At 38.2% G+C, this 72,089-nt stretch overlaps 1 protein-coding gene, 2 non-coding genes and 2 pseudogenes across 3 annotated transcripts; all 5 read right to left on the bottom strand.

Moving 5' to 3' along the window:
• Nucleotides 1–23,157: 23,157 nt before the first annotated feature.
• Nucleotides 23,158–23,724, bottom strand: LOC143535638 (uncharacterized). The gene has a single exon (XM_077029845.1). It carries the CDS (start codon nucleotides 23,722–23,724, stop codon nucleotides 23,158–23,160), a length of 567 nt encoding a protein of 188 aa, XP_076885960.1.
• A 144-nt stretch (nucleotides 23,725–23,868) lies between these two features.
• TRNAD-GUC (transfer RNA aspartic acid (anticodon GUC)) lies at nucleotides 23,869–23,940 on the bottom strand. Its single transcript has one exon. It is a non-coding gene; the product is annotated as a tRNA-Asp (tRNA).
• Nucleotides 23,941–24,979: 1,039 nt separating this feature from the next.
• TRNAD-GUC (transfer RNA aspartic acid (anticodon GUC)) lies at nucleotides 24,980–25,051 on the bottom strand. Its single transcript has one exon. It is a non-coding gene; the product is annotated as a tRNA-Asp (tRNA).
• Nucleotides 25,052–42,099: 17,048 nt separating this feature from the next.
• On the bottom strand, nucleotides 42,100–43,016 carry LOC143535673 (copper transporter 6 pseudogene; annotated as a pseudogene).
• A 3,699-nt stretch (nucleotides 43,017–46,715) lies between these two features.
• Nucleotides 46,716–47,210, bottom strand: LOC143535672 (copper transporter 6 pseudogene; annotated as a pseudogene).
• Nucleotides 47,211–72,089: the final 24,879 nt, after the last annotated feature.

Genomic DNA, 72,089 nt, shown 5'->3' with positions numbered 1-72,089 from the left:
CCTAATGTACATTTTAATTTAACAAGGCCCGTTAGCGGGATTTTCATGGTTCGGTTTGACCGGTTTTTATAAGATTTCTGGGCAAGAAAGTTAATATAATTTTTGAGAACCTAAAGTAAAATGGTCGGGATGGTTGTGTCAATTGGACAAAGCAGGTTCACTTTAACATTTTAACGATTTGTCTCTTTTGGTCATTTTTTCAATACAAAATCATACAATAAAATACTCAAAAGTTTAGTATAATGATGGGAATAAGAAAGATACCAAAAGCTTACCACTTAAGAATTAATGGAATACAAAAAAAATTAAGAACACGGAATGTGTTATTTAATATATATCTTCTTATACTATTAAAACATGAAATATCCGATATTTCATTCTATTATTCGATTTTTAATTAATTTGATGTTTGTTTAATTCATATATTATTGTTATTGAACTAAATATTTAAATAGTTAGGTTCTGCAAATTATGGTTTCGTTACTTGCAGTATTGTCTACCAAAAAGTTATGCACAAAATTTAGTTGGATTGTATTAACAAAATTTTTAAATAATAAAAACTTTTGCCAATAACATGTTATGTTTGTTTAATTCATATATCATTGTTTATGAACTAAATATTCAAATAATTACTAACTGCAAATTGTAGTATCGTTAGTTACGTAACACAAGAACTGTCTACCAAAAATTAAGCCACAAAATTTGGTTTGAAACATATTAACAAAATTTTTTCCCCTTTCGTAATAGACATATTCAATCTTCTGTTATGTTTTATAAACTGTTTTCAATAACAACTTATGTTTGTTTAATTCATATCTTATTATAAATAATTTAAATATTAAAATAATTAGTAACTATAAAATAGTGGTTTCGTTAGTTACTTGACTATTGTCTACCAAAAATTAAGGCACAAAATTTGATTGGAATTATATTAAAAATATTTTCTCCATTGTTAAAAGATATATAGAACATTCCATTATAACATCAACATTTATTAATTTCCTTATATAATCCGATTACAAGAAACTAATATCATAGTTTCCTAACTTCATTATGGCAGGTTTATACTATTTAAGTTTACAGTTTTTATTCATTCATAAAAAGTACAAATTATTGGTGGGTTACACACTTTTAGAGTAGTGATTTTCTAAGCTTCTTTGTTGTTTGAAGTACTCCGATAGTCTTCGTATCCAGTACCTCTAAGGTATGTTATTAATGTGTTCCGAGTAACATTTCTAATCTACATCTTTTTAAAATCCTTATGAACATTCAATTGAAATAACCTATAATTGTGGCTAAACTTAATAATCTCTGTTTTTCCGGATTTTCTTATTGTTATGTCCTGTGTATTAACTTCCTTCAATATATCAACAACACACTTTAATGTTGTATATGATTGTTGTTTTGTTTTTATGTTTTTCCTCATTTTCGTATGATAACCTAATTATATTATATTACAGATGTCTTCACAATCAAAGAAGCGTAATTTTGTTCAATCAACATCTTTTAATAAGAGGAGTGTTTCAAACAGTTAGTTACTTTTTTTTATTTACACTTTCAATGTTATATAATAATAACACATTTTGTTCTAAACATGCAGTTTCAACCCTAAGAGAACCACTAACTAGCATTTCAAACGGTAACACTTTATTTATAACGCGTTAATACTAAAAGGGTCCTGCTAGGGACACCTTCACACCCCTTAATACGCCGCGTATAGACCTATACGCGGCGTATAGTGTACGATCTGACATCTAGCCTGAACGACAGTCATAAGCTTGTCGTATCGTACCCTATACGCCACGTATAGTTCTATACGCGGCGTATTGGGTTTGTATATTATTGGAGCCTGGCTCCCTCCCCTCCCTGTCCATCCTTTTTTTCACCCTCACCCTCACCCTCACCCTCACCCTCACCCTCACCCTCACCCTCTCCATTCAACCAACAACAACCATTTGTTTCCGAAGTCGGACGAGGAGGAGCTGGGGTACGCCGCTAATGGTCATTCGGACTTAAACCAGGTTTCGTTTATCTTTATTTAGTACATGTTAGGACGTAGTTGTACATGTTAGGACATATATTTGGTGACTGGTTTAGTTTTGTTATGTGACTTTTGAAAAAGTAAACTATATTTTAAGCCATCGACCGTTATATTACACAATGCGTACTTACTATATAGACACCACGTATATGTTTTACGGTAACGCTAGTTCGTCGGGCCGCTTAAACTAGGTTTCTCGTACTGTTACCGTTATTGTTTAAATTTTTATTACAATATTTCTATTAAAATATTAATATTGTTATTAAAACGTTATTGGTATTAAAATTTTATTGTTAATAAAATATCATTATTAAGATTATTAAAATAGTATTATTCTAGACGTATAATTGTTATTATTAAAATAATAATTTTTATATCATTATTAGTATTAAAATATTCTTATTATTAGGTACCTGATGTACGATGTACGCCAGAGATTCAGATGCGGGTGTCAGGCGCCGGCGCAAGACGTTCGGAGGTACATTCTTATAATATAATATAATATAATATAATATAATATAATATAATATAATATAATATTATTATATTATATTTTATTATGTTATATTATATCATATTATATTATGTTATATTATATTATTTAGGTTATATTATATTATATCAAACGGGTGCGGATTATGTTGGGTGAGTGTTGGGTTTCTAGAAAAGTACACCAGTTTTGTCTTGTTATGTGTTTTTTTCTTTCTTTTCTTTTCTATTGTTATTATTAATGTTATTTATGTTTATTATTATTATTAATATTATTTTACTTATCAATAATATATTATTATTCGAAATTCGACAACGGTTGTTCAGTTGCATGGCTTATTTGGGAAAATTGACAATGCGAAACAAACTGTCAATTTATTGACTGGTTTCGTTATCGACATCTTGAAATTAGTTGTAGGGGCTTACTTGGGAAAACTGACATTTCCAAACGAACTTTCAATTTCTTGCCTGCTTTCGTTATCGACATCTCAAATCTGGTTCTTCGATTTCTTCGAACTCCAACTGTCTTGACCGTCGATCACCACTGACAACCGCAGTTGTGTTGACTCAAACACATATTAGTCGTCACTAAGCTTAAGCTTAGGCTTTTTATTGCTTTAATATTTAGTTGTGGGTATTGTAAGTTGATCGTGTCGCGTATGCTAAAAGAATTATCGGCTTATATACACAAATACATATATATAGTAGATGTACGGTATAAGAATTCATTGCTCGGACATAACCAGCACCAGATCGAGATATTAGTTTGATGAGTTTGAATCTCTCGGATCCGCGGTATCCGCTAACGGCAGCGATAACCGGAGCCCATACTTTGGACAGAGAAGTGGAATTCGGTCATTGCTCCAACATAACGAGCAACGGATTGAGATATTAGTTAGGACTTACCTGAACAGGTTGGCACGTATGCTGGCGTGGGTTTAGGTTCGGTGTTGACGATGAGATTAACACGTTTGCTTAAAGCTTTCGTTACCTCCGGCATAATACACAATGAAGGCACAAACTCAAACAACAATCCATACAATAGAATTGTTGTATGGATTGTTGTTTGAGTTTATGCTTTCATTGTGTATCATAACGAAAGCTGTAAGCAAACGTGTTAATGTCAGCGTCAACACCGAACCTAAATCAACGTCATCATACGTGTAAACCGGTTCAGGTAAGTCCGGGATAATATCTCAATCCGTTGCTCGTTATGTTGGAGCAATGACCGAATTTCCACTTCTCTGTCCAAAGTATGGGCTCCGGTTATTGCTGCCGTTAGCGGATACCGCGGATCAGAGAGATTCAAACTTATCAAACCAATATCTCGATTAGGTGCTGGTCATGTCGGAGCAATGAATTCTTATATCGCACGTCTACTATATATATGTCTGTGTTCATATAAGCCGATAAATCTTTTAGCATATGCAAGATGATCAACTTACAATACCCACAACTGAACATTAAAGTAATAACAAGCTTAAGCTTAAGCTTAGTGACGACTGATATGTGTTTGACTCAACACAACAGCGGTTGTCAGTGGTGGTCGAAGGTCAAGACAGCTGGATTTTGAAGACATCAAAGAGCCGGATTTGAGATGCCGATACCGAAAGCATCCAAGAAAGGGTTCGTTTGACACTGTTAGTTTTTCCTAAGGTAGTCGCTGTAACTTATCAAGTTGTCCATAACGGCATCAGCCAATAAATTGGAAGGTCGCCTCGCAATGTCAATTTTCCCAGATAAGTCCTGCTACAAAGCACCCTTTGCCGAATTTCGAATGGTAATATGTTATTCATAAATAAAATAATATTAATAAAAATAACAATAAATAACAAAAAAAAGAAAAGAAAAAAAACAATAAACATAATAACACAAAATGGTGGGTTTTTCTAAAAAAGCCCCTAATACGTCGCGTATAGACCTATACGCGGCGTATTAGTGTGATTACAACCTGCCCTGCAAAAGCTGGGCTATGTTGTCAACTCGTACCTTATACGCCGTGTATAGATCTATATGCGGCGTATTGCTTTTGCTGAATTATTTGAGCCCGACTCCCCCTCCCTTCCCCTCCTTTCCTTTCTCTATTATAAATGCATGCGTTATCTCTCGACGTTCAACCAAAAAACAACACAACATTTGTACTATATATACCCAGAATGTCTTGGTTTAACCATTTATTTCCGGAGGAGGAGCCGGGTTACGCCGCTAACGATCAGCCTGGCACGTCGTGGTTACCCGACTTGAACCAGGTTTCGTTATATATTTACTTAGTATGAATTTGGTAGTTTTTTTACTAACACATGCTACATTACGTTTTGTTAGGAGTATGTCGGGTACCCAGCCCCAACAACCTTATTGTCAGCCCGAACAGTTTTATGGTAACACTGGCTCGCCGGGCTTGCCAAACTGGAACCAGGTTTCGTTATAGCTGTTATCATTATTTATTATTATCACTAGCACTGTTGTTTGAATTTCTAATTTATGTATTGTAGGAGTACTTCGGGTCGGATTACGGTATTTAGCCGGCATACCCGTCACCTGTCGCCTGGTCGGATTATGGAGGTCAGGCTTCGTCATCGTACCAGCCACCGGTAGAAAATGATCATTTTTATGGAACCGAGTCTTCATCGCACCACGGGCGAAACGTTCATGCCGGGCCAAATCCAAATAACGAAGATGAGTACGATGACGACTACATACGTGAAGTGAAGGTTTCGTATAAAACAGATGTTGTAAGACACTGTGTGTTTTGTTTAAGTTAATATTATTTATTTGTATGTTGTTTAATAAACGGCCTAATAAATAGCATAAAACTGTTTCAGATTTTTGAGAGCCGCAAGGAGCTAGAGAAATGGGTAAAAATTAGAGGAAGGGAGCATGGGTTTGTTGTTGTGGTCCAGCGGTCAAGGAAAAACGCTGTGGACCTTGCATGCAATCGTGGGGGTGAACCCAAAATAAAGGCGACGATGAGACGTACCGGCAGCATAAAAAAATGTTGTCCGTTTAAGATCCTGGGCAGGTACGACTCGAGGGGTGCGTGTTGGAGGGTTCAAGTGGTAAACGAGACTCACAACCACAATCCTGTTGAATTCGAGGAAGGGTGTGCGTCTTTTAGAAAAATGAACAGCGACCAGCTGGATATGGTTGAGAGTTTACACAGGAGCGGCGTTAAGCCGCAACAAATCGAAGCAACCCTCCGCGAAAAGTTTCCCGGTGTGCAACCTGTAATAAAAGATATATACAACCACACCGCCAAGATTAGGAGGGATGGGCTACTAGGCGACACCCCTATGAAGGTAGTTCAAAACATTTGTAGTTTTAATGTGTACTTTCCGTGCTTGGAATATTTACTAAAGTTTTATTTCATCCAATGCAGGCGCTGGAAAACTTTCTCGCAGGCAACAGTTTCACGTTCTATACCCGGGAGAGTGATACCGACGACAGGACGAAGGATTTTTTCTTCTGTCATAATTAGTCACATAAGACGTGGCATGTGTTCCCCGAGGTGTTGATGATTGACACGGCGTACAACACCAACATGTACGATTGGCCGTTGGTTCAATTTATCGGTGTGACGTCGACATCAAAGTCGTTTTGAATTGCCACCGCATTTGTTATCAGGGAACGGCAGAGGAACTTCACCTGGGCTCTGGAGAAACTTAAACAAATGCTCGATGACTGCATGGAGCCACGCGTGATCCTGACTGACGCGGACCAGACCCTCATGAACGCCTGCGACGCGGTCTTCCCTAATGCCAACAAAAATTTATGCAGGTGGCACATATCCGAGAATATAAGGAGAAAATTTAAGAGCCTATATAAGACGGATATGGGGACAGACTCTGCGTACTGGTGGAAGGTCCTGTATCAGTCTCCGACGATACAGGACTACAACAACTGTTGCATCAACATGGAGCGTCATTTGATACAGGATAATAGAGCAGGTGAGTCCTTCGAACCGGATGATAGTTTTTAATATCCTAAACATACGTATTAATAACGTTTCCCTTTATTTTTTAGAGGTCTGGCAATACATTCGCAACAGCTGGCTGGATCCATACAGACACAAGTTTGTAGCATGCTGGATCGACAAACGCCGAAACTACGGCGAAACAACGACGAACCGAGTTGAGAGCCAGCACGCAAACTTAAAAGGTACCTCAGTGGAAGCAACAACTCACTCGACACAATTGCTAGGCACATCCTTAAAATGGTCGACTCGCAGATAAAAGAGATCGGTAAATGTTTTCACGACTCCCGTTCCAAGGTCATGGAAGGACATCGACAACACGTCTGGTTGAAGAAGTTAATAAACAGGGTGTCGATTCACTCTCTGGGTCTACTTGTGAACGAGTATGAGTTGATACACAAGATGCGTGACGGCGGGGCTTCATGCGACCACCATTTGTATTCGTCTTCGGGGCTGCCATGTGCTTGTCGAATTGAGGCATACATAGTTAACGATACGTGTATCCTAGTAAAGGGTGTTGACCCGTTTTAGAGGAGGCTTAATTTTGATCCAGCCTATTCGCCGAAGGAGGAGCCAGACTACGAAGTAGGTATGCGTGAAATCAACGATACGCTGTCGTCCATAGATGACCCTAATCAGAAGAAAAGTTTTTCCCGAAGCTCATATCTGTTATTCCAGGGAGATCTAAAAAGAAGTCACCCGAAAAAAGAGAGGATCCTCGGGGGGCGTTCCAAAAAAGCAGATCCCCCGAGGCATAGCTCATACACCCCCGATCCAGATCTCCCCAGACACAGCTTATACACCCCCGCTCCAGATCTCCCTAGACACAACTCCTACAACCCATCCTCGTCACAGGGGCCCAGCCAAGAAACCCCACCCCATCCTCGCTGACTCGTTCGTTGTCCCAGTTAGCATCGCGGTTTAAAACTTCTCAGGAACGACCTAAGACATCGAAACCTACGGGAGCTCACCTCGGGTTTCCTTTGATGGTTTCGCTAGCGCAAGTACCGGTGATAGAAATGTTTAGGAGCGTCATTCCTAGCTGGGCCCATCTGTTCGTCGCAGACATCAAAATCCTACGCCTAGACGGTAACTGCGGTTTCCGATCAATCGCCGTGGGTTTGGGGATACATAAGAAACTCTTGCCGGATATTAGGCGGGCAATACAGAACGAGCTGGAAATGAACGAAGGGTGGTGGAGGGCGATGTTCAACAAAGAGGATGACAGATTGTACGGCTGGGTTCATTCTAGCATTCCGTACTCCAACACGGTCAAACCGGTGCCGCTGAGTCGTTGGTTTAGCGTACCCGGTCACGGGCACGTGGCTGCTCAGACACACGCGTGTATGTTAGTCAACCTAGCTGGCAATCAGACAGAATCTTACTTCCCATTGAGAATCGGTCCTGACTTGATTCCGGATCCAGTGGTTATAGGCATCGCTAACTGGGGAGGTGATCACTGGATATATATATCAAACTGGTAGGAGATTTCCCAATGCCTACGCCGAACCTTAATTGGGAAAGAAGCGCCGTACCGGCGGCCCTCGAATGGAAAACACTGTACGAACAACGTATGAAGGAGTACGAACAGATACGCAAGGGTTGGCGAAGGGAATCCTCTAACATAGATCTAGACAGCTTATAGAAGATAATGTATCAATGGATGAAAAGTCTATAATAATAATAATAATAAATAATAATAATAATAAATAATAATAATAAATAATAAATAATAATAATTAAGTAACAAATTAATATTAATATTAATAACTAAATAATATAAAATAAAATTAATAAAAATAATAATAATTAGAATAATAAATAATAAATAATGATAATTAAATAAAAAAAATAGGCAGAATACGCGGCGTATTTGTGCCCCTTATATCAGCAGCCGGCTGCTCAACTGCCACTTTATTTCAAATTTCAAACTCCCGTCCGAGCATCCAAGCATCCATGCACGAGTCTATATTGGACCGACATCGACCGGAATACGGCATGAGCCGAGGAGATTTGACCCGACACCGACACGACATGGAGGTAATTTTTTAATATTATGTTGATGATGATGATTATGTTAAGATGATGATGATGTATTGTTGATGATGTGATGATGATGATGATGCTGTTGTGTGGATGGATAAAACCGTCGGCCAGAGTCCGGCCGTCGGTTTGCTGGGCCTATCAGCGGCGGCGTATAGCCCTACACGCCGCCTCTGATATATAATTTTTTTTAATTATTAGTATTGTTATTATTTATTTATTATTATTATTATTATTAATATTATTATTGTTATTTATTATTATTATTATTATTGTTGTTGTTGTTGTTATTATTGTAATTGTTATTGTTATAATTATTATTATTATTTGTTATTATTATAGTTTGGGGACGACGAGATTGAGAAGGAGCTCGAGTAGGAGTACAAGCAGCAGATGGAGCCGGGGCTGGGGCCGGGGCCAGGGGCGGGGCCGCGGACCCCCTAGTGGGTGACAACGTGTTGGTCACCAACCCTCATGTGCAGTTCATTGAGGGTTCTGACGCCCACACACGATACATTCGCCTAAAACAGATGCACCCGTTTCCCCAGCACGATTATATCCTGGTCGTTTTTGGAGTCCTGTGATGCTCACCAGCGGGTGGCTAAGTACATCAGACAGGATACGCCCTGGAGCCGATGCTTCAGTATGCCACTATCAGCCCACCGGGAGCTGACACTGGAGGTTTTTTTATGTTATTTGTTTTAACTTAAACCTTACATCAAAACATAGAATATACTATAAACGTGAATATAAAGTAAATCTCAATTGATTTTTTATTAAGTGTCAAATTATTAAACTGTAACAACAAACATTAATAAACAAATAATTCAACTAACATAGTTGATTGTATACTTACAAATTTGATATTAATGAATTTACAAATAATTCACCAGAAACATTTTAGTGGTTATTCTTTATTAATGAACTTCTATCTCGAATTTGATAACTGATGTGTTGTAAAACACACGTATTTACCGCACCTTTTATCTACGTAATATATCATATTTTATGTGTTTTAACTCGTTTTATTTAGGTTTTACATAAGTTTGTTCATATTGTAGGGTATGGGTTACAAGGAAGAAGAAACCGAGCTTTTCGAGCATTCTACGAGCCTTTTACGCATACAAGTTCAAGACAAAGCTCAAGGCCCGGCCCGTATGCATCATGGAGGCCCAAATCTTACTATTATATTATAATATAAAAAAAATAAAAACCCTAGGCTGCAGCTAAGCTGCGATCGGCAGGTTCAAGAAGAAAAGAAAAAAGTTTTTTGGAGCAAGGGTTTGGAGCTTTTGGCGGCTAGGGAAAGAAGAACAAGCAAGAACAAGCCTCGGTGGTCGTTTAACATCCGTTTACAGCAGCAAGAACACCCGAAAACCACCTCATATCCTTTCTTTAAACTATTGTTCATCAATCTTTCTTATACTTGTTGAATTGTTAACTAGTTTTGCAATTACTTTAAGGATTGAGTTGTTATTGATTAGTATTGATTGTTGGATGATTATTATGATGATTGGTATGAGTTTATTGATGATTTTGTTGAGTGTTTGCTGCTGTCCAAAAATTATGAGAGGCTAATATTGTTAGTTCTACCTAGGAATGATGATTATTGTTAGTGTTTGATAGGTTTTATGTATTGTTTGATTAATAGACCTTAATTGCTATTGTAAAGTTTGATTTAGACATGAAATAGGTTGTGTTTAAGGGCTGGAAATTTTGGTGAATTATTGCATAAACCCCATGTGTTGGTTAATTAGTTTTGTGTTGATTGATCGGTGCATTGTTTGATTCTAGACTTTGTGTTTAGGGTTTGTTTGCGGTAGGTACAACCGTAGGGTTTTGTTGCATGATTTATTGGATTAAGTACAGCGGTTAGACACCTTTTTTGAGACCGAGAGGTGATAAGAAGTAGGGTCATCTCATTGCGCGCGAGAGCGAGTTTGTTTCTTGTCAGGTTTAGGTGTTTGAGTGACTAGTTGATCTATTTTGGTTTAAGTTGAATTGTTCCTCTATCCTTGGTTGTGTAGTATTCATTACCATTAGGTTCGAGTGTTGGTGAGACCGAGAGGTGATATAGCATTAGAACACGTTAGCAATTGTTTCCCGGTTTGGTCGTTTTAGCCGATTTTGAGTAGTTTAGGCTTGTTGAGTGAGACCGAGAGGTAATCCAGTGAGCCCGAGCGATCCTTAGTCGTGTCATCTTTTGGGACCGGTGTCTTGAAGTCATCCAATCCATTAGCTTGTTAGGCCTACAATTTGATTCAGACCTAGGTAGACGTTTTTCTCCATCATAAGTTAAAACAGTTAGTTTGTCATTAAGTTTTCTATTTTAGGTAACTTTTGTCGATTAGTCTAGTTAGTTCAGTTAAGTTAAAAGAAATCAAAAATCAATTAAATATTATTCTAAGGTAGGTCTTGTCTAGGGTCAGTAATCGTTAGCGTCTTACGTGTCCACGTGTTCGATACTCGGACTTTCTAGGTCTATACTACTTGCGATCGGTACACTTGCCGGTTGTGTGTGGTTTTAGGATTTTCGTTTTAATATTAAAGCTTAGTTGTGAGGGTCATTATTATAGGGTTATTAGACACACATCAATAACGGCAAAAAGTTGTTTATTTATATTCACGCAAACACTTATTTACGTATTTAGTAATACTTGTTAAACAATTTAACAATTTGCTACGGTTGTTTGGTACATTTTGCATATGTAGATCAGTTCATGTTATGATGTGTTTTCATTGTTTTATTTTTTTTACAGATAAATATGCTGTTAATTATCCAATGCTAATCAATTACATGGTGGAAAAGAAAATAAAGGGCAAAATAATTTACAAGGTTCCGTCTCAACAACTTCAGGTTACATAGGTGAGTTGTCTGATTACATTTACTTTTTGGACGTAATACATGTAATCACAATTAATTTCCTTTAATATACCTGATTACTTTTGAAGTCGATTTTTTTAATTCATTAGTTGTGACAATAAATACCAAACAAGCGATCACAGTTGATAATCAAAGACATAGAAAGATGGTTTTAGATCAAAGGCAAAATAAAAAAGTCAAAAAAACACCAACATTCACTCAAACGGTAATGTTTATGCTTTATTATATACATAAAAACTGTTTTTTGAGGATACAAACCTGTTACAATGCATTTCAAATTATAACAGTCTTATACATTTGTTAATACATTTTTTGGAATACAGATGTATGTGATATTAAAATATCGTATTTGGATTCCACAATTGCCAAACTTACATTTTCGATTAACAATTATGCATAGTTATACTTAATAATTGCATTGATGAGTCATATAGTTTTAAAGTTAGTATATTACTTCTAATTTTTTCCTCAACTAATACTTATGTTTTGCAGCTACTTATGTTAGGAGGATTAATACTAGCATTCCAACTAGATTGCAAGTAATTAATTTGGGTAAGCGTTTTATTGAAGTAAAATTCAAGGTCAGTCTTAAATTGAAAAGAAACTTCCGTTTAAACAAAAAAAAAGCAGCTTTTAGTTGCAGTTTATTTTGCAATGACCATTAACAAAAGTCAAAGTTAATCTCTAGCAAAAGTTGGCATATGCCTGAGATACCCGGTGTTTACACATGATCAACTTTATGTAGCTTTACCAAGAGTGAAGAGTAAAGAAGGTGTCAAAATGATTTATATTAGACAATGAATATAAAGTTACAAATAAAACAACCAATATGGTTTATAAGGAAGTATTTAGTGATTTATGAATTTTATGTTTTCAACTTTTAATTAAGTTTTAGACATTTTACATTGAATGCTATTTTCGTCTTAATTTTGTGTTTTGACCAATCATTTTTTTCATACCAGTATTATTTATAGCTAAATATCATGTTGTCGTCCCAAAAGACATATTACAACTTATGTTGTCTTTTTAAATTATGTGTTTTTTAGACAATTTATATAGTTCCACACGTGTCAATACGTTTGTACGTTATTTTTGACTCAAGCCTTGGACTTTCTACGTTTGTAGTCATACAAGATCTGATTGTTAAGGCCCTGAGTCTTCTGCTTTGTTTTATTTTCTTTCTTTTGTTCAAGCCTTGGACTTTCTATGCGCGATAATATGGTATTATCCGACCTTATTGTTATGGCCTGAACTTCTGCTTTATTATAATCTTTCTAGATCGAGTCAAGTGTGCAAAGCACAAAGTGTCATGTATACAGTGTACAATAAGTCAAGTATGTTAATAAGAGTACTGTGATCAACTAAGAAAGGTTTAAGTCAAGTTGAGGTGATATGTCAACACAAAGTAAACCCGAGATATGATGGAATCAGTAACATGTCTGATTAAGTGGGGACCACATACGCACCGTGCCTAACTGAACTTCAAATGTATCATTTTGACATCAAAACACTTGTCAAGTTAAAAAGGTGGACAATATCTACAGTCAATGATGAATTTGTGTCACAATAACTTCAAAATAGAGACGTGATCTAGGGCTTTGCAAATCGATATGATTCCATGTCGAGATCGTTCTTTGTAAATTAAAATGAAGAAAAGATCTATGTAAATTAATTCAATATTAATTTTTAACTTAAAATGTTTTAAATTTTCTTTTATTTTATTTATTTTGTTTTGTTTTTGTTTTCTAAAATATTAAGTACCTGTATAGTTTAATATTTTCAGTTTTATTTTTTTTAATTTTATTTTTATTTTATATTTATTTTATTTTTATGCTTATGCTTAAGAGCTCGTTAATGCAAGGTTTAACAGTAACGGACCGACAAAAGAAAATTATAAAAATTAAACTAGTGCGTGGATTCGGTGAGTAAATGTTTTTCGGGTTTGAAAATGCAAATACTTTAAAGACCGAGGACTGAGAGTGTATTTTCGGTGAATACTCGCGATGTTTTAACCTTATCGCGAGATAGGCTGACCCTATATAAATGGGAAACCTAAAATATCTTTCACTATTCACCAACACTTTTACTTTTCACTCTCTCTCTTCTCTTTCATCCTTTCATCCTTCAAACCCTAAACCTTCAAATCTTCAACGATCCGGCCTACTCATTATCCATCATGCCTTTGAATCCAGATTATCCTCCATCGGTATAACTTCATAAACACCTCGTTTCCTCTGATTCATCCTTGTTTCTGGGTTCTCGTGGATCGAGACGGCGGTTATTATGAACCGTCGGCTAGATCTAAGGATAGATCTTCATAGTTTGTGATGCTATCATGCTTAGACTTTGATATTAGGACTTTAGATCGAGTTTATCATCTTTATATATTAGTTTAGATTTGATTTTATACAGTTTGTAGTTATAGGGTTGTTCGTGAGTTCTGTGGTTCAATTGACCAAGTAAATCAAATGATTTTGGGTTCAAACTTTCCAGAAACCCAATTCAGGTCTAGGCGGCTTAGATGAAAAGTTAGAAAACCAAATATTGGGCTAAGGAACTTTTTCGGATGAGAAGGGTTTTTCGCTTCACTTATCCATGCGAAGCAAAATACTTGTATGTTTCGCGTCGCTTGTTGATGCGAAGCGAAATGCTTCCTCGTTTTGCTTCGCCTAGTCATACGAAGCGAAATACTTTTTGTTTCGCTTCGCTTGTTCATGCAAAGCGAATTGCACCCTCGTTTCGCTTTGCCTGGTCATGCGAAGCGAAACAAATCCTAGTTTCGCTTCGCCTGATCATGCGATTCGAAATATCTTTTCGTTTCGTTTTGCTTCGCATTCCATGCGAAGCGAAATGAGCTTCATGCGAAAAACCTACACTTAGCAAATTTTTGAGAATTTGAGACTGATGACTACTGGACTGTTGGATTGTTTAGACTTTTGGACTGATCTGGACTTAATCTTTGTACATATTGGACTTAGTAATGTTTACATAAACCAAAATATAACTTATTAAAACTATAATGTACATAATATTTATAACTATAATTAATTAATTAAATTGTATATTATGTAAATACTTAAGATATATGTATATAATTTATTTTGTTCTGTTATAATGATGATTCTCATGATCTTATGGTTTAATTTCAGGGTCATAATAACTTTTGTGCTCTTGGGTTGCCAAAGGAAAAGGATGACAAAGTTTTCACGTCTATGGTCAAGGGGCTCAGGCAATCACCCCAGGCACATGCTATCACAGCCAACCCAGCTGTCTATTACAAGTGGGTTCTGGATTTCTGTGCTTTTGCAAAGGTTGCTGATGATTCCCTATCGTTCACAATAAAGGTTGCAAGACAGGAGTTAATGATTACTGAAGCAGATACTAGACAGGTGTTGAAGATTGCTGACCAGCCAGATTATACATATGAGAAGGGAGACAAAAAGAAGTTGGTTGATTTTGTTACACAAATAGGATACGACACTGAGTGGAAGAGCCTCGAGAAGAAACATCTTCCACCATACTGGAGGTTTCTATTCCACAAAGTCACTCATTGCTTTGCTGATATTCGTGGAGGAGTTGATAGCATGAGTGTTGATTGGGTCCGCATTATGTTTGCATTGATGACTCGAGAGAAGCTCAATTACTATAGAAGGATATCCCTATGCATGTTGGGGAATATTAGGAGTGGGGCTACATGGCTTATGTACCCAAGATTTGTACAGATGCTTCTTGATAATCTAATTCCAGATGTCCCTAGGACAGGATCAAAGAAAGCTAAGGACAAGAAGTCATTTCCCGAGCCCTATCATGTGAATGAGATCAAGACGTCAACATTTGATGTGTTGTTGAGCACCAAGACTAGGGGACATCAGTATGAGGGACCACGTCCAGGTCCTAAATTTGGATTGTTTGAAGAAACAGAGCCTGCTGGGGATGAGGCATCTGTTGAGAGTGAAAAGGATGTTGAGCCAGAGGTCGAGGCAGAACAGGATTCGTCTGATGAGCCTCTTAAGGACCGCACAAAAGCCAAACACGATTTAAAGAGAAAGGAGGCTGAGAAAGGCAAGATTATTGAGCTTGAGGAGGAATAAGAAGACCAGCCGCCCTTGAAGCGTCTGAGGAAACTTGGGGACTCCCAGAAGTCAACCAAGTTTCTTGTCAAGATTCCCTCATAAGACAAACCATATGACCAGCCCAAGATCACCAAAGAAGCCCTACCCAAAGCCCTCCAGGACTTAGACGTAACCAAAATCCAAATCCCTACCTATAAAAGGCCAAAGACCAGAAAGAAAGCCAAATCCAAGAAAACCAAAACCTTACTCCATGACTCACCTGAATCCACTCCAACAGACCAACCAATTTCTACCTTCCTACCCCAAATACCACCCTCACCACCCCAAGACCAACCTATAACTCCAATCAAACAACCAACCCAAACCGAACCCGAACCTTCCCAAATCACAACACCACCTACCCAAACAACCACCTCAATTTTCACATCATCCATCTTCAGCTCACCAATCCAAACAACAAGTTTATGGAGCCAAACCGTTATAACTTCCCCAACCCAAACCATAACACCACCTAGGACACAATCAACACCAACCACCACTACAACTTCACCAATCCTTACCCAACCCATCACCCTACCTTTGCAAACAACCTCACCACCCATAATGTCAGTCACACCTCCATCCACCATCATCTCACCCAAACCCATTGCCCGAGGAAAATCTTCGACACCTCCAGTGTACGCCGATCCTATCCTCGATAGGATCGTCGCACTGGAGGAATCAAATGCAAAGAGGGCAGAACAGGAAATTGGGCTTCTTCGATTTATCAAGGACTTGAAAGTAAAGGAGATTGCGGATGAAAAAGAAAAGGCAGAGTTGAAATCAAGGGTACAAGTTCTGGAGGAAGTGAAGGCAGTGAATGAGGCCCAATTGGAGAATCAAAGATTATTGATTAACACGCTTCACACCAGAGTCTAGAATCAACAACTGTTGCTGAACAACTAAGCATCTCAAAATGCCAATCTGAGAGCAGACCATTCCAGACTTGCTGACAGATTGGCCACTCTAGAAAGAAATCTGCCATCTGCAAGTGCTCTCAAGACTAGTCTCAACAAGAAGATCGAGGATGCCACTCGAAGATGGGATCTTGAGAATGAAGATACCAACTCCAGAGTCACAAACTTAGAGAATCAGCTTGCTTCATCCGCTTCCCTAGATTCACTCAGGGCCGAGATGGAGGCAATTCAAGAAAAGGTGATGGAACATGATCATCTTAATCGGCTCCAACTGAAGACAAACGAAGAGTTGGTGAGGATCAAGCGGCCTCAGACCTTATGGGTATTCATGAAGATGACTTTCACGGTCTGGAGGATTGACTTGATACAGTTTTCAGAAGTTGGAGAAGGTCTGGTGAGACTTCTCAGGCTGGTGTTTCGCAGCCTACCGCAGGTCCGAGTGTGGCCTTGCGAGGAGTTATGGTTAAGGCATCTGAAGGAGAGGCAACTATTGGTCAGTTAGTACAACAGGGCGGCCAGTCTAGTGGTATTGGTGGTGAAGAGGAAGGTGAAAAGGAAGATGTTGATGATGAAAGTGATGATGGTGACGAGGATGATGATGAAAACGATGACGAAGACGTACACGATAGTTTTGATGAAGATAATGATGGTGATGAAGGCGGAGACGGAGGAGACGGAGGAGCCGGGGCAGCAGGAGGCGGAGGTGGAGATAACACTCGATCACCTCCACACAATCAATATGAAGTTCAAGACCCTGCTGCTCACGACTCGGCTGGCAAAGTCAGGGAGCATGATACTCAGATAACTGACATGTATAAAGATTTGTTTCCTGATGACTTTGCAGGTGTTATGGATGACTTTATTGAAGTGGGAAAGAACTTGGAGCAACTAAGGGGTTGAAGATGACTACATCAATTACTCACCTAATCCAGACACTCCTCCTGCTCAAGTTCAAACTTCAGAGACTCCTGCTGCTGATCCCGTCTCCAATCCAACTGAGTACTTGACACAGGAACAATCAAAGAGGAAGAAAAAGAATCATATTGTGTCAAGTCGTGCATGCGCCCGCGATCTCATCTATCCTTATCACGATGATTCGCTGATTGTATACGCGAAGTATAATAAGGAGAACGCGTGTTGGGCGATTAGACGATATAGTGGTGATCTGATTTATCTCAACCACCATGAGTTGAAGTCATTACCAGAGCTTAACATTAATTATCTTCGAAAATCTCTAGGCCATGGTGCGGTTGGAAGTACGTTGGAAAGTTGGATTACAGATTATCTTCATCGTCAGTCAAAGGTCGACTACAAAGATTTTGAGCCGAATAAGGGTCGGAAGTACAAGAACCCAAGGGAGATAGACCCAGCCACCGGAGAGCCACGAACAATGTGGAGATACAGGGCACCAAAGAATTGTCATATCATCTACCATGGTGAGCCCTTTATTTCTAACATCCTCCGAGACTTCATTGGCTGGGAATTTGACAACACGACAGGGGAGGCCGTCATACGCTGCAAAGATCTGCCTGAAATTCGCGTATTTGACGAGCATGAGCTAATGGGGCTGCACATAGAAGACATCAAGAAGCTCTACAATTCACCCCTAGGAACCGTCGAGGACATCGGTCGTCAGAACACAGACCGGATAATGGAAGCCTTCAACAATTTGTTAGAAGAGTTGTTGAACTTCCACTACCCGAGGACGGCTGGCTGGATTATGACACCGACGGGTTCCAATACTAAAGACTAGAGGGAGATTGTTAGTCCCATTTTGTTTTAGTATTTTGTATTGTAATTATATGTTTTGGGCTTCAGTTGTTAGTATTGAATGTAATAGGCCTAAGAGAAATAATGTTGTAAAGCCCATTGGGCATTTGATGTGACTTACTTCTCATGCATGTTTCCCTATAAATAGGAAGCATGCCATGAGAAGTGAAGTCATTCATAGTTGATCAATAGAAAACCTTTTGCAAACTTTCTTTCTTACTTTCTTACTCTCGACTCTCTCTCTACCCGAAAATAACATCTCAAGATTCGAGACCGCTTAGGTGGCTTAGTGTGATTTCCACTAGCACTAAGCTCGGCTGATCCAAGATTATTGTTATATCCACCCGCCTTGGGACCTACAGCAAATCAACACAAATTCGATTGGTATCCATTAGGCTCATTTTACGCGTACGAAAACCAAACCTAAAAAATAATTTTGTTAGATTATCACATTATATTTAAACCAAAAAGAAAAAAGAAATAAAATGTACATGAAAAAAAAACTAATACTACAACCTAATACAATACACAAGAGGGATAGCTAACCTATAATATTAAGTTGTTACTTTTGATTGAAACCTGAACTTGGGAAAACATGATGAAGTGAGAGTGTGATAGTTGACCAAATCATCATCATCATCGTACTCAGTATATCCCACCAATAGCAATGCTATGGTAGGGTCTGAGGAGGGTAAGATGTAGACAGCCTTACCTCTATCCCATAGGGATAGAGAGGCTGCTTCCGGTGAGACCCCCGGCTCGATAGTAGTTTTGAATCAAGCCTTGGACATAAGACACATAACACTCAATCATCTTGAATAATCTTTAAAAGTAATTACATAAAAGACCAAAATAATTATCTTAAAAAATCTTTTGTGACACTAACCTTTGTATTTTATCTATATATATATAATAGTTTTTTTTAATATTAAATGTATACTGATACATATATACACGTAGCAAGTTTGGTGTGTATTAACGGTTGTACATCGTGTTTTGTTAATACTATATATATATATATATTAAAAACAAACATTTTTGTTACTCTCTCATGTCACTATTCATCAAAATGGACATCTATTAATGTTACATCTCATTGTATGAGTTATTCACTTTTTATTAAATTAAATGATAAATTATTTTGGTGTGTTCATGCTCTAACCAGCTCATCACTAGTCTCGGCATTAAGAAAAATTAGAATATTAACACAAAATTTTGGTATTAAATACAGTTAATCATCATTTTAGAGTATAGCTCGGGTAATTAGAAAAACATGACTAAATCACATGTTACTATGCCAATTGCACAAAATACTTAACATGTCATTTTTTAGAATTGGTTGTCAGCGTTATTCTTTCATTGGTTTAATTGTCAAATAGTTCACCTGAACCAACTTCTTAATTGAATTTGGAAACATTCAAATTATCTGCCCCTCCCCCGCAACACGGGGTTAGAAATACTAGTTATTATATAAAAACGAACAGTTTTAGTCCAATGTTCTTGTTTCTAGCACCTGATGGACCATCTTTGACTACCAACACAGTTACGTATCCTTAAAAAGATAAAAGTATCATAAAAATGAATATAAGCTTTATAGCTTGGAACATTAATGGATGCCTTTATCTTTAGCTAACCACCCGGCATTCGAAGAGTCGGCGATCAACTGGCTGGCTTGATTTTCGTGTGGTGCGCATAAGATTTCATGATTGATATCAGAACATATTACATATGGTTTGGTAGGCAAGCCCAAGCCAGGATACCACCAAATTTGAATTGTTCTTTGATCATGTGTGCATAAGATTTCACCATAGTTGTTTCTCTTATTTAAATGATGGTGTTAGTGATTCATAATTATCAGCATATGCAATTTGTCTATAATGCTGATTTCATACTCTTCTTAAATTTAACGTTTTGGCTATTTTTTTATTGATGTCGGTTTGTTTAAGGTTAATATTGGAATATCAACCTCTGAATATTGAGCTTGATTAGATCATCGAGGTTCAGTTTATTTTATAATAACATTTGTTTAAAGACATTGATTTGACTCCACTAGTTAGAGGTTTTTCTTGCTTTTTGGCGTAACACATGATGGGGCGAAAACCCGGGTGGGCTCGGGGTTCAAACCGACAGCCTTTGCACAAGGCCTAGCTCGAGCTCGGCTTGGGCTTGTTTACTATTTATTAATAATTGACTTATATACATTTTAACTAATTTTATATATTTTGAGAGAAAATTTAATATATTAGTCAACTAATATTAAAAATTTTAAAAATGAAATTAGGATATCAAAAAACTCGAATCTGCTTACAATTTCGTTACAGACGTTAGTAATTAAGGGGCCGAGCTCCACTAGGTTTGTGCTCGGCTCGTTTTGACTTACAAGAGCTTGAGCTCTTTTTCTAAAGCTTGAGCTCTACCTGGGGTTGGCTTTCTTATTATCTGTTAATTAACGTATGCACAGTTTAGCTATATTTATATATTTTGAGACAAATCTTAAACGAGCTTAAGCTCAGCTCGAGCTCGTGTGCGGTATCTTAAACGAGCTAAAGCTCAGCCTGAGTTCGGCTGTGCTGTGCAGTGTGAAGCTGATACATTAGAAGTCCAAAAGAATTAAAACTTAAAAATATACACAAGTCCAAAAGAATCATAAACGAGCCTCAACTCGGCTCGAGCTCGTGTGTGCAGTACCTTAAAGGCTTACATGAGCTAATGCAAGGATTATATATAATTACTTTTCCTTTGTAACTAACTATATTGCATTCATTGTCGGGTATCTTATAAACATGGATTATATATAATAATTTGATTTTGGGACAGCCTCTTCATCATGCTGCTAGTGGGGAACACAAGGAAATTGTTCAACTTTTACTTTCACTCAGGGCATCAACTAGTAAAACAAATGTGTATGGAAAGGTTGGTGTTTGATTGGGGTGATCTTGGAAGCTGTACCTAGACATAGTGCAGTGGCGGCTCAGGTTTAATATTAATATCTTAAAAGTTTTGTTTTTGTTTGTTGACTTGAGATAGCTTATCTTCATGGTTAAAGGATTGTATGATATCATCCCTAGTAAAGTTGTAATCACTATAAACCAAAACGAAATTATTGACAGTTGAAATCGACCCAAATCGAACTGTTATTGACAGTCTTCCTAATCGGGTAAGTGGATGATTGTTGGCCTTAATTTTGTTGTTCTTCTATTGTTTTAGGCTTCTTCTTCTATTTGTTTGTTGACCTTTTGGAGGATATAATTTGACGCTTTATGGTCTTCTAATATTTGGGTTTTATTTGATTTATGGCTTATAATTTCTTTGCATGTTTACTATTTTGAGCTTCTTTTGATATCTTTAACTGTAGCTTAGCTTTTGTTGAGAATTGGTTGTTTACTTTGTGATTTTTGTTTGTCTTTTGACAGGTATAACTGAAGAAGGCAATGTATTTTATTTGGCATTTCCTTTGTTTCCTTTTTTCACTGCAATAAATATTTAAAATTAGCCTACAGATGCTTTATTTTGTTAAGTTGTGTGCTCCGCTAAATCAGGTTAGAAATAATAAATTAGGAGATACTATATGTCGGGTTGGCAGCAGCCGTTGACATGCCTTGAAAAGGTAGAGTGTTATCTTTCTTGCTCTCATGGAGCGGTCCACATTTTATTAATGAAACAGCCTGCAATTAGCATGTGTGGATGGTGTATACGGAGTTGATTTTAGCTCAGTTATTGTATGTTCATTCCAATTTTTCTGGAATGTTGGGTCAAAGTTGGTGTTTGACGTCCCGCGCAACACGCGAGGGTGCGCTAACTAGTTAGTATCTATGTTTTGTAGCCTTTGCAGGCATATATGAGAAGCAACCGATGGGCTAAGGTGAAACAAAAGTGACGGTCAATAGAGATATCAAAAGAAGTTATGGTGGTTTTGGTCATGAGACTTGGTAGTTATAAACTTATAATTAACAAGGGATACACTCTAATGTGTAGAGAACATGGAAGCAACTCGGTTCGTCGCATCGTGCGGGTGATAATTAGTTATAGCTATGAGCATATGATGGTTTCTATTATTTTTTATTTGAATATTATGTTTCCATGAATAAAATTCAATTTGTACGCAAACTTTTAATTTCTATTTGGATTTTGGTATGTTTCCATGGATTTTGAAGAAATCATACTTTGGATTTTTTTATCATGTTTTGTTTTTTTTTATAATTATTTATCATTCAGAGTTCTAACTAAACAGATACATTTCATTCAGCACTAAACAATTCAGAGGGGTGAGATAGTCATTTTGCATAGTTTATTAAGAGGTTCAACCAAACAGACTTAACTGATTCAGCACTTGCTGGCTTAGAGCCTCTTAATCATTCAGACATCTTAATCATTCAGCACTTAATGGTTCAGTACTTGCCAAACAGCCCCTAAGTTCGTCTCTTGTAGTAGAAATAGCTTTTGACCCTGATGACATAAACATAAAAACACCAAATAAAAGAGACAAAGGAGCTGTGTTATCACTAGGTCTTTATCCAATTTTTCTTCTTTTGTCTTTTGTTTTATTTATTGTTGTGTAATATTTCTCTAAGATTACTTTTCATTGCATTTAACTCCGTTAATATCATTAACTTTATTATGATGGGCCACTTGGTTGGTTAGCTCTATTGTTTTTCATTTTTTCTTTACAAAGTTGGCACATTTCAATTCATTTTTAGTGGATAAAGATCTTACCATCATATAGTAAAGATTGGGATCTTAATATATTATGCATACGATCTTATCATCAAGATTTTAAAGTTTTCTTTATTTATGCACACAAACAAAAGAGAACGTAACTCTTACATACTTTAAACATGACACTAATTAATAACATGTACGTTTTAAAACAATTACAAGTGATAGTTTCTATATAGTTGATAAACAATGTCTATTATTTAACATTGAAAAAATTAGCGAGTGAACGCATGTAACACGATACATATGTAAATAGCAAGTGCGGAAGGTACCAAGACCACCAACGGTCCAACCGTGGCCGCACCATACCAATCCAAACAACCAAGTTTCCCGAGCTTCATCTGAACCAAATTAACCAAAGCAAGAGTCAAGAACAAACAACCAAACGCCGATCCAGCAGCCGACGCCAACATCCCACCTCTTAGAACCCTTAAGTTAACATGAGCTATGGTCCCATCACTCACCTCAACACGCGTATCACCATCTTTAACGGTCCTAACCGCTTGTTTGAGCCCAAAAGCAATAAGGCTTGAGAAAAGAAACGAGCTAAACGAGTAGACATGAAATGACACGAGGTTTTCCGCAACTGAAGAACTGGCGAGGCATGACATGTCGGATGAGTTGACTAGAGTGTAGTTTGGGTCCGCGGGATTGACTGCCAGCCCGAGGAAAAGACCGAGAGTGAAAAGAGAATTGACGTTTACAATTCCGTCTAGTGCCATCATGTGGATGGTGGTGTTATTGAGATTGTGGCGGCTGATGGCGGAAGTTGTGGTGGTCATTTGGTTGATTGGGAAAATTAGTTGGAAAGTTGTGATTGTGTTTGGAGGCTTGAAACGAAAATTGGAAGGTTTTATGCTTCTCGTTGCCGGCAAGTAAAGTGAGGAGTGAAAGGCATTGCAACAAAAAATATTAATTACAAAAAGCGCCGTTGCCGGGGATCGAACCCGGGTCACCCGCGTGACAGGCGGGAATACTTACCACTATACTACAACGACTTGATGTTTATTTACTTTCGAAGTTTTATATTCTTCATGACGTCAATAAATCTACATGTTTAATAAGAAGAAAACGTTTTTTTTTAATAGTAGTAAATAATAAGTTATAAAAGAAATAACTCCCGATAAAAATATAAAACTGTAAAATAAAAGCATTTCGAACATGTGAAATAAAGTTTATAATTTAATACCATAGGTACATTATAATAAGTAAACGAGTCATGTATCAAACTAATACTAATATAATATAACATCATCCTTTATTATAACTTTTTAATAACTATTAGGTTTGTAAATGAATTAAACGTTTAGTAAACAATTCGTAAGCCGTTCAGCGAGAAGCTCATTTATGTTTGTTCACTTATGTTCATTGTTGGATGAAATTTTACATGAATTATCTACTTGATGCGTAATATTTGTTCGTTTGTGTGCATTTAAGTGTGTTTATTTACATTCATTTATATTTGTTTGTGTTCGTTTACGTTTGTTCATATATAACAAACATAAACACAAATATTTGTCCGATTAAGTGTTTGTGTTCATGTAAAGTTAAATTGAACAAACACAAACATGCTCTTGTCGCATTCTTTCGATTCGTTTACATGACCAATCACTATGCTACGTGTTACTTGCAATAGGGAACATGAAATAACAGATCATTTACTAGTACTGTCTGGATATACCGAGCAGATTTGAAGGCGAATGATGGCTTGGTGCTCAATGCATTGAATTGTTTTAAAGTCCTGCTAATATTTAGTTATTCACAACAATAACAAAAGCTAGTTTGTACAATTCTTTTGCCCACATGTTGGGTAATTTGAAAAGCACGCAATGATAGATTTTTCAAAAGCAGCTGCACCTCCTTAGGCATTGGAGGAGATCGAAACAAATTATTTACTTTGGTCATTTGGTTAGAATGTGTTGGTGTTGGGAGCTTGAAACGGAAATTGAAAGGATTTTGGGTCTTGTTTGCCGGCAAGCAAAGTGATGGGTTAGAGCAAGAGCAAAAATTAGGTGTTCAAATTAAAACTTAAAACAACGCAGTTGCCGGGGATCGAACCCGGGTCACCCGCGTGACAGGCGGGAATACTTACCACTATACTACAACGACTTGGTTGTTTGGTTATTTTCATAAGTTATTCAATAACTAAGAGTTGTACGATTGGGTGTTGCTCCATTAACAAAGACAAAACCTTTAAAGTTTAAACATATTGGTTTGGGAGAGTGAGGTCTTGGGTTCAAATCACACAAACGGCAAAGATTAAATGAAATTCACCGTTAAAAAAAACGAAAAAAGTTGTGACCTGATAATATAACACTGTTAAATAAAAGCATTTCAATTGTTTGAAAATGTTTATGTTTTGATATCGTAAGTAGACTGTAAAGTTATAAAGTCTATGAGTCTTGTTCTGAATGCAGTCATAATAAATTACACAAATATGGTAGTCCCTTTTAGACTTTGGATTACAAACGACGATCACATGTCAATATTAGTAGTCAATAGTATTTTTATAATAGTTATATATGATAATCTAACTACTTGAAGTTTGTAATGTATGTTCTTGTTTAGTTGTTTGTAGGATTTATAAAGGCACCATATCTTCATTTAATATTATGTGTAACTATTTTATAATGATAAATTATGTAACTGGTCATCTGAACATACACAATCCATGTCTCTAAACACGATGAACCAAATCAAATTAACCGAAATTGTAGAAAACCGAAACTCTAAATTTGGCGTGACCACAAATAAGAATCCAAACCATAAATCCGTTTAATAAGTTCAAATATGTGGTTTCTGATTCGACAATTCTAACTGTCTTCTAAGGCGAAGATACATAATGGTACACTAAAAACTACAACTAACAAAATTTGTTAACAAAAGTGTTAAAACTCAAGCGTTTTACAAAACAAAAATGGTCTAACCCAAAACTACAACATAGAACTAACAAAATTTGATAGTGACAACCGACTACACCATTTGTGCAACTAACTTTTTTAGATAAACGTAGAAAACCATAATTAGAAATATGTGTTTTATATACATAGGTACATATATAGCCAATTTAATAAGTTACAACTTACAACCTATTCTCCTAGTCGCCTTTGTCCAACTACTATAACCAATACTACCTCACCTTCTCCCTAACATACCAAACTCACTTTCTATTAAAAACTTTGAGCTCTCATGGCTGGTGAGTTTCATGACTCGAATGACGATGAAGAGGATTTCATCGTTGAGTTGACTCGCCAAATGGAGGATTACATGCTTCATAACAACACGCATGCAACATGTTTCGTTAATCAGAATCAGAATCAACACCGAGTTAACGTGAAGCAAGGAAGGTGGAAGAAGACTGAGTCAGCTCAGCAGATGAGGTATTCTAGAGGAAGGAGAGTGACATCCGGGTCGGGTATGAGAGCGATTTTTCTTAACAGACCAGGTTCAAAAACCGGGTATAAGGGGACCGGTGTGTTCTTGCCTCCTTCGGCCAACTGTCCAACAACTCATAGCCGCAAAATATCAGGTACCTACATGAGACAAGACATGCACATAAACATGTTTTGGATTGTTATGTCTAAAATGTATAGAACACGCTGCGTCTTCGGGTTGATTTGTAATTAAACAAGTCGATCTGCTAGCATGTTTAAACTGTCTTTTACCAACGTCTATCAATCTGATTAATGCTTTATAACTTGATCACTGACTTCCAACCTGTCAAACCGTTTGCGAGGTTTATAAATTAGGCTAAATTGGTTGTGTTCTCGTTATATGATTTTGATTGTGTGGGTTAGAGTTTTGATGTATTTGACACATTTAAAAAAATAGAACATGCTCTGACTGAGCAATTACCGTTAGTCTTTAGTATTCTGTTGAGTTCTATCTTGTAGAACTACTTAAATTTGGTGAACCCTACAAAGTTAAAGTTAAAGTTAAAGGCTTTATTGAATTACAGATAGTATTTATTTTATTTATTAATTTTTATATCTCATTTTAAAATTTTAGTACACTCATTTAGTTGATATATAGTAATTTTATCTGATATATAGCAACTTAAAAGAGGGTAGCAGCACAGCTTGTTACCTGTTTGTCATTTGTTTCAATGTAAACACTATTTTTTATTTTAAATTTCACTTTTAATTATGGATTTTATGTGTCAAAGAGTCATTAACTTTGTCGGATAAGATCTGTTAATATTGGTTAAGATCGAAATTGATATATAATAAGGGCATTTTAATACTTTTATGATTTTTTAATGTAAATAACTTTTCACACTCGTAATTTTTTTAAAGAAAAATTATACTATTAAATCAAACATCTGATTTTTTTTAAAACAATTTTAAAACTTGGTTTTTGTTATTTGCTTTTAGCTTAAAGATATACAAAATCACTTTTAAAGACATAAATTGTAGCTTCCTAAGAGAATAACATACAACAATACAATTTTTCTTTTTTAGAAATGGATATGCATCACTAACTTAAATACTTGAATGTCTTTCGCAAGGGGTAGACACCCATGGTAGGGGCGGACATCTTGGTCTTAAAATGCATGCCATAGACGAATAGTTGTGAAGTGAAAACAAAATAGGGGCGGACATCTTGGTCTTACATTTAAAAACGTGTTTAGATAATTTAAAAGATGTAGAAAAATACCTCTTGTAAAGTGAGTTTTGGGTCCACACCAATTTCTAAGAAGGAAAAAATCAACTATATATAAATGAATTTCCAATCAAATACAACTAATTGTTATCTAGCTTTTAGTTTTGTTATCCAATTTTGAAAAACTTATCGGTTGTACTTAAGTTGCCATTAAGTTTTATTTGAAATAAAGTAGCAAGTTAGTGGTCACTAGTTTGCATTTAAGAAATTAGTGGTCTGCATTTCTTTTCTGTAAAAGGTAGCAAAGAAAATTGCAATCAAATATCTGCACTGTCTAAAGATGAAGCTTTTTTCAAAATAATAATAATAATAATAATAATAATAATAATAATGAAAATTGAAATTTAATAATCCTAACTTTTTGTTATTGGTCAATAATAATCCTAACTTTGTTTATTCTCACCAGTGGTCCCAAATTTAAAGTTGGCTCTCAATGGTCCCTTGTTAAAAAAAAAAATTAAGACGTTAAGTTTTTTCCGAATTTCCAACTAGTTTATTAGGGTTTTTGATTGGAAGGAAGATACGAGTCGATTAGCGTAAAACTTAGCTAGAAATGATGCTTCAAATGGCTTGATTAGTGCTTCAAATCGGGTGTTTGAATTAAAATGAACAAAACTTAAGCTGTTTGGAGTATCATTTCGAGCTAAGTTTTACATCAATCGACTCGCATCTTTCTTCTGATCAAAAGCCCTAATAAATCAGTTTGAAATTTGAAAAAACTTAACGTCGTTAGGTTTTTTTTTAACGGAGGACCATTGAGAGCCAACTTTTTTAAATTTGGAACCACTGGTGGGAATAAACAAAGTTAGGATTTTTATCGGCCAATAACAGAAAGTTAGGATTGTTAAAATCCAATTTTCCTAATAATAATAATAATAATAATAATAATAATAATAATAATAAAGGTTTTATTAGACTTTTCAACTATTGATGAGTATATTTAAAATAATATAAAATTAGTTCTCCTCACATGAGCGATAAATTCTGATCACATAGGGTACTATACTATGAACGTATATCGATGAAACCAAGCAAGCCACATGCCACGTAATTGTTTTATCTTCACTTTCAAAACTACCCGAATATATACAGGATGGTGTTTGGCATACAAAAACTATCCAAGTGCCACAACAACCCAATCACACTCCAAGTCAAAACCATTGTAGGATCCAAAAATCCCCCCATTAACCACATATATTTATACTTTGCATACACGGTTTAAGCCTTCAGCCTTTTAAATAGGAGGGAAACACCTGCCAACCCGGACCCGAAAGTTCCTTTTAGGAACCTTTTGGCTTTACATAGTCCACCAATATCTACTTACTTACCTATCTATCTACCTATCTATCCATACTAATAAACAAAAATAATAATGATGATGTGTCATAATTATAAACTTTAATTTCATTCCTATTTTCTAATCTTCACTCTTCTTAATACACTCACCTTCAACGTCCTATGCCCTTTGTGAACTGATTGCATATGGTCTTCAAAAGTTATATATACTTGATTACCACTTTTATCTGAGAAGTGTTCACGTTGGAACATTAATATACAGGTTGGTCTACTGCACTTGTCCCAACTAGGGTAATAGAAGTACTAGAACAACATTTCAACAACTTGAAGCCTCTTTTGCCGTTGAACAACCTACTTAACACCAAATCTACTCACCAAGGTACCTTATTATTTACATTTTGAACCATAGTATGTGGCACACATATATTTATCTAATTGCGTCATGCTGTTCTTTTATATGGCATAGGGCAAGTTATGGACTACGTAGAGAAGAAACTGCCTCAAGAGTGGACTTACTAACATAAGATCGAATTTATATATCTTATTATTATTATTATACTGACAAATTGGATTTTAATAATCTCACATTTTTGCAGTTGCCAATAATAATTTCATCTTAGAAAATAGTTGCCAACGGTCCCACTTTTCACACTAATTGTTGTTTCATTGGACCCCGGTTAGAAAAAACAACTTAACTTCGTTAAGTTTTTTTTTTTTCTAAAATTCAAACTGATGTTTTAGGAAGTTTAAACACCCAAATTGAACTACCGTTTCGTCATTTGGAGCACCATTTCAAGGTATTTTTACATCAATCGTTTCATATCCTTCGTCCAATCAAAAACCCTAATCAATTTGAAATTCGGAAAAAAGTTAAAAATTAACAGAGTTAAGACTTTTCTTATGGAGGTCAAATGAAAACAATTAGTGTGAAAGGCGAGACTGTTGACAACTATTTTCTGAAATAAGATTATTATTAGCCAACTACAAAAAATAAAATTATTAAAATTCAGTTTGCCTATTATTATTTGTGATAAGTTTGCATCCTTATCAATGGGTTCCACCATATAGAATAAGGACCTTTGCTAAAATACCTAAAAGTGAAAGAATAAACCAGAGGTTATGTTACTGAATATAAGAATACTTTGTTTTCTTAAATCAAGGTAAATTAGAATTCTTGTACGTTAAACAATTAAATCATAATAGTGACTGACCATGTACTAGGTGACTGTCCATGTACGTTAAACAATTGTAACTAAGACAATCTTGTATGATAGTGACCTCTTCATGTATATTAGTAATTGTTTGCTCTAAACATTTTGCAAAATCATGATGCATTTTTATTAATTAATATAAAAAAAGAGTTTGTAAATTAAGTACATAACGCTTAAAAGGGCTAGAAATATGTGAGTTATATCTTAATCATTTGTCATTTAGCATCTTGAGAAACAAGGCTTACAAGTTTAATGTATAACAAATCATATTTGTTCTAAATTTTCTGAATCCTAACAACTTCAACGAGTGCACATCAAATCATTTCATATACGTCACATGATACATAAATTCGGCTCATCAGGAGACCCATTCATATGATATAGTTTAGTTAAACTCATCAAACAAAGCAGAGCTTATCTTTTTTATATCAATTAGGTTCTTCTCCGGTGTTAGAAATTTAACCCAAGCCACTTAATTAAATCCTTTATCTTTAAAATCAACTTAGCTAGACGTTTGAGACATAACTTAAGCGCACACCTTAAAAGGGGTTACATCTAAAAGCATTATACTTTTTTCTATATATAAAAACGTTATCATGCAAGGTTTTATAGTCCAATTATTATAGTAAGTTTGTTGTGTGTGTGAATTAGGACTGTTCACGAGCCGAGTCGAACCGAGCAAGGGTTTGCTCGTTGCTTGGCTCGTTTCAAATCAAACCGAGCCGAGTGGCTCAAAATCGAACCGATCCAAGATCTAAACGAGCCAAAATCAAACCGAGCACTATGAATTAGGCTTGACGTGTGTAGCATATGGACACCTCTTGGGTTCGGGTTACCACTTTGGGTCCACACGTATTAAGCCTATTGGGCTTGGACATAATCTTAAATTCTTGGCTATTCTTGAGTTCTTGATGCTTTTAAGCTAATTTTTAGCACTATCATTGTGATTAATCATAGAACAATGATTAATCATAGAACAACTATCATTAACATATAATTTAATAAACAACATTGTCAGACTGATAAACTTTTCGTAGAATCACGTAGTGCCGATGTTCGGATTTCTATCAACTCAATCCTAGTAGCCTTTTTGTTTTTTTTGAAAACATGTGCTACTAATAAAATATCGCACAAAGATGCGTATAAATTAAACAGAGTTATGTCTAGGATCACTATATATTAATCGAGTTCTGCATTGGATCACGCAAGTAATACCCAAATGAATATACTATTTAGTTTAATGAAGTTAATTTTTAATTTTAAAAGTTCCATTTAACTAGACAAATTCGAAACTTTTGTATACAAAGCAGCATTGAGGACTCAAATAAGGCATGTAAACCATGGTTAAATATAATCTCACTAGGTTAGAACCCGTATATTACACGGACTGATAATAAAGTGAAAATAAAACTAATAATATAAATAATTGCTTGAGTCGAGCACTTGTTATTCACATAATACATTTTCTTCTAACTTATTGATTTAAATTCCTCTAAGAAACCAAAACCTTCTTAAGTCCAGCAAGAAAGACGTAATCGCCCCCAACTTATAGAATATATCCAAGGAACAATTCTATGAATACACTACAGACTCACCCAATCAATCAAATCCCACAGCCCCTTTCGGTAATCTTTGCAACACCGACATGTTTATCCAAACACTTGAAATATGAATCACCAAAAAATTCTCATTAAATTTCCAACATAAAAAGCTTCAAAATTTGCTATTAGCAGTATCTAGGAAGTGGGAACGTGAGATATAGGCAAACTTTACCTTTATAGATATTAGATAGAGTTTCCAACATAAAAAAACTCAATTAAATGATTAAGGGAGCACGAGTTTTAGTTAACTTTTATAAAAAATATGAAATTCACCATGTTTTCAAGCAAGTTATTCCATGCTTTCCTGCTAAGGATATAATGAATGGTGAATTTCATAAGGTCATGATGGAAAGCTTTACACGATGCTATAGAGTCAGATGATACTAACCCGTCACTACCCGCTCCCTTGATTCTTGCAAATTCTCATTCTACATGTGATGCCATTAAATTAGTCACCTAAAAGATTACATTTTTTTATATAAAAAAAAGATGCAAGGTATGTATAAAAATATGAAAAATGTCTAACTTTTCGAAGTAAGAAATTGACAGTGAGAAATGTGATCATCATAACTCTTTTTTGCGCCATTTTGTTACAAATAAAATTTTATCATCAAGGTTTTATATATAATCAAAGTTTGAAAGTAAATTCGGATCTATTAAATATATTTTGAAAAAATATGAAATCATATATACACTACAACACATACTGAACATAGTTAGCTGATAGTTTACTGTACAATTATAATTGACAAAATCTACTAAAATTAAGGTTGTAGGGTTCTCATAACAAGGATGATTAAGAACTTTTTAAACAAAATACCAAAAAAAATCATCACAAGAATCTAACGCAACCACATCAATCACTAAAGGAAACAACAAACAAACAAATATATATATATATATATAGGGTTTACGTTTCTTGAAAGAAAGACAAAATCAAATCGATTTAATACCTATCATTGAAGTAAAACACATAAGATGCTAAAATCGATGATTACTTAATCAAAACGAACCCTTCAAAGCCCCTAATATTTCGAGGTTAGGGTTCTTCGTACTAAAATATTTGTAAATTAATCGAATCGCCAAACAAAATCAATGGAAAGTGTGCTACTGAAGAGGTTTACTTTTACCTATAAAAATCTACAGAATTTTTGTCTGAAGAAGCATTAAAACTTGGTTATAACAATTGGAAATGGGTTTTAAAACTTGGTTATAACAATTTAAAGATCCAAAATACAACGTCTGGGTCGGGTAGTTATCCACGTTGGATCCGAAAATGAATCATATAATGAAAATGGGTTTTAAAAAGGTGAGGAGGGTTGTGAGAGTGACAAGTGGCACAAATTGGTATTGTTTTATTAGAGTAGATAGATAGATACTTATCATTTTCCTTAAATCCTTATTCATTACATGTATCCGTCAATTTGTTAAAAGTTTGTTGTGATTTTCTACTACACTTCTTACCATTTTAATGTCATAAGCCAAGAAAGTTAAAAATACAACAACAATACTGAAGAAACACTAACCAGACCCCTGGACAGATTACTGATAACCTGGGGGTTAGATAGATGTTTCCCACGAGGGGTGAGACCCTGAGAAGATGGTTCTTCTGATAACCTGCAAAACAGACACCGTGAGCTTGTCACTGAGAAGGGGGGGTTCCTCCTTGTGACCACCCTCCGGCGTGAGAATCAGACTAGATTGCTCTTTAAATATAAATGTATATTAAGAAATTGCTAGAGCAGATATCAGGTATAATATGATGATATAAGATAAGATGAGATGGTCATACCATTTGTGGTATTTATAGCCGAATGTAGGTTTCCAAGGAGGTGTGGCCGGCTGCAACAGTATTCCTGTTCCACCAACAGTAGCCTACGCACGTGCCCTGCTGATAGTTGGTGGGTAGGTAGCGGCTGATAGCGACCAGGCCTGCTGTATACTATTCATTTTCCACCAACTGCCGGCTACGCACGTGGTATGACAAGAGTTGGTGAGTAGGCAGCGGCTAATAGTGACATACAGTGTAGGAGCATGCTGCTCGCCATACCGTTGTCCATAAGCTGTCGTATCTTTAGTCAGATCTTGTTCCCATACCTCGTCAGGTACAGTACAGAAGATCTTCCCGTATCGTACGGACTGGCTTATTTGGGCGGGAGTATTCCCCCTCCCGCCACTGTGCGGGATTGTTCCCGGCTTTGCTCATTCCTTCAGGTGACACTGAATGACGAGAGCTAAGTGCCTTGTGCGTGTAGCCTTGCTGCGCGGGTGGCCTTCCCTGATGGCTTGTATCCGAGGCTGCGGGGACAGGCGGAGTCCTTCACCATTGGGAGGCATTTCCTGCGGGAACAGCTTGCATACTGCGCGTAAGGACGTCACGTCTCTGAGCATGGTTGGTCCTGTGGATCCAGTTGGTTTCTGCGCAGACGTCCCTGTTTAAGGTGAGTCTTGCGGGTCCAACTGGGCTCTGCTGGGACCTACCTCTTCAAGTCCCCCAGTCCAATGTTCTTCTCATGCGTGTTTAATAAAGTGAGGTGAACTTTTGGACTTAAGCAAAGGGTTTTGAAAAGGGTTTTTTTTTTTTTTTAAGGTTTTCCATGGGGATTCTTCCAGCGGAAGTCCTTGTCACTTGCAGAAATTCCCGAGTTTCCTGCTTGGTCTTTGGGTATGATGCGGGTAGGTCTGTAACCTCCTCGCAAGTCAGGAGCGTTGAGTCCCACTTGTGTGGATTCTCCATGAAGTTTTGGTAGTTTTGAACATAGTGATCAATTATGTTAAAACCACCAATTCCATCCTGGAGCTTCAAACAACGTAGTTCTCGACGTTCCCGCTATGCGGGGATGTTATTTCCGTTTTCGCAAGCATTGCCCAGAAGATCCTTCTTGGTTTCAATTCCCAGCGGAGCGCTAGGTATGTGAAGGGTTTTGCCTTAACACTGTACCAGCGCTCGTCTTACGGTTACTTTACTTCCAAGGTATTCCTGGCGTCAATTCCCTGCGGGTGCTAGGTATGTGAAGGGTTTTGCCTTTACACTGTACCCGTACCCGTCTTATAGTTACTTGGTTGCCGAGGAATATTTGGCTTCAATTCCCTGCGGGTGCTAGGTATGTGAAGGGTTTTGCCTTAACACTGTACCCGCATCCGTCTTACGGTTACTTGTTCGCCAATGTTTACTTGGCTTCAATTCCCTGCGGGTGCTAGGTATGTGAAGGGTTTTGCCTTAACACTGTACCCGCATCCGTTTTACGGTTACTTGTTTGCCAAGGTAAGGGGTATTTTCCCGCTTACTTTTTATTATTTTTAAATTTTGAATTTTGAAATTCGAAAGGTTGGTGGAAAGATAAGAACAGTCCAAACCTCTGAAACGTCGTGCGACGGTTTCTTCTGACTGTGTCAGGACGTGCAGGAAGTTATGGTGACGTGACAGTACATGGTCATTCCAGACGCTTTTTCAGGCGCGTGGACGCGATTTTTCGGACGCGTGGCCGCGAAATTAATGGTACACGTCCTGTCAACAGCTGTTGCCAGCTTGCTTTTTGCCACGTGTCATAGTTTCATTGCACCTTCGATTTCTCTCTCCTCCGCATTAAATTCATCGCATTAATTGCGATTAGTATATAAAGGGGGAGAGGGCTCTTTGTGATCCACACTTTCACCCTTCTCTTCTTCTTCTTAGCGATTTCCGGCAAATACTCACCTTTTCAGGCAAGCATTTTGCCGAAATCGTTTTCTTCTTTCTGCAAGATGTCTTCATGTGATCTCGAGTCTACAGCCGATGACAAGAGTACTGCTGGCGAGTGCCAGTGTGCTCTGCCCGGCGATCTGTACCGGTATGTTGTCAGGAAGTTCATGCTCGATCCTCTCGAGCCTGAGTTTCCTGAACCCCATCAGACCGTGTACGATGTCCCCAGAGGCAAGATCGGGGTTTATGCAGCATTCTTTATCTATGGGAATCTTAGGTTCCCATTGACAAAGTTTGTTTACCGTGTCCTGGAGAGGCACGGTGTTCATTTGACCGAGTTGCACCCCATGGCGATCGCCAAGATTCGCCACTTCGAGTGGGTGTGCCGGATTTTGGGCATCGAGCCCCATGTTGACCGCCTGATGACCTTCTACACTTGGAGGTGCATCCAGGGGTGGTATACCCTGACAACCCGTATCAAGGGTTTGAAGATTTGCGCGACCGAGCGCAGTCTTCGCGCATGAAAGCGGGAGTTCTTCTTTATCTCCGCTCGCGCCATTCCCCTTGCCATGAAGTTTAAGAATGGGCAAGCTCTCCCAAGCCTTCACGCCTCCAACTACCAGGAGGCGGAATGGTTTTCGAGGATATCTCGGATCCAATCTCCGGTATACCGGTTTGCGGAGTCCGGGATGGTCATGTTGGGGATGAGCCGGGTCTGGAAGGCGGCGGACGCGCAAAAGGTTCCGATCGTCCTCGAATACGGTTCGAACTCTGTTCCTTACGGTATGCTTTCCTTCCTATTGTTGATTTTAGATTTCTTCTAACTTTTTCCCTGTTTATTTCAGAGGGGAACGACCTGCAGTCGCTCCTTAACCCGCGGGAGGCTGACGATCCCGCACGGATGGGTACTCGCGCTCTGGACGAGAACGAGTTGCCCATCCTCGAACAAACTGCGGATCGGTTCGTGGAGGTCTATCCGCAAGGCCATGAGATCCTTGCGGTAGGCTTGGTCAGCCTACCTGAGGCGACGACCCAGGCGCCTGCGCCTGCTTCCGCTGGTCCAGTTGCTCACTCCTTTGAGCCAACTGTTCCAGCCGAGATGACGTCTCCGCCGGCGGTGAGTGCGATTTTTACAGCATCCTTCACCGAGCCGGCGGTTACCATTGCTGCGGAATCTGCGGCAGCGACCGCGGCGGCGACCACGGCGGCTGCTACTATGCCCCCGCCATTGGCAACGACGGCCGGTCCATCAGGTACGCGTGGGGCTTCCCGCCAATCTTTGCCACCTTCCCATCTGCTTGACCTTTTGGATGGATTTCCTTTGGGTTCAGGTGATGGGTTCGGCGGCTATCGGCCTGTTATAGACCCTACAGGTGCGTAGGGTTCCTTTGGCCCTTTTTCACTTATATAATTTTTTATCATCTTTTCCTAACTGCTTTTTGTTTTCTGCAGTGTCGGATTCCAATGAAGTGTATGTTCCGCGATGGAACATACGCCGAGGAACAACCCTTCGTACCCCTGTGGAGTGCGTGGAATGGGCTCGTCACGCTGCTCCCAGTGGTGCGTTGGGGGAAGCCATGGCTAGCTACCAGGAGGGTAGGCTAAGCAATGAGCTTCGGGTTCTCCTCGCCCGGATGCAGCCGCGCGTCGAGCTGCTTTGTCGTGAAAACGACAAGTTAAAAGCAGCTCGCGCTAAAGAAGTAGCTCAGGCGCGGGCTATCCGCGAGGAGAACCAAAAACTCTCCGCAGCGGCTGCGGAGAATGAGAAGGCCTTCAAGGCCCTTGAGGTTGAAGTTCAGGCTCGACTCGAGGCCCGTTCCAAGGCTGCCCAAGCTGTTAATGAACAGCTTCGGCTGGCTAAGGAAACTGCGAGGAACGCAACCGAGAGGGCCACCAAGGCTGAAGCTGTTGCTGAGCCTCTACGCGTGGAGAATGAAGAGCTTAAAGCAAAATTAGAGGCTCTCCAGCAGGCTCATGATGCCTTGGCGATGGAGGACGCTATGAAGCTTCAAGAAATCCTGGACCAGAGGGGGGTGCTTGACCATACCGAGCGTAAGCTAAAGGGCGTCGAAGAGGCTACGGCTAAAGAGGTGTTGCTTGCCAACCTCAACAAGAGTGAAGCCGAACGCGCCCGTAACGAAGCTCAAGCTGCCCTCCAAGAAGCTCTGGCTGCCAAGGAATGGCTTCTTCGAGAAGCGTTGTCTCAAGTATGTTTTCTTGTCTTTACGCTTTTCTTTGTAGATAGAAAAGGTTTGACACTTGTATATTTTCTTTTGTAGGTTGTGCATCGGGTCTTCTCAGAGACATCTTATGACGATGCTATGAGCGCAGCCCTCAACGCTTCTCACGAGGATGGGGAAAAGGCCGGCTTTCTGCTTGGTCTAGGGTTCGTTGAGAAAGGCATCCCGCATTCCAACTTCCCTTTATTCGATGTAGATACCGAAGCTGTATACGACCAAGCAGTAAATCAATACGCCGCCTTCCCGCATCCAGTGGTGGAGAAGGTGAATGAAGTTGCTGCTGCTGATGACGGGCTAGCTATCCTCAAAGCTTTCCTTGAACTGCCACGCTCTACTGATGGGGCTGGTCCAAGTGGAAGTGGCCCTGAAGCCTGATCCTGAAGATCCCTTCCCGCTGCTAGGATAGATATAGTTGTATAGATTTACTTTCTTGTAGGCGGGTAGTTACCCGGCCATTCTTGTAATCAACCATTGTGAAATATAAATCTTTTTGCGGGTAAGACCGCTACTTTCGTTGGGTTCCTTGCTTTGTAAACGTTGTATGACTTGCATACTTTAGTTTAAATTAGCAATTTTCCAAAGTGTTTTAGAATAAGTTAACCTTTGAACGTGGTAGATAGGTGTGAAGTTTTGCTTCCTCTTCCGTGATTGTGCGGGTAGGATCGTCACTTGCACGTAGTAGGATGACTAAACTTTACCATCTGACCTGCGTGTAGGTTTTCCTCATCTTTTGGGGATAAGTTAACCTTTGAACGTGGTAGATAGGTGAAGTTTTGCTTCCTCTTCCGTGATTGTGCGGGTAGGACCGTCACTTGCACGTAGTAGGATGGCTAAACTTTACCATCTGACCTGCGTGTAGGTTTTCCTCATCCGTTGGGGATAAGTTAACCTTTGAACGTGGTAGATATGTGAAGTTTTGCTTCCTCTTCCGTGATTGTGCGGGTAGGACCGTCACTTGCACGTAGTAGGATAGCTAAACTTTACCATCTGACCTGCGTGTAGGTTTTCCTCATCCGTTGTTAGAAATTGTCTTGAACCGTTCGACGCGCGTCCGTTAATAGATTAGTGTTCAGTTCCCTTTTTCATGATTCATGCGGATAGACCGGCATTTTCATTTAATGGGAGGACTGAACTTTTCCCCTTCGACTGACCTGCGTGAAGGTTTGTCGTTTTTTGGGTCTATGCTGGTTTTGCCGCCTTCCCCACGCAACGACTTTCCACGTATTTATGCGGTGAAAACCGGCATATTCGTGTTGAATAAATTAACCGTTCGACGCGCGGTTGTCAATAGGTTAGTGTTCAGTTCCCTTTTTCATGATTCATGCGGATAGACCGGCACTTTTATTTAATGGGAGGACTGACCTTTTCCCCTTCGACTGACCTGCGTGAAGGTTTGTCGTTTTTTGGGTTTATGCGGGTTTTGCCGCCTTCCCCACGCAACGACTTTCCACGTATTTATGCGGTGAAAACCGGCATATCCGTGTTGATAGTTCATAAAAATGTAAAATCATCAGCGTCAATGTTTTAAGGAGAATCGTTTCCATTAGAAGTGGCTCTTGGCCTTTTCTTTACAAATTTGGAATTGATTTACATGCAAACTGTGTAAATGAGCTCCCTTCCATGTTGTTGGGATGGGAGTGCCATCGAGCCGATACGCACCTGGTTCGGGATCTCGTTCTTTACGCAGCATGTAGTCTCCACATTATAGCTGGAATTTTATTCGTGTTTTCCCCAGCTGGGGTTCTACACGCATCAGCCTGCTCAGCGTTCATTGCGCCACGAGGTGTGCGAGCGTCCCATCTCTGACGAATGCTTCGACCATGTCCTTCACGTCTATGCATTATTCGGTGTTGTGGCCTTTTGTCCTGTGAAAGTCACAGTACTTGCTCCGATCAGCATTGTGGCGATGTCGGATTATTTGAGGCTTTGGCCATGGGAGCTCCTCGGTGGCGAATATCTCGGTGACGCTTTTGGTGAGCGGCGTCCATCTGGAGTTCTTGTTGGACTGTACGTTATCCCTTCCGCCTAACCGATGCTGCAAGCCGGATGAGGTGTCAAAGTTTACCCTTGACTGCCAAATGCCTAGCTTCCGCTTTTTGTTTAATCGGGCGGTGAGGACGTTGTCCTCTCTTGTTTTCTGGGTGTAGAGGTTTGTGCTCTGTGGGAGATCTCTACCCAGTTGCTTCTCCGTTTCCGCAAAGCGTTTAGCTGCTGTCATGATGGCATCCCATGTGGATGGCATGCCATCTTTACCTGTTAAGGTGCGGATGAGCTCTGGGTCGTTCGCGCCCTGTATGAAAGCAGCGCGAACAAGATCTTCGCTAATGTTACCCAGACTTAGCTTCTTCGAGTTGAAGCGAGTGATGAAGTCCAGCAAAGATTCATCTGTCTCTCGAACGCATTTGAGGATTGTCCATTGCTCCTCTGTATACTTTCTTTGCTGGCTGAAGTGCTGGCTAAACTTCTGTTGGAAGTCTGCCCAGTCGTAGATGTGGTTGACCGGTAGACGATCGAACCACACTCTAGCAGCCCCAACCAATGTCATCTGGAACATGTAACACCACGTAGGTTCCGTCCAACTACTGACGGTTGCCCCCGCTATGAATCTGTTCAAATGATCATCGGGGTCAGATATACCATCATATGTGCCTATGCTTGACATTTGTTTTGCACTTTTTGGGGCGATTGCTTCCGCAATGTCCCTTGCAAATTTGGACGTTCCCGCATTTGCAACGTTTGGTCTGAATGCTTTGGAGAAGTCACGTGGACTTCCTCCTGTGCTTTTTGGTTTGAAGGCTTGTCCAAAATGCCTTTTCGGTTGGGATTCCATTTTCTTACGCTTCCCTTTTGCCCTATGGCGAGGGTTTGCGTCGGAGTCGGATTCCTCCGAGTCATCTAGGTATTCTTCGAATTCGTCTGCATGTTGGACGGAACGCAAGCGTTCGTCCAACTCAGCTTGGAATTCCTTTTGTCGTGCCTCCGCCCATGCCTTAACTTCATCGAGAGTTTGGCGGGGGAGTCTTCGTTTCTCTAACTGGGTATCCGTGAATCCCAGTAGGCGATCATTTACTGCACTTGCCCCAGCTTGAGTAACTGGGGTAGTGTTCGTAAAATTTACTTCACTTGCCCCGGCTTGGGTAACCGAGGTAGTGTTTGTGAAAACTGTGTTGCCGGTATTCCCCCCAGTAGCTGGGGTTGTGGTTACCAGAATTTCTCTAACCATCTTTGTAGAAGTTTGAAAAAACTGGAGAAAAATGTTCTAGCTTGTCCCACGGATGGCGCCAATGAAGAAACACTAACCAGACCCCTGGACAGATTACTGATAACCTGGGGGTTAGATAGATGTTTCCCACGAGGGGTGAGACCCTGAGAAGATGGTTCTTCTGATAACCTGCAAAACAGACACCGTGAGCTTGTCACTGAGAAGGGGGGGGGGGTTCCTCCTTGTGACCACCCTCCGGCGTGAGAATCAGACTAGATTGCTCTTTAAATATAAATGTATATTAAGAGATTGCTAGAGCAGATATCAGGTATAATATGATGATATAAGATAAGATGAGATGGTCATACCATTTGTGGTATTTATAGCCGAAGGTAGGTTTCCAAGGAGGTGTGGCCGGCTGCAACAGTATTCCTGTTCCACCAACAGTAGCCTACGCACGTGCCCTGCTGATAGTTGGTGGGTAGGTAGCGGCTGATAGCGACCAGGCCTGCTGTATACTATTCCTTTTCCACCAACTGCCGGCTACGCACGTGGTATGACAAGAGTTGGTGAGTAGGCAGCGGCTAATAGTGACATACAGTGTAGGAGCATGCTGCTCGCCATACCGTTGTCCATAAGCTGTCGTATCTTTAGTCAGATCTTGTTCCCATACCTCGTCAGGTACAGTACAGAAGATCTTCCCGTATCGTACGGACTGGCTTATTTGGGCGGGAGTATTCCCCCTCCCGCCACTGTGCGGGATTGTTCCCGGCTTTGCTCATTCCTTCAGGTGACACTGAATGATCGAGAGCTAAGTGCCTTGTGCGTGTAGCCTTGCTGCGCGGGTGGCCTTCCCTGATGGCTTGTATCCGAGGCTGCGGGGACAGGCGGAGTCCTTCACCATTGGGAGGCATTTCCTGCGGGAACAGCTTGCGTACTGCGCGTAAGGACGTCACGTCTCTGAGCATGGTTGGTCCTGTGGATCCAGTTGGTTTCTGCGCAGACGTCCCTGTTTAAGGTGAGTCTTGCGGGTCCAACTGGGCTCTGCTGGGACCTACCTCTTCAAATACCCAAGAAAATCAAACATAATCAGACTAGATATCACAAGTATCATGCCCGAAAATTTCCAGTAAAATTTTCTAAAAATGATCATATACGCATATACATACTCAATATTTATTGTTTAAATTGAATTCAGTTCAAAAAATGGCTCATCAACTAGTCCTGTTGATGTAGACCCGTAGAAAAATCGACTCGAACACTTCAAAAATATCTATCCGAATTTGTCCCAGAACGCAACTTGAGTCAAGACCTTAATTACGACGTCAAATTATATCGTAGTCAATATAACCACTTTGAAATCCAAAAGTTTACAAGAAAGCAACTCGAGCCAAGACCTTAATTACATTCGACCACAATCGTCAATATAACCATTTCGAAATCCAAAAGTTTCCAAGACATTCGACCGCATATTACATTATCGTCGATATAACCATTTTGAAAACCAAAAGTTTCTTGCACTATTTGCTAACGACAACTACATTATAAAAAACTATCCAGTAACCAACTAAACGACCCAATAACATATAGAATCATCTTTTTAATTAAGTAATGTAAATCAAAATTCAAAATATAACATAAAACATATTAATCCCAGATAAACATAAACAAAACAAAACCCCAATTCCAACCTAAGCACAAATCATCGGCGACAGATCCGAATTCTTATCCTCGTTCGTCGGCGGCTGCTGCTTCCTAAAAACCAAACTCCCAAACACCAAAAACCCTAGCGCGTGACCGGCAACCGCCGCCAAAAACACGCCGCCGTTAAACGACATAACCGCCAACATCACCATATAAGCCAACCCAGCTCGAAGCGTATGCACCAACGTTTGAACCAACCCCACCGCCACCGTACCAGACCCACTACGCGCCACCCGCGCGTGGGATAAAAACTCGGTAATAAACGCTAAAAAGAAGACGAAAATGAGAACCAGCGCGTACATACCCGACTTGGATCCGGGCCAACCCGGAAAGAGAATTTCACCGTTGGTGCCCCAGAAGAAGGACATGTGCATCATCGGGTGGTGGTGCATGCCGGTGACCGGTGACGCTCCGGTGGCGTTGGATGGTGGTTTTGGCATGTCCGACATACCGTTCATGTGACCGCCGCCGTCCATTAATATTATTATTATTAGCTCTCTCTCACACAATGAATAATAAGTGAATAACAATATGTGATGTGTATAAATAAAGGATGAGTGTATAAAATGGGTACAAAAAGTTGGTTGCGTGGAATTAATGATATTAAAATTATGGATTCTTGTTTGTGGGTGAAAGGTTTATGAAAAGTTATAAAGATAAAAAATGAAAAGAAATTTTTTTAAGGTTAAAATAATATTACTTTTGGAACGAACGTATGTCTCGTGAATTATATTGCATAACGGCTATTTAAAATGATATTTTATTATTGGTACTGGCTAAGGGTCCCGTGTAACACACGACGGGTATTTAAAAGAATATTTTATAAATGGTTTTAGTTTAGTGTTATGTGTAGCATACGAGGGAAAAATATATAAAACGTCAGACGTATATATATGAATTTACATAATGACCATTATAATTCTATAAATTATAAGGTGTTACATAATAAATATTAATGAATGGATGATTGCATATTTTTTAAAATAAATAGATTAATAAGAATAATTTGTATGTTTATTTTAAAATAAATCGAAATTGGAGGATGAAAATCTATACCTATTAAGAAAAATAAAATGCTGACATCAAATCATTTTAATTGAGTTGATTTTAAAAGCAATGTAGTGAGTTCGATTCCTATCAACAACATATTTTTCTTTTTAGAATTTTAATTAAACCAAACTATATAATGAAGTAGGATTTATTAAATTGGAAACTTGTACACTTGACATCCTATGTGGAGGGTCTTGTTGAATGCCATGTGGACAATAAGTCTTTTCTTTTAATAGTATAATAATTAGATTTGAGTAGTTTTTATAACATGTGTGTTACGACGAGACTGTTAAACCAAACAAAAATAGATATAAAAACACGTAACCGCACATGCGCTAAATCATAAAGATTAGACTAACATAAAACATATTAAACAATAACTAAGTCTAGTCGGTAAAAAACGTAATACATAAAAAAATAATTAAGTTGAAATGGTAAAGAGCATTATTCAACCTGCTCGACCTAATAATAATAATGATATGATAATAACAAGTTAAAAAATTTATAAAGTATGGGGTTTATAATAATTAAAAGTATAAAGTATTTTAATTTAAAACTGTAAGGAAAGAAAAATTAAAGTTCTTGATACTCAAGGTAAGAAAATTAAAATTTGTTAAAAGTTAAAGGGAAAAATTAGAAAAGTGAAAAGAAGAGAGAAAAAGATTGCATTATTTAAATGCACGACTTACAAACTATTTTTGTATAAAACTAATGAATAGTAGTGTTGTAAGTGAAAACTTTTTTATAATTAATATGTGGAATAATATTTTTTTTATTTGGCATTTTAAAAGTAGTTTTGTTTGGAATCCAATTTGGATGGAATTTGTATCCATTGACGTCTCTATTATCACACAATAGTTATGTTGGTGAAATTTGAGATATGTTTAGTTGGTTATTTGGTTTTGCTTTCGCAAAGATATTATGACTTAATTAAGAGTCTTAAATGTCATCTCATCTTTCACGAAGATGAATTGGTAATCAGAATATGTTAGACGATAATTAAAACTAGATTGAAAACTCATAATCCTAATAAGACATTAGATCGGATTATATAGAGGCACGAATATGATTGTAGACTAATTATAACTCAATTGATTTATCTCTAACTGATATAAACTTGAGACTTGATATCTCGATCCATATGCTCGAACCTAGCCCAACTTCATGGCTTAGGGATAAGCGAGGTATCGGTACCGAAGATAGCATGGGCACCCGTATCGAAAATACTTGGAGACGGTACCGGTACCAAAGACAAAAATTCAATAAAATATCTGTACCATACTGGTACAGATCCCGAAACCCCAAAAGGTCGGTACCGAATTGATACCATCAAAACCGAATTGGTACCAATACCCAATACCATTTATCCCTATCACGACCCATAACTTGAGCCCATGAATTAGCCCAATAGGCTAACTATCTGTCTATCTCTTTCACAAATAAATGCTATATGATACTTATAATTAGTTGTTGATAAACATCCCCGTTACGTAGTGTCCTCAAGTTTCACTTAAGGAATGAGAAGAAAAGGAATGGAGGGAAAAAAAAAGGAAGGCGTGTGTTTCTGAGTTTTATTTAAAGAATAAAAGAGAAAGAAAAAATAAAATGTTTGTTTTCGAGTATCTTCTAAAGTGAGGGTGGTGCCTCCCGTTCTCTTGTATCAATTTCCCCCGACTTTCTTCTTGTTTTTCTTTACTTTTCCACGAAAAACGGCGTACACTCCATGTGGTACGGTGAAACTACTGGGGCTGTTTTTTTTTTTTTTTTGGGGGGGGGGAGTATTGTTCTTACCTGATGCCGGCTTCTTCACAGCCCTCCACGAAAATGACCCTGTGTGCTCTAACTCAAAACAAAGTGTTTCTAGTCATTTTATGCAAATTGAAGTTCAAATATTACTTCTATACATTTATGCAATTGAAGCTCAAAATTAAGTTTGTAGTCACAAGTCTATCTATAGACTCTAGAGTGCTTAGAATCATAATAAACTCTTTAATTTCATCCATAGACTTTTCCTATTTGATTGTTAAGGTCATGAATATGAACACAAATTGAATTTCAAAAAATTTGTAACCTTTAAAATGTCCAATTGTTTAGAATCAATTATACGTTGTTAGAATTAGAAAACACGGATTCAACGAGAATGCTAATTTATAGAAATACTTAATTAATTTTGAGTGTATTTTAGGGGTAGAGTGGCTCAATACCTTATTTTTGGAAACAGAAGAACTTGTGGGATTGAAGGGTGGAAAAACACCACAAATGATGTTTAGAACGTTAGGAATCCAACAACCAATCAACCATAGCCTAAATCAAGAAAAATATTGTACGTTGTTCTTAAGTAATGCTGCCCAATTTGACAAGAACTTTGAAATTATAAGAAGCGTGTGCTCTAATCTAAACATTTCGTATTTTCGTTAATGTAAATGGTGGTTTTTGATAAAATCGAAGAAGTCACAAGTCTGAAGATGGTTTTAAAAGTTTATATGCGCATATATGAATGTGTTGGAGGTGCCTTTAGAAGTAATCAAAAGAAAATATGCGACTTATATAGGCTTCAAGGTGTTGGGTGAACTGATTTCATAGTTTAGTATGCCTCTAACTGTATGCTTTTGAATTTCAGCAAGTCCTTTTCAAGTTATGAATTATGATGGTTTTGAGAGCTTTATAGTGATGTTGTGTAGCCTCTTTGGTTCTTATTTTTAATGATCTAAATATATCACTTAGTTGTTCGATGGTACGCCTTTCCCGTTCGCTAGAGGCTTTGTTGATTTGTTTTTTTCGTTTTTCGTGTGGAGGCTTTGTTGGTTTCGTTTTCTATGGCTACACCTTTGTTTTAGGTTGTTCGATGAAATGCTTATTGTTTATTTTGACCTTATTAGGTTATTTTCTTGCGAGAACGGGAGAATATATGAATATTCATTTTAATCCATCTACCCGTTAACCTGAATTTACTAATTACTAACCCATCAATTGGATGCAATTATCACCCTTGCTTTAGAGCATAAGTTATCCAACAAACACATCTATTTCTCATTTCTCCAAATAACTACATATCATTGCTAGAACTCAAAAGAATATTATTTACTACATAATCAAACAATTAGAAATTCCAATAGACTATAGAATTAGCAAGCCATTGAAGCCATTTCCGAATCTTTATCCGATGATTTTTTAAGCACTCGAAACACATAAAACCCAACAGCATGCCCCGCTATCGCCACAATATACACACCAATGTTGAACGACATCACTGCTAACATAACCAAATACGATAACACCAAACGAAAAGCGTGTAACATCATACGTGGTATACCGTTGGATTGTGTTGGGGTGGGGCTATTATGAGCTAGGCATTCGGTAATTAACGCGAGCACAAACACTAAAAACAATGCCAAAATATACATTCCTGTGTTACTTCCAGGCCAGCCTTTGAATAAAATCCAAGCGTTTTTACCCCAATAAAACGTCATGTGTGTCATCATTTCATTCCCACCCATTCCCATTCCCATTCCCATGCCCATATCCATATTCATATCCATTCCCCCCATTGAGTCATTTGCGGGTGCTTTTGGCGGCATTCCTCCCATTGTTCCGTCGTCGTTCATCACCATCGGTTCCATTTCGTTGGTGGTGGCTGCACTTCGAACGGAACCTGGGAACCGTTACGTTGATTGCCTATATATTATTTTTCCCTTTTTCCTCAATCCAATTTTGATATTGTTAGATTGGAAAATTTAAGTACCCGAGATATTCGTTTTGTGTGTGTTTTCATGTCTTATTTTCATATGTGCATTGGATTTGTTTGTTCATATTGTTTGGTTTTCCTGTAAAGAAGCAATTCTATTTAGAACAAAACATTATATGGAATCTCGAATAATATTGGTCCGGAAAAGAAGCCCTTTTGTACAATGGGACAACTGTTTTTACTATATATGATTTGAGTATTGCTATATTAAAAGAAAATTTAAAACAAAACGTTAATGCTATGTTAATTATACGGCACGTTTAAATGCTTAATCTATTTTAGAAGATACGTCTAAATTGTTTAGTTACAATGGCATGTCTAAAACTAGCTATAAAAATACGTCTAAATCATTACAACAATTCATTTAACTTACAAAGGCGTGTTTAAATGCATGGAGTATGGAGTTGGAGGACTTGTATCAGTGTATGATAACAATGATTCATCAGTCGACTATTACTTAATTATTTTATTTATTTAAAAATTTATTGAGAGCATGATAATATGCTATGCACACAACGTATGGCATCTAGTCTCACGTCATATCAAACCAAGCGATTGTCTGATCATTTGTTAAACGTTCGTTTTAACCGATAACTTTTAAAGTTTGACCCACTACTTTTAAAATGACCGTCAGTGTATTTGTCAAACGGCCCTTTTGGCAATAATTTTCAAAGTTTGACTTCCCTGCTTAATGTCAGGCATTTATTAGATAGCCATTTTGACTGTTTACTTTGAAACATTTATTTGAGTGTTTTGTGGACGACTGTTGGGAGATGTAAAATCAAACGTGGCTAATGTAGGTATAGTATGACCCTTTATTGATAAACTGTCAGCAGCCTAGTTGCCGGCTTCTGATGACCATCTTCTTTTATCCCAGTGACTTTCAGACGATTCACCAGCCAATGGGACTTGAAGCCATTTGGGATGCTTTCTCATAAACTCCCATGCATCGACATGTTTAAACCCACCCGTATGTTTTTTCTTGAATTTCTTCAGAGCGTTTAACATCACTTGAAGATCGTTACACCCGCTCATTCTCACACGATCCTATATAGTTGAAAAAAGAAAGAGTTAATACAATAGTAATAAACAAATAAACATAATTAGTATACTAAAAAAAATTACCGCTTGTTATCATAATCCGTTAAAAAATGTAACTTTTGTAAGCATTTGGAGTCCACTTTGAATTGAGTTGATGAACGGTTCGCTCACTTCCGCCAACGATTGGTTGAAATGTTGAAGAACTCTTCCCCAAAAATTATTGAATTTTTGTTGGTTTCCGACCTTTTTGTCCTTGGAAATATGCACCCATGCTTTCGCCAACGCCTCCTCTTCATCGGATGTCCATGATACACTCGCCATTTGACATTGGAATTTTTTTTGGTTGGTTGGTTTGTTCCTCTTGAACTTCCATTTCATCATTTTAACCAAATGAGTTATTTCCCTCATTATTATTATTATTATTATTATTATTATTATTATTATTATTATTATTATTAGTAGTAGTAGTAGTAGTAGTAGTAGTAGTAGTAACACCGTGAAAATACCCCATCTAATTATGGGCTAGAAATGTAAATTCTGAAAAGATAAAGGACTGAAAATGAAAATTTTGGTTTTCATAATTCTTCGCGCGACGCGAAGCTGAGACCAATCTACTTCGCGCTATGCGAAGTAGCTGGCACACAAATCAAAAAAGATAGATTCTTCGCGCGACGCGAAACCTCGTTAAGTAATCGAATCCACGCGTCCAACTACGTGTCAGCAAGTGGCATCACAAGACAGGCCACGTGTAAAATTGCGGTGCTACGGCGATTCGTGCGACGCGAAGCATCTTTGCGGGACGCGAAGAAAGCCAAAAATCACCTATAAAAGGGCAGCTACGGGTTTAAGCTCAAATCATCCCATTTCACTTTCATTTCACATAGTAAACTTAGGAATTCATGCCAAGGGTTTTCCGACGTTCCGAGGGCTTGTTTTCGCGAGTTTTAATCAAGAAACGAGGTACCGAAGCACTACCGACGAGTTGCTAATCTTTTCTTGTTCTTATTCTCGAATAGCCACCTAAGATAGGATTTATGCTAAGTCACTTTATTATATAGTTATATAGTTATGTAGAACCTAGTTAAAGGTATAGTCGTTAAACTGTAACTGATTTTTCAAAATAATATTTTACTTAAACATAATGACGCTACTTTCACAAGAAGTAATGTTATCAAAACTATATTTTGACGGGCATATAGTAACTGGAAGGGGATATCATTAGTAGACTCTTCTTGCCTAAGGTAAACAATTCATACAAATTCCAATCAACCGCGGGACCTGTTGTAACATTTGTTACTTTTCAAACCCGAGAACCTGACCCGTTTCGAAATTTTCGGTTTTGTTTATAAATATACACATATATTATTCGATTCATGTATTTTATGTGTCATTCGATCTACGTTTATTATCTTTCGTTTATTGTTCATTTTGTTCAAATAATGAATCTACGGAATTTAAAGTTGTTATTTAAAACGATCCTTAAACTATACGGGTTTAATACGAAAATATCTAATTCCTTTTTCATTTAAAAGCATTTCAAAGATAAAGGTCCAATGTGAAAATTTTAATTTAATTTAGATTTTAATACATTATGAAACTAGAGGGACTATAGGTGTAAATTAAGTTTGAATTATAATATTATAATATTAAATCCTAACCCCAGCCCGTAACCCTTCCCCTCACCCCGTTTTTCCGGCCTCCATGGCCGCCGCCGGCGACTACGATTTTCCGGCGAGCACCCAATCAACCCAAAATCCTCGCTTTTGACCCGATAAGTTAGTGTAACAACTGTACTCTTCCATAACAAACAATAATCAACATCTTAATCGCGTTATAACGGCTTCGAATCATCAAATTTAATTTCGTAATATCCTCCGGAAAACGGGCATCAATCAATTAATACGATTAACGAGTACACGCTCCATTAACTAGTATAAATACGAACCTAGCATCGAACTAAACTCGCTCACACCTCTCTAATCCTCTCACTCTCCTTATTCTCTTCATAATAGAAGCTTAAAGTTCCTGTATTCCGGCAAGGTGGTTCTCGGCCTAACCAAAACGATTTAAGGTAATTATAATATGCAAAATATCAGTTTTCAATCGGCTAACAAAACCCCTCAACTTAAATCTCTGAACATGGAATGAATTTCCTCAATTGAAACCCTAGGGTTTCAATGAGGAAGATGATCATCAGTTTGTTGTTATAAGAAATGGTTTCATATACTAACAGAATATTATTGCTGGTCTAGTGGTTAATCCGTCACCCTGTATAGCGACAGACCCGTGTTCGAAACCCCGATCAACTGTGTAATTTTTTTTTATCTTATTAATAAGCATTATAACTTGAAACTGTTAATTTATATTAATAAGCATTATAACTATGTCCATATTCCGGAAACCCGGCCCATACCCCCTTTTTTTCTTTATTTAACCTATATATTCATTTATTAATATATTTTAAATATTTAAAAATCATAAAAATCACTTTAAACTAAATAAAAATTTTTATAAATTAAATATAAAATATAATTCATCTTTTTGCACTTAAAAAAACAAATTTGTTGGTTTCGTAAATCGTAATTAACAATCCTTTAAAAATATTAGTGTAAGCTTTAAGTCGTTAAAAAAATATTTTCGTGAAAACGTTAATTCGAATTGTAAACTTTAGCTCAAGTGTTTTTCGAACGTGTAAACCTCAATTCTTGCCATTAAAATAATTGTAACCAATTAATAACCAAGTTGTCGTTAAAACATAAAATAATAATATAATAATCAAAGAGATAAAATTAGTAAAATAATTCATAACCTCAACATAACTTATCAATATATAATACCGTTAGATTCTCGATTAAAGTCTCGGATTATTTATCCTAGCTAGTGTGGATCATTCAAGTCGGATTTTGTGACGCATTCGGTTCATACGCCGTTTACAACCTTACAACACTTTCGGTTTCTTCGTTTCGTTATCATGTTTTTCGGCTTATGTTACAAGTTTAGCTTCGATTTCAAGGTGAGTTTCTCACACCCCCTTTTTAACGCTTTTAGTTTTGGGGGTAGCATATATATCCTATTAAACACAAATCGGATTTTATACTCAGCTATTAAACTGCAATTCATATCGTGGACTTGTGTGTTATATGTGCTTACTTGATTATGTGCTCAGCAAGTGGTTGCCTCAATAAGTATGATCATCCGCCCCCTTTTGCACTCAGGACCATTTTGTTATGAGTGGAAAAGGAACCCCCGATCCGAGTACGTTGGCTGTGGCCAACTGGAAAGGACATTGCATGCGAAGTAGTTTAATTTTCACAAGTTTCATGGAATTGCAAGGTTTTTATGTATTTATTCAAACTTGTGGGAACTCACCAACTATTAAGTTAGTTTACCGTATTTTATATATATGTTACAGGTACAAACAGTAAAGGATGATACTTGAAGAAGACACTAGAATTAGGTTATTGAAACAAATGGACAAAATGTTTAGTTGTATTTATATTTTCTTGTATTTCTTGTTTATGAACTTGTGTATATGATGCTTAAACCAATTAATGATAATATTGTCACTTAATAGTGTCACATGTGTTTTGAACAATCTGTACGTCACACTCGGGCGTTTCCGCTTTAGCCGGGGTGTTACAGATTGATATCAGAGCCGTGACTATAAGATAGGACACTAGACGTAGTGCCCTAGTTAGTTATAGCTTATTTGTTTATTTGTCTAGGGTTGCATGATTAGAAATTATGTGGGCCCTATGTGATTGTTCAATGCACATGTTATATTACGTTATTACTATTGACTCGTTTGCGTCTCATGTACACAAGCACACACACAAGTCCAAGGCTTAGGCCTAAATCAAGTTTTCTCAAAAGCAATTTCAAGCAAATTCTCAAATTCAGTGTTCCGAATCTTCTTAAGACCATGTCCCCTTTGTGATAAGGATATGGTTGCACTCCTAAGGATGTCACACAAATCATGGTGGTTCATGCGACGTGTGACTCTGACTCTCAATGTTTTACAATGTGTTCTAACTAAAATCTGATAAGTCGTGGTGATACACGAATAACTAGATTTTGGTTCGATTTGATTACGCCTTTCGATTTATACGTCTTAACTGAAAGTTTGTCAAGTCGTGGTGATACACGAATACCCAACCTTTGGTTCGATTACACATTTTTATTTTTATTTGAACATACAAATTATGATGATTCATACAACGTGTTATTTCGAATACTCAGTCGTTTATACTGTGGTTTGAACACGTCATTGGGATATGTGAATACTCGAGTTTCAATTCGTTTTCTGTGTTTATATTCATTTTGTTTATATTTTCTTGTATTTCTTGTTTATGAACTTGTGTATATGATGCTTAAACCAATTAATGATAATATTGCCACTTAATAGTGTCACATGTATTTTGAACAATTTGTACGTCACACTCGGGCGTTTCCGCTTTAGACGGGGTGTTACACCTGTTTACTTATCTGCAGAAGTTTGCCAACGTGATAGAACATATTAGGCCAAAGCATGCCATCCCAAATGTCACAGGTAAATACAAGTATATATTTTCATAAAACCGACTATAACTATACTAAGGTTATGTCTGACTTAAGGTCTGCTGAATAGAACAGATTTAAAGTCTGCTGATCAGACCTAAGGTCTGCTGAGTTAATTCAGACTTAAAGTCTATTGATCAGACCCAAGGTCTGTTGATTAATCAAGAAACACCATTAATGTTTTTATGCATACCTATTACAAATATAGGTTAATAGCATCTGAAAGAAAGGTTATAAACGTCATCGAACTAACAACAACAGGTGAACACGTTAAACCTTTTACCGACTGAACTGATTTTACTCTTAGAGTAAACAGGTTGTTTATTGCAAAGAGTCTGACAAATGTTCGCATGAGATTACTTGTCTCTAATATCGTTATAATACAAAATAGATGAAAAAAAGCAACTCAGACCGAATACACATGCGTCTGTATCCATATATAACTGATAATTGGCATACAAAACTAAGTCAGTCATAACCAGTTCTCCAACAGGGTCACATAGCCTAGGGGAAGAATGTCTCCGAACTAGGCTATGTAACTCGGGGAACCTTTGAATTGTGTGTGTAGGGCAATGTTACAAATCCCGGGAATGACAGGCATTCTTGCTGAGTTTGTGAAAAAAAAACTATGTTTGTATTTAACGACTGTTATAAATTGTTTTATCGAGTCAACGTTTCACCAGCACATAGTTGACTTGTTTTTCCAACCCGTGTAGATAATTAAGTGCTATTAATGATAGACAAGGATTAGGAGTCATGAAGATAGAAGATCGCTCAAGATGGCTTAATTTTCAATATAATCCTTGTAATAATAATACAACAATATTTTGCATCTAAAAACTCAGGTATTAAACTCTCGAGTAATTTTGCAATGTAAATTAATATTTTATATAAAAGACTTCCGCTAAAATGAACCTGCTACTCTGATATATTTACAAAACAGGTACTAACATGGTAGTCACGCCTAGGCCTTGGACCAAGGTGTGACAGGTTGGTATCAGAGCCATCGGTTTCAGCGAATTAGGTATTAACATATCAGTACCTAAGCTTTAACCATTTATTAAAGTAGGGATAAGCTATGATTGGTAGTCTACCTATCCCTAAGTAATAATCTGTGCAGATGTCGTACACAAACTACTACGGGCAAAGGCGCTGGGTAGCAAGACGATCTAAACCTGCACCTGAACATGAGCCATCCGATATGGCCAGCAATAACTATAACTTCGGTCATAAGCAACCGACTGATCTGATAGGATTGACTGATCCGATGAACCGGTGTCACACCCCAACCTAAGGCGGAAATGCCGGGGCGTGATCCGATTGCTCACAGCTCGAAGATACTATCATAAATATAAATGACAATATCTAATTAATTATTTACAAACATTACACACATTATCCAAATATACAAAACAATTCAAATACACAAATATGAGTTCATATAACGATTATCTTGATTATATCCTAAGGTCTTGTCTACGTTTCCAACTTCAATCTTCAGGCAACCTGCATATGCGTAGAAAATGGAGTTTTTGTCAACAAATATGTTAAGTGAGTTTGCCACCAAGTTTTGACACCGAAATAATGTTAATATGATAAATAAGAAAAACGTAATAAATGCGGCAATGAAATCAAACCATAAGCAAGTAAGTTGTCGATTAAACCATTGCCAAGCGAATCGAGCGCCGGTAAATCAACTATGAGCAAATAATGAGAATAAGACCGTTGCCAAGCGAATCGGGCGATGGTCAATGAGAATTAGAACCTTCTCCAAGGGGATATGTCAAGTGAATCAATACAATAATACATAAGCACATAACAAGTAGATTTGATTAATCACACACAATTACACGTTTTCTATTTTGATATGTATGTATATATAAATATGTATATATATTATTATATACGCATATGTCTCCAAAACGTTTATGAAAATCGAGTAAAATAGGGGAATGATAAAACTCACCTTAGTTTAAAGGCAAGCGAGTATAATTAAGAATAAACGAATAAACAGATAAGCGAGTCGTCCAATACGCGTCAAACGAGATAACTAATCAGAACCTGAAACTTTGTGATATGAAACTATAAATAAAAACAAACTTAATTCTACTGGAATCAATCCAAACGGATGAGTAGAACTCTAGTTATGTTGAATTAAACGTTTAAGCGAGCTGGTACTGACCAGAATCCAAACAGCGAGTCAGAAATCGGGTTTTGGTCAGTAGCCTTAAAATTTTTTACGAGAATAAAAGTCTTCTGGACCGAACGTTGAATTCGACCAGAAGTATGAGAAAACTTTAAGTCAAACTAGTTGACTATTTTGTTCTTTAACGAGTTTTAAACGATTTGACCAGTCAACACCCTTCAACTATCGAAATTGATTGAAGGTTATTGATTAGAGAATATATATGAATGATTTATATATTTATAACTTACCCAGAAAGTGAAAGAATCAACAGAAACGATGAGTCAAAGGTCCATACGTGTGCAAAGTCAACCGGTTATGAACGTATCTTCAACCAATAAGCAAAAACCGAAGAGTTTGAGGAGAGTCAGAGGAGGGTAACGGCTGAGAGTAGTGTTTTAGGGTTTAGGGATGATTTGTGGTAGAAAAATAATGATATGTTTATATAGGATACACTAAATCGATCTAAATATGGCAACTTACTCGTTAAAGAACCGAATGGGCCTTTAATGATTAAATCAATGTTATAAGCTATAAATTTCGTTCTTGATCAAGGGGTTATGTATATGGACATGTATTTTAGTTTTATTAGTTTTCTTGGAGCATAATTCACCCGATTTATGACTAAAATAAGTGATTTGCATGCTAAAAACGAATTAGGAAACAAAATAATCAATTAATAATAAAATCGAACCAATTAATAATAAAAATTTGTTTTTAATATTTAAGGTAAGATTGTTATAATATTATATAACTTATCTTGGGGCATATGTTTCGAGATTTGGGTCAAAAATAGTCACTGTACTTTTATAAATGCGATTTTTAGCCGTTTCAACTGATTTTAAGGATTTTTAAGAACTATTTGGCATAAATGAAAGTTATGAAATTATAGAATAAGTTAAACCAAGTTAAATATCAATAAATACAAGTTTTAAATAGTTCAAAAAATCAGAATTACATTCTCGAATCGGTTTAAACAAATACGAAAAATCCGAAATGTTACATCCGATGAATCCAATAAATCCGAAACAGGCTGCCTTTTGGGTAAGCCATCATCATCACGCGCAACTGTTACAACCCCCATTGTAATTACCATGAACCACCACTTAAAACAATCCGAAAGTCACTAGATCTGAACCAAAATCGACCCTCTTACCTGGAATGGTTGTAAGGATCGTCGAAAAATATGGCCACTACCGCTGCCAACAACGTTAAATTTATGGCTATCACCATGGCTGTTACCGATGTCAGCGCTAAGCGGAACCCTAGCGCCGCCCTCAAACCCTCGCCGGAAAAACCATTTTACGATGCTCGTCGCCCTAAAGCCTCTTGGTCTGATTATAACTACAACCTATAGCCATCACCAAACCCGGAAACCTCCCCCGACCACCACCACCGTCGACCAACGTCCTCTTGCCCCCACCATAGCCATTGCTAAAGGTGTCTATAGTTGCAACGCTGCCGTTCGGCTTCCACCGGAGACCACAATCACTCTCTCTTAAGAGTTGAGAGCATTTTCCCGATTTGAGCGTGTTTAATAAAGGGGCTAGTGTTTATAACGAGGTTCATATAGTTAGGGTTAGGCAGGGGTAAAAATTGTAAATAGGTGGGTGTCTCATACACGAATCCGTTTAAATTGTTTAACGATTCGCCTCGACTGCTCTTTCGTTAATAATGTTAACGTCGCTAATTTTTGTATTTAAGAAAAACTTAATACACACACTCACATGGAAGAACAGAATAAACACAAAAAACGTATACATAAATACACGATCGGAGACAACTCATTAGGAGATGGTAAATTGTAAAGGGTGCCTAATTTTTATTTAGAATAAGGCAGATAAAGCTCATTGCGATAAGGTAGAGATGACATAGCTTATCAAACACGACACGATAAGGAATGATTGCTTATTGTGCTAGACATGAACATGACTTGATAATTAATTGTGCTATTTTTTTCAAACATGAAAATGAACCTGCTTAGAAACAAGTTATCATTAAACAACCTGTTTAGTGACACGATAAATAATGCATATGTATCAAAACAAAAATTGCCAAGATTTTATGAAAGTATTAATTCAAAAATAACTCTTAATATAATAATCTCTTTCATATTTGTAACAAAAATCCATAAATGTCTTCATTTATGATAACATAACTTTTGTAAAAAAAAAAAACCCTTTTGAATTAAAATATAAATAGGTTATTACTTAAAAATTAAAAAAAAAACTAATTATTTGTATAAAAGTTTTTAATGTGAAAATTAATTAAAAAAATTCATTCGCATCTTGCATTTTCTTTTCATTTTTGGAGCATCAATTTCTAGGTTGTTTTCTTAGTATGTGAGTATGTTTTGGTTCATTACAATTTGCATACTCACCTTCTAAGAAAAAACCCTAGAAATTGATGCTCCAAAATCAAATTAATTAAAAATGTCAGATTACATACATACCGTTGGAAATCATCAAATTGCTTCCTGTAAAGTCACTGATTCAGTTTAGATCCGTTTCAAAACAATGGAAGTCAGTGATCGATTCCTCTGATTGATTTCATCTCTGATTACACCCATGATCAACCGCAACATCTGCTGATTATAAGGTACGAATTAATAACTACTATCATAATACTATATTATTCACTTATATTTAGCAAATATATGCATCCATGTTATTAGCATTGATGGTTTGGATATTATCTCCAGATAAGAGATTGTGTATGTTTTGATATATATTGGACGAATGAGAAGAGGAGGATCATCGATCAAATCATCATTGTTCTATCATGGTATCATAGTTTCATACCCTAGTCGCCCCTTCTTTTTTCTTTTTCTCACAGCCGACTACAATACCCTCAATCCCGCACTTCCGCTCCCTTTACTATTAATCATCTTCCTCTCTCATTTATCACCACGGAATCCAAGTTGCACCATGCTTATGCTTCTAGCTCCAACGTTGGTCTTCTCGGCCTGAGGCCCAATCATGTTTATGCTACTGCCCTACGGTCCAACAAACATAGAACAAGCTCTCTACACTATGTCTCTCAACCCATCCAATCAGTGGCTTTTGGATACCGGGGCAACATCACATATGACCAACAATCCGGGTAACTTCCAATCTTTTTTTAATAATGGCATTTTACATAATATTACAGTTGGCAACGGCACAACCATACCGGTTAATGGACAAGGCGATCAACTATTACCCCTCCCTATCCACCCCTTAAACTAAACAAAGTTCTTTTTGCACCCAAATTAATTCAAAATCTAATCTTCGTCCGTCGCCTAACTACTGATAATTGGATTTCTATCGAATTCGACCCATTTGGTTTTCTTGTGAAGGACTTCAAGACCCGGATCCCTATTCTCCGTTGCAACAGCAGCGGTGATCTCTACCCTCTCCTTCCACCGGAGTCTACTCAATACACTTCACCATCTACCTTTGCTGCTATTTCTCATCAACTTTGGCATCAACGTCTGGGTCACCCTGGTCCAGCTTTATTACAATGTTTAAGAAACTCCAATGTTATTTCGTTTAATAAATTAAATAAGAATGTTTGCCAATCTTGTGTGCTTGGGAAAAGTATTAAATTACCATTTATGTCATCTAATACTTGCACTTATTCACCTTTTGACATTATACATAGTGACCTTTGGACCTCACCTGTTATTAGCACCGGGGGTCACCGGTATTACAGTCTTTTCCTAGATGATCTTACAAATTTCTTGAGAACGTTTCCTCTAGCTAAAAAATCACAAGCATATTCTATATTTTGTAACTTTGGTAAACAAATAGAAACTCAATTTGAGCGAAAAATAAAAACGTTCCAATGTGATAACGGTACCGAATATGTCAACTCTTCATTCAAACAATATTATGACCAAAACGGTATGATATTTCGCTTATCTTGCCCTCACACATCGTCTCAAAATGGAAAGGCGGAACGTAAGATCCGCACCATTAATAACGTCATTCGCACCCTTCTTGCTCACGCCTCTCTTCCACCTACATTTTGGCACCATGCACTTGAGATAGCCACTTACATCCTAAACATTCTTCCTAGCAAAAACCATAATTTTAAAACCCCCACTGAGTTACTGTATCATCGGTCCCCCGCTTATGAACACTTACGCGTTTTCGGCTCTTTATGTTATTCCCTACACCCATCCCATCTTACTCACAAACTCGCTTATCGCTCTCATCCTTGTGTTTTTCTCGGGTACCCGTCGAACCATCGCGGGTACAAATGTTTAGATTTACGTACACATCAAATAACAATATCCCGACATGTTGTATTTGATGAAACTATCTATCCTTTCGCCACTAACCCTTCTCCGACTTTACCCTCATATACACACTCTTATGACTTCTTGTCTACACCACCCCATCCTCACCTATGGTCCTATTTGGACAATTCCATATCTGAGCCGATTTCCCAAACCCAACCGAACACACAACCCAACACTACTGTGGACCACACCTACAACCCAATCTGCCACTTCTCACTCACCATAAGCCGAAACATCCCTTCCAGCACATACCTCCCCACTACCTAGCAACACATCAACTATTTCCCAATCCATTGATATTATCCATAACTCACCCATCAACCAGCCTCTCTCACAAATAAATAATACACCACCTTTCCATCCACCTACTACAACTAATACAATGGCTTCCCACCCACAAACTACAACCACTACATTACCAACAGAACAATCTCATACACGTACTATGCGTACTCGCGCCATGGACGGTATTGTCAAACCCAAGAAACTCTTTAATCTATCGGCCACCACTATCGTTCCTATTCCCAAAAATCCATCCCATGCCTTGTCTATCCCAGAATGGCGTAACGCCATGGCCACGAGTTTAATGCCCTTATTAAAAATAAGACTTGGGAGCTTGTACCTCGTCATCCGCAAATGAACGTCATATGTAGTATGTGGTTGTTTAAACACAAGAACAATTCTAATGGCACACTAGAGAGATATAAAGCCCGGTTAATATGTGATGAACGTTCACAACAGGTTGGTATTGATTGTGGGGAAACATTTAGCCCGGTCGTTAAGCCGGCAACTATACGCACGGTTTAATCTATTGCATTGTCTAGGTCATGGAATGTGACATTCGTCAATTTTCGATTCGTATTTGTATTTGTAAACCCGACCCGTTGGGTCGTTTCGATGTATTAAATATATTTTAATAAAGTGATTCCCGATATTTAATGTTCATTATTCGTTGTTCGTTGTTATTTAAATGTTTATAAATTCCCGGACTTTAACGTTAATCGAGCCACGAGAGTAAAACGCATAAATAATCCAAAACCGAAGACTTTATAATTTAATTATAAAGTTTGGGTTAAAAATGTAAACTTCAAATACTTATTTAAACTTAAAAGAATTTAAATTATCTTTTAAATGGTTATTGAAACTTGAGGGGCTAGAAATGAAAATAATTCAAATTATATTATTAAAATAACCAAACCCTACCCAGCCTCCCCCCCCCCCCTCCCCGTTACCCGTTATCCCGGCGAACCTCCGGTGGCCAGAATCGGCGCCGGAGGTAGCCGAAACCTCATATAACGCGTGTTTTAACCCCGAGTAAATATACCAAAATGATTCTCCGTCAATATTAAGCAATAACCAACTAATTGATTGTGATTCCTTGCCGTAAAACACCCCGGAATCGACGCCGGATTTCACGGGATTCACAATTAATTACATTAACGCGTAGACGCTCCTTCCACTAGTATAAATAGGTGCCTAAACCTCTAAACAACTCGCTCATTCTCTCCAATCCCCCTCTAATACACAGATTTCTCTGTAATTGGGAGCTTCTTTATTTTATTTTCCGGCAACTGGGTTCCGGCCAAAACAAAACATATTAGGGTAATTGTTATATGCATGCTAATGTCGTCACACCAATAAACAAAACCCCTAAACTAATTGAAACGAACATGAAGCAGATTCCTCAATTGAAATATTAGGGTTCATGTTCTTATGGTGAAGAAGATGAATCTGAAATACTACATATATATATATATATATATATATATTTTCTTATACCTAAGATGAATTGATCTTGTAGTCCAACTGGTTAAACCCGTACATCATAACCATGAGACCCGGGTTCGAAACCTGGGTCATGCGTTTTTTTTGGTCCAATAACTATTATTAACATTATTATCAAAATCATTTAAACTGTTACTATATTTAAAGAATGGAAACCATAACTTTAGCGAATAGAAGACCCAGACCAGTTGGTTAACACTGTAAACCCGTATCACCGAGACCCGGGTTCGAAACCCGGGTCAGACATATGCTTTTTCTTTTTATTATTATTAATTAATTCAGTTTAATCAATTAACCATTTTAATCATTTAAAAATCATAATAAATTTATAAAAAACCTTTTTAAATTAAATAAAAATTATGTAAATTAACTATAAAATATATCTCACCATTTTACATATAAAAATCAAGTTTCTCGTTTTCATAAGTCGTTATTAAAAATCGTGTAATAATCGCAAAGTAAACTTTAATTCTCTAAAAATCGTTTTGTTAAAGCAACAATTATATTTTCGACTTGTAAACAATAGTTCAAGCTTTTCGAACATATAAACTTTGTTTTCTCGCCATTAAAGTGCTTAAATTGTACTAATAACCAAGTTGTCGTTAAAACATAAATAATAATACAATAATCTAAGAGCCATAAGATTCGTAATAAAATTATAAAATAATAACTAAATTCTAAAAATTATTCGTGCAATTAATCAACTTTAAAATCCCGTTAGAATAGCCGTTAAAAGTCGTGTTTATTCTTATTTATAGTTCGTACGGATTAACCGCTTCGGTTTCCTTTGATGCCTTCAAGTTATTCTTATTCCTTTTTCACTACAATTACTAAGGTGAGTTTTTCACCACCACTTTTTAATGTTTTAATGTTTTGGGGTAGCATATGTATCCTTATAAAGATTCAAGTATTATTTCTTCTATTACAAAACTACAATTCGTATATGGACTTATGTGTTACTTGTATTACTTGCACGAATATTACTTGCATGATTGGGAAGCCTCATTAAGTATGATCATACGCCCCCTTTTGCACTCCGGTCCATTTGTATCAAGTGGAAAAGGGCCTCATTATCCAAGTACGTTGGTTGTTACCAATTGGAAAGGACCTTACTTGCGCGATTATCCAAGTACGTTGGTTGTACCAACTGGAAATGACTTACTTGCTCGTTTACCACATGTCTATGAATTGTATGGTTTTTATGTACGTATTTAAACTGTGGAAACTCACCAGCTATATTTATAGCTAACCATATTTTATACATATGTTACAGGTACCGTGATTAGAGGTTGAAGTATTGAAGACACTTAGATTACCTAGGTTATTTAATAAACGAGACATTTGTTTTGATTATTGTTTATCTTTGATTTAAACTCGTATTGTTTACTTGATTGAACTTGCGTACTTGGCTATTTAATGAATTAATATTATTATGGTCACTTAATAGTGCCACGTGTGTTTGAGCAATTTGTACGTCACACTCGGGCGTTTCCGCTTAAGCCGGGGTGTTACAGATTGGTATCAGAGCCATGGCTATAAGATAGGGCCTTAGACGTAGTGCTCTAAGATTAGCTATAGCTTAATTGTTTAAATTGTTTAAGTTACATGATTAGAAATTATGTGGGCCTTTACTTGATTGTTTGAACGCACATACTATTATTGTATTGCTTAATTCGTTTACGCCTCATGTACACAAAGCACACACAAGTCCAAGGCTTATGCCTGAAAGCAAAAATTTTCAAAATTTTTAAATCAATTTCTATTATGGTGTTCCGATAATTCTCTGAATAAAGATGACTCATCGTGGCGGGTATGTACTAACTGGAAGGGGGACGTGCTTGTTTCCCGAACTCTTGATACCAAGGTTCATGAAACCTAAGGATAAGCAATGCACATAAATACCAATCAGCCACGGGACCTGGTTGCTTACCTGGAGAGTTCGGGAAGGGCATGAAACTTATTAGGCCAAAGCATACTACACCAAACGCCATACGATTCACCACTTTATGTTTTCAACCGTGATCATGTCCATTTTGTGATAAGGATATGGTTGCACTCTTAGGGGTCATACAAGTCATGGTGGTTCATGCAACGTATGACTCCGACCCCCTATGTTTTACAATGTGTTTTAACCGAAAGTCTGTCAAGTCGTGGTGATACACGAATAACCAGCTTTTGGTTCGATTTATTTTCGAAATTTCGATGTTGTGTTGGAACACAAGAGTCCATGCTGGTTCATGAAAACTCTAAGTTCCTCACCACACTCATTATATTTGTGGTTTTCATATTTTAACAAGCTTTACAAAAGATTTATTTTCTTTATGTATATCATGCACCATTCCGAGTCTCACGATTTCCGTTACCCTTGTTCGCAGAATGGCTTCCAGCAACCTTAAGCGTCGATCATCTAGCAGCAAGATAACCTCCCAGATTACCAAGCACTTGACAGCGGTCCTCCCTAATATCATGACCCAGATGCACCAGAACATCATGGCCAACGTTAACCCTCCTCCTCTCCCACCTTCAGCTCCCGTTGTAACCTACAAGAACTTTACTGATGCCAAACCTACCAAGTTTAATGGAACTCAAGGTGCCACTGCCCTACTTCAGTGGTACGAAAAGATGGAAAGCGTGTTTTACCAAATTGAATGTCCTGATGATAAGCAAACCCGATTCGCTACAGGTATGTTCGAGGAAGGCGCACTTACATGGTGGGTCAAGGAAAAGTCGACCCGTGGTGTTGAAGCTGCCATGGACTTGCCATGGAACTAATTGAAGGATCTTATGACCCAAGAGTTTTATCCTCCAAATGAGCTCATGAACTTGGAGGCTGAATTTTGGAACCTTAAACAAGAGGGCGGAGAACACTTGGCTTACACCACCCGTTTCAACGAGTTGAGCGTGCTAGTGCCGCATCTTGTTACCCCTACCTCGCGTGCCATCGAGAAATACATTAGGGGACTACCAAGGCAAATCCAAGATAGTGTCTTTAGTAGTTCGCCTAAGGAACTTGGCAATGCGATTAAACTAGCCGCAACCCTAACCGACAACCATGTCAATGCCGGGACTTTGACATTAAAATCATCCAAGAAACCAATCGAAAGACCCGCTGCTGAACCCAAAGAACCCAAACCCGAATCATCCAAACCCGCATACTCCTCCCACAACCGCAACAAGAAGCGCAAGAACTACGCGCTAACCCAACAACCCGCACCTTCAACCCAAGCCAACCCCGTACCACCTCTCAAGAAACCCTATGGCGGACCTCACCCGTTTGTAGCACCTGCCAATGTCACCATCCCACCTATGCCTCTTGCCGACAATGCACCCGTTGCAACCGTTACGGGCATCTTAGCCCAACTTGTCGTGAAACCACCATAGCGGCTCCCCCGAGGGCTGCTCAGCCAAATCCCCAACCCGTGCCATATGCCCAACCCGTTAACCAAATGCGGGCTTGCTATAATTGTGGTGAACATGGCCACTTTCGTAGTACATGTCCACGACTCGCAAACGAAAAAACACACTTCGGCTGGCTCCTGCTCCGCAATTCCAGCTCCAAGCTTACCAAGCCTACCAAGCGATTCAGCCACAAGTTCCTCAATTGATGACTAATCAAGCTCCACCACTGCTAGCTATTCAAGCACCTGCACCTCAAGAGGCTCAAGCCGTTCAAGCTCCTCAAGATAACCGTAGGCGTGCTTTCATGATGAATGCCCACCAAGCGCAACAAAACGGCGATGTGGTGAACGGTACGTTTCTTGTGGATGACCACTTTGCAACCATTTTATTTGATACCAGTGCCGATATGAGTTTTGTGTCTTTTGAATTTGAGTTCTTGCTTGCTAAGCCCCGATCTAAACTTAAGAGCTCATACACTGTTGAAGTAGCGAATGGTAAATCCGTGATGATCGATTCTGTTATTCGAAGTTGCAAGATGAATCTTAATGGCCACACGTTCTCAATCGACCTCATCCCGATGCAATTGGGAAGTTTCGACATCATAGTAGGCATGGATTGGTTGTCCTCTCACCATGCCGAAATTGTTTGCTTTGAGAAGATAATTCGTATTCCGATTGCCGATGGTCAAACCCTTCGTGTTATTGGTGAAAAGCCTTCTCCTTCGAGTCTTAACCTCATAACTTGTTTTCAAGCCCAAACGTACTTATGCAAGAAGTATGTAGCATTCGTGGCTCACGTTGTTGAAAAGAAGGAGAAAAAGATTGAAGACATTCCGGTTGTCTGCAAGTATCCCGAAGTGTTTCCCGATGACGTTTCTGGTCTTCCTCCCGTTCGAGAAGTTGAGTTCCGCATCGATCTCGTGCCTGGTGCAACTCCGATTGCGAAGGCTCCTTACCTTCTTGCACCCTCCGAGATGCAAGAATTGTCTACCCAACTCCAAGAACTTTCGGAAAAAGGGTTCATTCGCCCTAGTTCGTCTCCATGGGGCGCACCTGTGTTGTTCGTCAAGAAGAAGGATGGTTCCTTCCGTATGTGTATCGACTACCGCGATCTTAACAAGCTTACGGTCAAGAATCGTTACCCCTTGCCTCGCATCGACGATCTCTTCGATCAACTTCAAGGAGCTTCTTGCTTCTCCAAGATTGATCTTCATTCGGGTTATCATCAACTACGCGTGCATGAAGATGATGTACCTAAGACCGCCTTTCGAACGCGATATGGACATTACGAGTTTCGGGTTATGCCCTTTGGGTTAACCAATGCACCCACGGTATTTATGGACCTCATGAACCGCGTATGCAAGCCATACTTGGATAAATTCGTGATTGTCTTTATTGATGATATCCTCATATATTCTAAGTCCAAAACCGAGCATACAAAGCACCTTCATTCCATCCTTGATCTCTTGAGGAAGGAACAACTTTACGCGAAGTTCTCGAAGTGTGAATTCTGGTTGAGCGAAATTCCGTTGTTGGGGCACGTAGTAAACGAAAAGGGTATTCACGTTGACCCCGCCAAGGTCGAAGCCATCAAGAATTGGAAGACTCCAACCTCTCCTACCGAAGTTCGTTCGTTTCTTGGTCTCGCAGGTTATTATCGTCGCTTCATCCTCAATTTTTCCAAGATCGCTTTGCCCCTAACCGCTTTGACTCACAAAGATAAGCCTTTCGTGTGGGGGCCAAAGCAAGATGAAGCATTCCAAATCTCAAACATATGTTTTGCGATGCGCCGATCCTTGCTCTCCCCGAGGGCAACGAGGACTTCGTTGTCTATTGCGATGCTTCTAATCAAGGCCTCGGTTGTGTCCTTATGCAACGAGGTAAAGTCATTGCCTACGCTTCACGGCAACTCAAAGTTCATGAAAGGAATTACACGACGCATGATCTCGAGCTCGGTGCTGCGGTTTTTGCGTTAAAAATTTGGAGACATTACCTTTATGGCACAAAATGTGTGGTATTCACCGACCACAAGAGTATTCAACACATTTTTGACCAAAAGGATTTAAACATGCGGCAACGTCGATGGGCTGAATTACTTAGTGATTACGACTGCGAAATTCGCTACCACCCCGATAAAGCGAATGTTGTAACCGATGCCCTTAGCTGAAAAACTCATGTGAAATCTATCTTGCTTCATAGTGTGACCGTCTAAACCGATCTCCAACTCCGAATCTTTGAAGCTCAACATGTCTCGGTCACCGAGGGTAATATGCACGACGAAATGTCTTGAGGAGCTGAGCTTCAACTTGAAACTAAGCGTGATGGTTTGTTGTACTACCTTAATCGTTTGTGGGTTCCCAATCGTGACGATCTTCGTACTTTCATCATGGACGAAGCTCATAAGTCGCAATATTCTATTCATCCACGTGCGGATAAGATGTATTTCGACTTACGGTCCACATTTTGGTGGCCCAGTATGAAGAAAGACATTGCATTGTACGTCGCAAAGTGCCTTACTTGCGCTAAAGTTAAGGCTGAGCATCAGCGACCATCTGGTTTACTTGTGAAACCACACATCCCGATTTGGAAATGGGAAGATGTGACCATGGATTTCGTGTTTAAACTTCCAACCACTCGAAACCGCCACGATGGAATTTGGGTTATTGTTGACCGTTTGACTAAGTCCGCGCACTTCATTCCGATCAATGAAAAATTCTCGGTTGATCAACTAGCTCAAATCTATGTTCAACGTATCGTGTGTCGTCATGGTGTACCCTTGCGTATTATTTCCGATCGTGATAGTCGTTTTACTTCTCACTTTTGGTCATCTTTGCAAACCGCGTTGGGAACTCGTTTGGACCTTAGCACCGCCTATCATCCTCAAACCGATGGGCAATCCGAGCGGACGATTCAAACTCTTGAGGATATGCTTAGGTCTTGTGTTTTGGATATTTGTGGAAACTGGGATTCTCATCTTCATCTGATTGAGTTCTCCTACAATAACAGTTTTCATACGAGCATCGGTATGGCTCCATTCGAAGCACTCTATGGTCGTAAGTGTCGTTCTCCGATTTGCTGGAATGAGATTAGTGAAACCCAAATCACCGGTCCCGAACTTGTCCAAGAGACCACCGATCGAATTGCGCAAATTCGACAAAATCTGTTAGACGCTCGTAGTCGTCAAAAGAGCTATGCGGATAATCGTCGACGACCTCTCGAGTTCAACGTTGGTGATCGTGTTCTTCTCAAGGTATCTCCTTGGAATGGTGTTGTTCGTTTCGGTAAGAAAGGAAAACTATCTCCTCGATATGTTGGACCTTTCAAAATTCTCAATCGTGTTGGTAGCGTGGTCTATACTCTTGAACTCCCGCAAGAACTCGCGAATGTTCACCCGATGTTTCATGTGTCGAACCTTAAGAAATGCTTAGCCGAGGAAAATCTCCACATACCACTTCACGAAGTGCGCATCGATGAATCTATGCACTTTGTTGAGAAGCCGGTGGAAATTATGGACCGCATGGACAAAGAGACCACACGTACCCGTATACCTTTGGTAAAGGTTCGTTGGGAATCTAAATGAGGCGCTGAATTTACTTGGGAGCAGGAAGACCAAATGCGAACTAAGTATCCCCATTTGTTTGATACGGATTCTTTAACCTAATTTCGGGACGAAATTTTCAAAAGTAGGGAATGCTGTGACATTCGTCAATTTTCGATTCGTATTTGTATTTGTAAACCCGACCCGTTGGGTCGTTTCGATGTATTAATATATTTTAATAAAGTGATTCCCGACATTTAATGTTCTGTAAGGCCCCGAACCCGGTGGCCCTACTTTAGCGTCGGATTTACTCATAAACACAGTCCTTCAAATCAGAGTTTATTAAAACTTTTCGCGGAATATAAAACATCAATCATTTGTTACAAAACATTAAATCTTTTCTTTGATACCATAACACAAAACTTTATATTCAAAACATCTTTACTTCTTTCTTCAGATGCCAGCCGTTCAATCCATGCCATGCGTCATCCTCTTGCTAGCTCTGTAATCGGCTCACCTGCGTGCATACTAAAAGTCAGCTACGCTGAGTGAGTTCTAGTTAATCAGGTATCATACAATTTATTCCCATATATTACTTCCCGTATCCGAAGACACATATTACTACCTTAACCTTGTATAAATATCCATAGGAGGATCGTCACGTAATATTTATTAAAAGAACCATTACCATTACCCTACCATATATAATTTCCATAGGAGGAACACTATACTATCCATAGAAGGAACACTTTACCTTCCATAAAAGGAACACTATACCTTCCATAAAAGGAACACTATACTTTATTATTTAATATCCTTGTAAGGAGCTAGTCACTTCCCTTGACGATACGTGCAATATCCGAAGATCGTTCACGTACCGTCAAGCAATCAATCGTATCGATCACATATACCATACACGGCATACACATAAAATTATATCCTTTCGTTCATACTTTCTTACTTTCTTTTGTATGATCTTACTTTCATATCTTACGTTATAAAGAGCATTACGCCATACATTCCTCGAGTATTACTAGGGCTCGGAACCCTCTTCGTAACCATACAACCATACGTTATCATTTCTTTCTTCTATTATCTCTATCATGTTCATACACATAAACATACATAACATACTTACCTTATTCTTAGCGCTGCAACCTGACAGTACGTGCAATATCCGAAGATCGTTCACGTACCATCAAGCAATCATTCATATATTTCACATTATCCATATAAGGCATACACTTATCTCTTAGGATAAATGTATTAACAAACATATTGAGTATGCACACAGCCCCGAAAACGTAACACATAAATGGGGCTAGAAACTCACCTGAATTCTGCTTCTTTTTCTGATAGCTGTAAATCCCTTCTCTAACTGAGCTCGGCTGACTGTACAAGTTACACGTATAAAAACTCGCCTGATCTAATCTGGTGGCCTAGTAGTGGCTTACTTTAACTTATCGCTTTTTAATTTATTTTCTAATCAAACTTAGCTCTAGGCGAAGTTAACCTTAGGCGAACTTAGCTGTAGGCGAAGTTACCAGCTAGGCGAACTTAGCTTTACAGCGAAGTTGCCATCAGGCGAACTTGGCCTCAGGCGAAGTTACCAGTTAGGCGAACTTAACTTTACAGCGAAGTTGCCATTAGGCGAACTTAGCTTGCAGGCGAAGTTCATCAGGCGAACTTAGCTTGCAGGCGAAGTTCATCGCGTTGAAGGCGAAGTTGCCCAGATGCAGGCGAAGTTACCCAGACAGCCGCTGTTCGGTTTCTTTCCAGCATTTTGAGCATTTTTAACACCCTTGCTATGGTTCAATATCACCAACTACGCTTCCCGACCATCTTCGGTCGCTTATACACTAAAAAGCTTGGATCTTTAAACCTTAAAGGTCAAGAATCATACATTTTTGAGCTTGTTTGGATCTCGTTTAACTTGTTAACACAACTAATCGCTCTCTCTCGGACCTGCCCGATTCTTCCCTTGGCTCAGCCGGTTCCGACGAAGTTAGTGGGTATGTGTGTGTTAGGGAGTTTGGTGAAATATGAAAGATATTTTGGGGTTTATGGGATATTTATATCCCTGAAATCCCATGGACCTAAGGCCCATTCTTATTTAACCCATCTCTATTAATCCAAATCCATAACCAACGTCCATTACCCGACACTAGCCCGACCCATACCAACTCCTATTCTTTTATTTATTTCCTGACAACCCGAGTAAACTTCCCTCTATTAGTAAGTAATATAATTAATATTATCTTGAAATTTCGGGATGTTACATGTTCATTATTCGTTGTTCGTTGTTATTTAAATGTTTATAAATTCCCGAACCTTAACGTTAATCGAGTCGCGGGAGTAAAACGCGTAAATAATCCAAAACCGAAGACTTTATAATTTAATTATAAAGTTTGGGTTAAAAATGTAAACTTCAAATACTTATTTAAACTTAAAAGAAGAAGACAGAATTACAAATTTTGTCCTTTAAAATAAGACGAATTACGGTTCGTGTCCTTTTCTAAGTTTCCTTGCAGGCGGTGTACTTTAAACATTTTTTTCCTGCACGTTATGTCCTTTACGCTAACTGGGTTAGAAAAACTCAATTAAATACCCTCACGTGAGGCGCATGTGAGGGTATTTTTGTCTTTTCGTCTTTCTGACTCCATACTCTTTCCACTGTTCCTCTTTCTCTCTCTAATCTAAACCACCGGAAAGCTGCTCTGCTTTCTCCGGTGATAACTAACTCCGGTAATCCTTTCCGGATATTAATTCGTGACGTCAGCAATCATTATTCTTCATACTCACGGACTGGATCTTCGATACGGTGTTATCACCTGCCCCCATCCAACCTCCGGCAACCACTGCCTTTTTTGCAACCAGCCACCACCACCGTTCACCGCCATATCCACCTCCCCTTTCACCAAATCCGCTACCACCACCGTTCACCGCTAAATCGAACACAAGTCAGATGTTAATTTCATGATTTTCGCCATATCCACCTCCCCTTTAACCCAGATCCAGTTTACCCATCCAATAACAATAAATTCTTTCTTTTTCAACTTTTACCCTTAAAAATCTCAAACCCAGATCCACAAACCCAGATCCAGTTAACCCCGCTGCCGCCACCCGAACCCGACCCATCCAGATGTAGCGAGATGTAGCGAGATGTAGCGAACAAGAAGGATAGTTGCAGTTAATTAGGGTTTCGTCTTCCTCGCCGGAGAAGGTGACCGGAGATGGTGCCGGATTTAAGAAGAAAGGGAGTTGATGATGAATTACAAATCCGGTCAAAATCCAAACTTCCGGTACTGTCTTCGGTCATCAAAACAGCTCTCAAGAAATCGATGAAGTTGGGAGGTACAAATAAGATGAACAGGGGCAACAGTTTTAAGTGTTTGATGGTGCTGGTGGCGAAGCTATGGTGGCGGTGGTGATGGTGTTTGAGGAGTGGTTGTGATATGGTGATGGTGTGGTAGAACATAGAGAGAGAAGGATGAGAAAAGGAAGTGGTTGTGGTATGTGGTATGATGATGGTGTGGTGATGGTGGTGGCTTAGAGAGAGAAAGAAGAGAGAAAGGAGGAGAAGGTGTTATCAATTTGCAGGTACAGCCGAAAAGACAAAAATACCCTCACATGCGCCTCACGTGAGGGTATTTAACTGTGTTTTTCTAACCCAGTTAGCGTAAAGGACATAACGTGCAGGAAAAAAATGTTTAAAGTACGCCGCCTGCAAGGAAACTTAGAAAAGGACACGAACCGTAATTCGTCTTATTTTAAAGGACAAAATTTGTAATTCTGTCCTTAAAAGAATTTAAATTATCTTTTAAATGGTTATTGAAACTTGAGGGGCTAGAAATGAAAATAATTCAAATTATATTATTAAAATAACCAAACCCTACCCCGCCTCCCCCCCCCCCCCTCCCCGTTACCCGTTATCCCGGCGAACCTCCGGTGGCCAGAATCGGCGA

This window comes from Bidens hawaiensis, unplaced genomic scaffold (genome assembly GCF_021521415.1).
Source record: "Bidens hawaiensis isolate Kalapana, Puna unplaced genomic scaffold, B.hawaiensis_p1.1 tig00010570_1, whole genome shotgun sequence".
NCBI lineage: Eukaryota > Viridiplantae > Streptophyta > Magnoliopsida > Asterales > Asteraceae > Bidens > Bidens hawaiensis.
Note: the sequence above shows the minus strand (reverse complement) of the source record. Positions and strands in the feature narration are given on the sequence as shown.

Bases quoted from the DNA above. Each gene is read 5' to 3' on its own strand.
- LOC143535638 (XM_077029845.1), bottom strand. From the start codon at position 23,724: ATGACCACCACAACTTCCGCCATCAGCCGCCACAATCTCAATAACACC.